Here is a 72,089-nt window from a genome sequence, read left to right on the forward strand (position 1 = left end):
TTTGTAGATTTATTTTTGGATAAAATCAAGTAAATTTAAATTTAATAAAAAAAAGATAAACCGTGAAAAATTTGGACAACGCAGGAAATTTTGTTAAACAAAAATAGACACCGTGTTTAACTTTTGTCTTTACATTGTTCAAAACATCTCTAAAAGTTAAATCTAGAATTAAAATAAAAAAACGTTTTTATGTTGAATTAAATTAATAAATCTGAATTACATTATTTTGACGTCAAAATATTAATCAGACTCCAAAAATACTACTGAATTAAGTAATTGGTATCGATTTTTTGATAATGAAAATATTTATATATTTACTTATAGGATAGTATTTTTTGCAAAATTATGCTAAAATCTGACTAAATAACATGTAACATTCAATTTTAGAAACTTTAAAGGCTATCCATTAAAAAATGTAAAATTTGGAAATTTTCGATTTTTTGAAGTTTTTGAAAATATTTTTATATTTACATCATAGTTATAGGATAGTATTTTTTACAAAATTATGCTAGAATGGGACTAAATAACATGTAACACTCAAATATAGAAAGTTTAAAAGCAATCCACGAAAAAATGTAAAATTTTGAAATTTTCGATTTTTTGAAAACATTTTTATACTTACATATTAGTTATAGGACTTCATTTTTGCAAAATTATGCTAAAATGTGAGTAAATAACATGTAATACTCAAGTATAGGAAGTTTTAAAGCAATCCATAGAAAAATGTAAAGGGCTTAGGGGGTTAAGTATGCAAAAACTGCCTATCTATTTTTCTCAAATTTTGAACTCAAAATTCGCTTTTTGGGGGGGAGTTATGGAGGGGGAACGAAAAATCAAGAAACTTATTTTTCTCGAAAACTACTGAATCGATTTTAATGAAATTTGGATATGTTTTAAATGTAGACAAGACAATTCTAGAAAAGAAAATCAAAATTTTGAATAAGGTTCCTGCGAATCACCCAGATTATCCTAAACACCTTTTGAGCGCTGTTTGTAGATAAAATGCTTCACATGTTTAAATTGATGTAATTATAATTAAATGATGTTACATTTTTATATTTTATTAGTACTAAAATGTTAAAATAATAAAAGTTTAATAGAATTACCACTTAAAAATGATTATTTTATCATTTTTTCCTTCCTATTCATATAAATAAACAATGCCATATTTATCAAAATATCGTACTTCGTGCGCAAAAATGTTCAAAGTGGATTTATTTCAAAATCTCTCCACAGATTATGTATCGGCGGAACCCTATTGGTGAGACTCTGTTGTCCGTAGCCAAATCGTGTCCCCCCCCCCTAGCGGCTAAACTATTTGACCTAAAGAGCTCAAATTTGGTCCAGATATGTATTTTCACTCGTAGATTACAGGAAAAATATAGCGAATGTGATTGGACGTGATGGGCATAGCGTTGTCAAGGAAATAACAAGAGTTTTGGCCAAAAATGCATAAAAGTGACCATTCCCCCCCCCCCCCTTAACTTCTAAACTATTCGACATGGAGAGCTGAAATTTTGCATGCTGGTGTATTTTTACTCGAATATTACAGGAAAAATATAGAGAACTTGATATGTAATGATAGCCATAGCGTTGTCAAGGAAAAACTAAAAAATTTTTTAAAAAAATTTGTTTTCCCTAACTTTTACATTATTTGACCTAATGAGCTGGAAATTGGTATCCTGGTGTATTATTACAGTCTGACGACAAAAAATTTATTTAAAAAACTTTTTGAAAAAAACTTAAAAAAAAAAAATTTTTTTTCAAAAAAAAAATTTTTTTTTAATTTTTTTAGTTTAAACACGTGGCATTAAATATTTTAAGGAAGAGTGAAATTTTATTATTTATTATATATATATATATTTTATTTATTTATTTTTTTTTCAGTACACAAATATTAAAACAATACTTGCAACATTTATCGGTAATTAGTAGAATTAAAATAAACAATTAAAAAAATATATTAAAATCATTTGATAAGAAGAAATAACTAATAAAAATTAAAGTATTGTATATCTAATATTGTAAACAATAATAAGCAGAGGAACAAAATTTTCAAAATTATAGTTCCTCTGCTTATTATTGTTTACAATATTAGATATATACAATACTTTAATTTTTTTAGTTATTCTTTTTTATCAAATGATTTTAATATATTTTTTTAATTGTTTATTTTAATTCTACCAATTACCGATAAATGTTGCAAGTATTGTTTTAATATTTGTGTACGGAACCCGCCATTGCAGTGCGAGTACAACTCGCACTTGTCCAATTTTTCTTATCTATGAACATTGTAAATTTAGAATATCTACTAATTTTCTAGGTGTAAGACCTTTTTATTTAATTTTAGTTAAGGCGCACCGTGCAAGGTCGGCCACTTTGTGTTTAAAATGCGAAAAGATGAGGACGAGCTACTTTATTTGAAAAAACTGCAAGTTACAAGCTGTAAACAATAAAGAATCAATTTTCCGTAACTCCAAACATGTTATTTTATTTTTTGACGTTTAATGCCCTTTGAATTATAAACATGGACCGACCTTGACTGTAAGGGCCAAGCTAAATTAAAATTTTTTTTTTTTAATCTTTATAACTTTTTTATTTTAAAACCAATCAATTTACTTTGTACAAAAAAAAGTGATCCTATTAAACTGGACAACAATATACTTCAATTGTCCAAATTTATTTTTAAAAAAAAGTTATAAACAAAAGTCAAAAGGTGGGCCGACATCGACTATATTCCCCTACAACATAAAAATGTACCAGGTAGGATTTTTTAATTATTTACCGTGACACATCCTGAAATCATGTCAAGCAAAATTTTTTTATTAAGTAGATAACATAAGAGAATGAAATGAGAAAATACGTAAAATGCGTTTTTCGATTTTTTCCCTCCATAAGTTCCAAAAAACTAAAAATTTTGAGTTACAAATTTCAAAAAGTTATTTTTAAGTGGGTAGGAATGAATGGAAAAAATATATTCGGGTCACTTTGTCCACACTTATCCGGCTATACCCTATCACATGAAATTGCCTATGGGACGTTCCACGTTGAAAAATGAAAAGTGGCAAAATCGAAAATTCAAAATGGCGTCATTACTGCGACTCTTTTTGTAAACTTTATTACAAATTATGGAAACAAATTTACATTGTAGTTTGCAAAAATAGTTATAATTTGCTAAATAATGACTAACTCTTACGTTTTTGGGGTCGCTGATCATGAATCCGATGTCAGATTTTCAAAATTGAAAATGGCAGATCCAATATGGCGGACAAATTTATAAAAAATTGCTCAAATTCGCTCGAAACTGATTACTCAGGGGTTTTAAGGGTCGCTGATCATGAACTTGTTATCAGATTTTCAAAATTCAAAATGGCGGATCCAATATGGCGGACAAATTTGTCAAATTTGCTTGGATTCACTGGAAACTGATCATTTATACGTTTCTGATAAGGAATGGGTGGGGCACTAGCTATTTAATATTATTTATAAAAATTTGCTAGATTAGCTCGGATTTGAATTTTATCCAAATATGAATTTTTTTTAATTTTCACGTTTTTCAGTTTTTTGATACGGGCGTGAGGGAACACTGGCTACTAAAAGTTTATTAAAAAAATTAGCAATGGTCAAAATTTGAAAAGCAATAATCTCTCTTTAATTTCTGATAAAGAAAAAAAATTTGGTCAGAAATTGTTCGAGTTATGAATTTTTTTGACATTCACATTTTTCGGTTTTTGTACGGGCGAGTGGGAACGCTGGATATTAAAAGTTTATTAAAAAAATTCACAAAGGTCAAATTTTAATAAGCAATAACCCTTCTTAAATTTCTGACAAAGAAAAAAAATTGGTAGAAAATTGTTCATGTTATTTATTTATTTATTTATTCATAACTCGAACAATTTTTGACCACATTTCTTTTTAATGACAGAAGTGAAGGAGGAATTACTGTTTTTTTTAATTTTTGACCATCGCGAATTTTTTTTATGAACTTTTAATAGCCAGCGTTTTCATCCTCCCGTTTCAAAAAACCGAAAGATGTAAAAAAGTCAAAAAAAATTCGTAACTGAAGCAATTTTTGACCAAATTTTTTTTCTTTGTCTGGAATTAAAGAGGCATTATTGCTTTTCAAATTTTGACCATTGCGAATTTTTTTAATAAACTTTTAATAGCCAGTGTTCCCACACGCTCGTATCAGTAAACTGAAAAACGTGAAAATTCAAAAAAAAATTCATATTTCGATAAAATTTAAATGCGAGCTAATCTAGCATAAAAAATATGTGTTGAAAAATTTTATAAATAATATTAAATAGCTAGTGCCTCACCCATTCCTTATCAGAAACGTCTAAATGATCAGTTTCCAGTGAATCCAAGCAAATTTTACAAATTTGTTTGCCATATTGGATCCGCCATTTTGAATTTTGAAAATCTGACATCGGATTTATGATCAGCGATCCTCGAAACCCCTGAGTAATCAGTTTTGAGCGAATCCAAGCAATTTTTTATAAATTTGTCTGCCATATTGGATCCGCTATTTAGAATTTTGAAAATCTGACATCAGATTCGTGATCAGCGACCCCAAAAACGTAAAAGTTAGTCATTATTCAGCAAATTATAACTATTTTTGCAAACTACTATGTAAATTTGTTTCCATAATTTGTAATAAAGTTTACAAAAAGAGTCGTAGTAATGACGCCATTTTGAATTTTCGATTTTGCCACTTTTCATTCGAAGCAGTATCAGCTTACGAGTATTTAGATATGTAATAAGTTTATTTTTATTAGAAAACATTTTGGGCAGAGCTTTGGTCCGTTTGACGTGGAACGTCCCCTATATATGTGTATTACCGTACGTGACAAATAGCATGACATTTTACTCAAAAACTATATTTTTAAAAAATTTGGAAAAAATATATGTTAAAGGGGACATTATACGGTGCTATTTTTTTTAAAAAATTACAGTGGTTACTTCAAAACTAACCCTCAAAATTTTTTTTTTAAATTTAAAAAAAAAATTTTCGACTTTTTTTGAAAAAAAACTTAACGCCCTAAGCCCTTTGCAAATTTTCTATTATTTAAATTTTTTGAAAAAATTGAATATTTTGCGTTCTAATTAATATTTTTTAAATCTGTAAATTTATAAACCTTCCTTGGGTCAATACCTAATACAATACCGACTTGGACTTAAATCGATTTACACGTTTTTGTGTGATTAGGGTACAAAGATTTTGTGACAGACATACATGCAGACGTACATACATACATTAAATTTTTTACAAATATTTCTGGAATCTCTGATGTCTATAACAACTATTTATGCTAATATTTTGAAGTTTTAAGCAATGTACAGACAGACATCTGATTTTATTAATAAGGATATAATGTAATATAATATAATATAATATAATATAATATAATATAATATAATATAATATAATATAATATAATATAATATAATATAATATAATATAATATAATATAATATAATATAATATAATATAATATAATATAATATAATATAATATAATTGCAAATATCGTTTATTATTATTAATAAATAATGTTTAAACAAATAAACCCAAAAAAACGAAAAATTAAAAAAAAATTTAACAACATGTAAAAATACATTTAACTTTTCGCCCCAGGGTGTGTTTTTGGCTTTAACAACAAATATAAAAAATCTGACTAATGATATTTAGCAAATACCTTTAGGTATCTCTTTAGGGGACCCTAATAAGGATTTAAAAAAATCGTGATGAGAATAAATTCAAAAAATATACTTAAAAGTTGATATTTTCTTTTTCGAAAAAATTTTCAAAAGTAGGTTATAAAAAAATTTCAATATCGACACCACAAAAATAAAGAGAATTGCACACAACTCCGGACATTTATTTAGTGTGATAACACTCTTCTATAATTAAAATTGCAATGCTCTTAACTATTTTCGTTCGAAAGATAATGAATTTTAACGGTTTTGGCAGTTTAACTTTTCGCCCCAGTCTCCCCTATAAATAAATAAAAAAAATCCGGCACAAAGTTAAAAAAAATTGTAACCTCTAATTTAAAAACAATTAAAAATTGAAAAATATATTTTGTTTTTATAATTTAATTATAGAAATAAATCAAAGATTACACTTACGTCGCACCAAAATTAAATAATCCACGGGCGCCAGATCAATTTTGATCAAAATTAATGAAAATCAATTGTTAATAAATTTAAAATAAATAAAAAAAATTATATTTATTCAAATTAATTTATGCGACGATTTTGGAAGATTCGGCTATTCAGTTTAATTCCAATAATATGGTAGAGAGGGATAATTCGTAATAAAAAAATTGAAAAATCAATTTTTATGACAAAATTTAGAAATTTATTATTTCTTCATGTAAATAAATTATTAAAATTTTAATTGACATTCAATTATAATTAAATATTTAAATATTATATTAAATTAATACACAATTTCTCTAATATAATTAATGATCTTTTCTTAAAAACGATATTCCAAGATAATTATTTTAAACAGGATAATATATTTTAAGGGAGGGGTCAAAATATTTTACGAATGAGGGAAGTGTCACAACATAAAGTAGGGAAAATTAATTAAATAATAATTAAAACATTTCTGATTTTATTTAAATTTAGATAAAATTTTTTTATATTCAATCAAGAAAAAGAAAACTAAATTAAGAAAATCAATTCTTGCCAAATCAAAAAAATAAATCTTCTTACCAGAAAATTTGAAATTTAGAAATTAATCCATTTATCCGGAAATATCGCACCACTCAAATAAATAATCACTAACTAATTAATACTTTCTTTTCTTTAAAGTTAAATACAATTTTCAAGAAAACTTTTTTATTCGAAGAAAAACACGTCTTGACTCTTAGGAGGATGTCCAGGAAAAGATGATGAGTTGAATATTTTGTTTATCTGGTAACCAGGGAGAGCGATTTTCATTTCTTCTTTTCTTTTCTCTTTTTTATATATATATATATATATATATATATATTGTTGAAGGTTAATATGATTATAAACAAAATCCAATCAACTTGTAGAGATTAATATTCAAAATAAAAATTAATTGATGTCAATAAAATAATCCTCTAGATTCTCCTCCAATTGTCTTCTAATACGGAATTGATGTTAAATAAACTTCAAAAATTACACATAAATAACGACATCAATTTGTATGACGATTTCAATGGGCTTTCAGCATAGGAGTTTCGCATAATAATGGAAAACTAGTAGAATTCTTCGAAAAATTTAATAAGATGAAAAACTTGATGCAGAAAAGGCTTGAAGACAACATTTCCATCAAATCATAACATCAAATAGCATTTTCGGTCAATAAATAAATTAATATTTAAAATTTGGATTTGTAGGTATTTAAATTTCAAGAATCTGGAATCTAGTATGACACAATCATCCTTCAGTCGATAAATAGTATTTAATCCCATGAATTAGAAGATAGTGCTCCACGATGACTTAGAAAACAGGAAATTGAATCAGGAAACAGGAATCGTAGTTTTTACATAAAATAAAATTTTAATACAATTAATTTTTTTAATACTAAATTATTTCAATCGATCAATCTTTGAATATCGCTACAACCTCCTAATTATTTTATTAATTTAAAAAGTAAATAAAATTTTGTTATCAATTAGTTAGTTTATTATAATTTATTAAAAAAAATAAATTGTGAATTGTGAAATTCAAAAGAATTTTACAACGTCACAAAATTAATTTGTTTATAGAAAAAAATTTGTTTAATAACAAATTAAAAAAAAATTTTTGTTTACATTTCTTAAAAGACGAAAGAAAACTAAAACTTTCATTCTTTGACAAATATTTTCTAAACTCAATATTTTCGGACTTAAATAAACAAACTAAAGTGCAAAATACTTGTAAACTAATGCCCTTTCTATTACAAAGTGGCAAAATTCAAAAATGGCGTCATTACTGTGTCACCTGAAAGACACTAAATTCCAAAATAATCAAATACATTAACAATTACTTTTAAAATATAATACAAAAATGATGAGTCACATCATATTTTAATGTTTTTGGGGTCGCTGATTACAAATCTGAAGTCAGTTTTTTAAAATTCAAAATAACGGATCCAATATGGTGGACATTTTTTTAATGTTGTTGGATTCGTTTGAAACTTGTCCAAATGTTATGTCCCAAATATTGGAATTGGGTACATTGTTTAATTTCTCCAAATAATTATTTCTTCCGTTTGCTATGGCAGCAAGGCATGATGTTCGAAGTCACTCAAGAAAGGTGAAAAGTTAAATAAAACATTAAGTTTTGATAGGGAAACAGACACAATAAAACAATATGCACATTTCTTTATAAAAGTTTACTTTCTTTGATCATTGAAATAAATACTGATTACAAAATATCAGAAAATATGTACGTTCTGACTCGTCTCTTAATGTCAACTAACTGTGAGCTTGAGGTAGCATTCTTATCTCTCTTTACGTTAACATAAGTTGACATTAAGAGACGAGTCAGAACGTACATATTTTCTGATATTTCGTAATCAGTATTTATTTCAATGATCAAAGAAAGTAAACTTTTATAAAGAAATGTGCATATTGTTTTATTGTGTCTGTTTCCCTATCAAAACTTAATGTTTTATTTAACTTTTCACCTTTCTTGAGTGACTTCGAACATCATGCCTTGCTGCCATAGCAAACGGAAGAAATAATTATTTGGAGAAATTAAACAATGTACCCAATTCCAATATTTGGGACATAACATTTGGCTAATAACTATCTCTTTACAACTGACTTAATGTTTTTTTTTAGTTGTGTAGCGACGCTCTCGCAGCCAGACACACGGCCATTTTATTCATTCTCGTTTTGGTTATTCTAGGCGGCGCATCACGCCCAGTAAAAATAAAATTTAAAATTATAAAAAAGATAAATCTTTTAGTGCCATGTCTGGACGAGGCGCTATGCGGGGTCGGCGTCGAATTGACGGTGAGTCCCAGTAAATTTACAATTGTCATTTTCTCGCCAGATTGGCAATAATAATTAAATTTCGAAAATTGTGAAAAGTGATGTTTGTCACCGCCATTGTCAAGCGGTAAATTAATTTAAAAATTCGGCCTTCAGCCGAATATAATTGTTAAAAATAAACTTTAAATTTAAAGTAAAAATTAATTGAATAAAAATGATTTTTGTGTAAACTATAAATTCAGTGACAAAGTAATTATTGTGTGAATCTCCTTACCCCCCCCTCTCCGCGGTTTATTAGGATTTTTCCTAATAATTTCTGAATTAGTCTGGCAAAATAATTAAAATTAACTAAATTAATCTTTTGGATATTTTCAAGAAAAATATCCTGGCGCTAATAAAATAAATTATCAAAATTTATTCAAGTAACTAAATTCAAAGTGTAGATAACGTTCTTTTCTAACCTCTTGTCTAAGTATTAATTCATTTTGGTTAAATAAAATATACAAGAAATTTAAGATGTCAAAATTATTGCTGTGATTGTTTAAAAATCTATTAATTAATTATTAAAAAATAATATTAAAATAAAAAAGGCGTTATAATATATATAAACTGCACAATTTTTCAACTAATATTAATTCCATATTGTTTATTACTAGTGACAATATGCTTACGCGAAACCAAAAATCTATAAGAAAAAAGGAGGAAGAGAAAATTAAAGAAGACTTGGAGTTTGAAGAATAGTGGGATAATTTTCCAAACCTTTGTGATGAAGAGTATCTTTTCTTTTCAAAATACTTTTCTTCTGAGGAAACAGGAAGAATTTAAAATTTCAAGATGGCGCACCAATATGGCGTCAAATCTAAAGTAAAATTTTAAAATTTTGGGCAATATTCTTCATATTGCCGAAAAGTCAATGAATTAGCCTAAAATTTGTTACTTGGGGGTTTTTGGTGTCGCTGATTACGAATATGAACTTTATTTTCAAAAATTCAAAATGGCGGATCCAATATGGCGGACGAGTATTACAAAAATTCATTGAATTTACTTGAAACTTGTCACTTAGGAGTTTTTGGGGTCGCTGATTACAAATATGAAATTCATTTTTAAAAATTCAAAATGGCGGATTCAATATGGCGGACATTTTTTTTAAATTGATCAAATTCACTTGAAACTTGTTAATCAGGGGTTTTGAGGGTCGCAGATTACGAATATGAAATTCATTTTTAAAAATTCAAAATGGCATATTCAATATGGTGGACTTATTTTTTAAATTGATCAAATTCACTTGAAACCTGTTACTCGGGGGTTTTTAAGGTCATTGATTACAAACCCCCGAATAACAATATTTAAGCCAATAGAATGAAATTTGAAGTTTCATGTCCGCCATATTGAATCCGCCATTTGGAATTTTTGAAAATGACTTTTCATATTCGTAATTAGCGACCCCAAAAACCCCTGAGTGACAAGTTTCAAGTGAATTCGATGAATTTTTGTAAAACTCGTCCGCCATATTGGATTCGCCATTTTGAATTTTTTAAAACAAAGTTCATATTCGTAATCAGCGACACCAAAAACCCCCGAGTAACAAATTTCAGGCGAGTTTATTGACTTTTCGGCAATATGAAGAATATTGCCCAAAATTTTAAAATTTTACTTTAGATTTGACGCCATATTGGTCCGCCATCTTGAAATTTTCAATTCTACTTTACTTTTCTTTAAAGTGTATAATTTTTATGCACCGATGGTTAAAAATAGAATTTTACACACCGTTTTATTTATAATTACGTAGCTTGAAAATGATCAAAGAATTTTCACGAGTTGGGCGTTAATGGGTTAATACATGAAAGTAATAAGGAAGTAAATGGAAAAAGATAATAGTAATCAATCAAAAATATATATTTAGAGGCATTTCGTCAGAAATATCACGATTTGACAAGGGTAGGCCGATTTTTACAAAATTTCTTGGGATTATAGTTCTATATGGCGGTTTTCACGTCAAATGTCCATCCAAAAAAAGTGTTAATGAATCAATTCCCAAATTTTTTTATGAGTTGTCCTAAAAGTAAGTAATTTATCAGCCAAATATTTTTTAATTTTATAAAAATTTATGAGAAGTGGAGTGTGTAGAAGTTTTGAGTTTTGATGTGACACGCACTACTTCGTTTATTTATTGTATTTAGACGAAACGATGAAAAATAATTTTCGAATATAGTATCTGTAGGTTTTTTCATAAGCTTTCGATTGCCGTTGTCCATTTTAGAAAATTTTTTAATTTTGACCAAAATTTTTGAAAATTAAGGATAAAATTTAATTTTTCTCATCTTCGGGCTCGTTTTTTTATTTTATTTTTATTGGAAAGCTGAGGTTTTTTCCCAAAAAATTGTTAATTTTCAGAAAAACGATTTTTTTTGTTTTCGAGAAATTAAATATTGAATACAGCGCGTCACGTTTGCGCGTCGACGCTCCGAGGTGCGCCGCTATTTTGTACGGTGCATAACGAACTTCAGATTACTGGCGATGGGTGTGTACAGATTATAAAAGTTATAAAAGGTAGTTTGAACTTCTCTCTGCATTTTACAGGGTTGACACTGCCATTAAAATAGTATAATGCCTGCATTATTTTTTTTTCTTTTTTTATTTTGCATTTTTTTCCCCTGCATTGCAATATTTATTATTGCAGTTATCTAATTTTTGTTTTTTATTTGGCGTAGGAAAATCATAATCTGAATTACTGCCTGTTTCTAATTTTTCACAAGAAGGGTAAGAATTCCTGAAGTTGACCTATTTTTCATTGGGTCAGTGAATTTTTCTCTTATTCTTATATATTTCGATAGCGTACGATGGCATAATAAAAACCTGTAAATAGTTTTCCGAAATTCGACTATTCGTCAAAGTTATTCAAGGTCAAAATTATTTGTAGCGTTTTAGTAAATAGCTAATTACTCGTGATCGGATGAACCAATTTTTATTAAAATTGGAGGAGAGATTACCTGAGGAATTGTATTTTAGATAAATGATGAAAATTTTAATTAAAAAATATAATTTGTTTAAATAAATTAACTTTTTAATATTAGGGGTTAAAAAAATTTGTTCTCCATCTTTTTTTGAATTTCTTTTAAATAATCAAATAGACAATATTTTGGATTAAGATTTTATTTGCACAATAAAAAAGAAGGATTCTTTATCACCTTAAAAAATATTATATTTTTATTTACAAATTTTTTTGAAAAGTTAAAGAGATTTGAAGCAAAACAAATAAATTCGTGTCGATTTCATGATATTACGTATATATGACGGGTTCCACGTCAAGTGACCCAGGTCCAAATTTTAAATGTTTGGGATCGGGTTAAAAGTTTGCACAAACAGTAGTCCTATTAGATACAATTAAAAATACCAAATATTATTAATTTATTTAAACAAATATCAAAAACTGGAGGGGGTCAAAGTTTAAATTTTTGGTCTAACATGGAATATTTGAAAATTTTGTAGTTTCTTTCAAACAAAACGAAAATACGTTTTCTATTTTGGGATTTTCTGCTGTTTTTCAACACTTTCTAATGGTGTAAACAAATGTAGAGAAAAAAATTTTTTGACCTTGAAAAATTAAATTAAAAAATAACATTTCATTTTTTCATCAAATGGACAGTTTTTATTTAAAAAAAAAAATTTTTATCATAAAGGTGAGGTTTTTTCCTAAAAAAATTTATAGGTCAAAACGTGTGACAAGAACTTTTAACTGGTCAAAATAAACATTTACTTCTGCAATCCACCGCCCCTGCACGTTGTTGGGCTGTATACTGTTTATAACAATTGAAATAAATTATTTTATGCTTTATTAATTATCTGGTGGTCATATTGGATGAATTTAAATTGATTTAGATCATGTGCATCAACGGAATAAGAAAATAAACGTCCTTTTTTAAAAAAGTGTATTAATTTGTTAACTTTGATTTAAAAAAAATTATAAATAATTAAAATCCCTAAAACCGGCCTCGAAAGATGTCTTAAGAATTTATTCTCCTTTAATTTAAGACAAAGAACACTTAAATCGGTTGAAAATTGTAAGCTGTAGACATTTTTTAATAGTAAATTGTAAAAAAAATTCCACTGTGGACCGGTGCAGTGCAGATGTAAATGCTTAATTTGACCAGTTAAAAGTTCTTGTCCCACGTTTTGACCTATATATTTTTTTAGGAAAAAACCTCACCTTTATAATAAAAATTTTTTTAAAAAAATAAAAACTGCCCATTTGATAAAAAAATGAAATTTTATTTTTTAATTTAATTTTTCAAGGTCAAACAATTTTTTTTACATTTGTTCACACTATTAAAAAGTGTTGAAAAACAGCAGCAAAACCCAAAATAGAAAACGTATTTTTGTTTTATTTTAAAGAAACTACAAATTTTTCAAATATTCCATGTGAATTTTTGACCTGAGTCACTTGACGTGGAACCCGTCATATGTATGATTGTTAATATGTAATTTTTTTGGTTAAAGTTGTCGAGTTTAGTTTATCCATTTGTTTTGCTTCAATTCTCTTTAAGTTTTCAAAAATTTTTGTAACTAAAAATATAATACTTTCTAAAGTGGTAGAGAATCCTACTTTTTTATTGTTGAAATAAAATCATAAAAGTATTCTCTACTTGATTATTTAAAAAAACCAAAAAAAGATGTAGAAAAAATTTTTTTAACCCCTAAAATTAAAAAGTTAATCTATTTAAACAAATTATATTTTTTAATTAGAATTTTGACCATTTATCTAAAGTACAATTCTTCAGGTAATTTCTCCTCCAATTTTTCTTAAAATCGGTTCATCCAATCGCGAGTAATTAGCTATTTACTAAAACGCTACAAATAATTTTGACCTTGAATAACTTTGACAAATAGTCAAATTTCGGAAAACTATTTACAGGTTTTTATTATACCATCATACGCTATCAAAACATATGAGAATGAGAAAAATTCACCGATCCAATGAAGTTCAAACTACCTTTTATAACTTTTATACTCTTTACACACCCATCGCCAGTAATCTGAAGTTCAGCGGCGCAGCGCGGAGCGTCCGCGCGCTAACGTGACGCGCTGTATTCCATATTTAATTTCTCGAAAACAAAAATAAATCGGTTTTCTGAAAATAACAATTTTTTGGGAAAAAACCTCAGCTTTCCAATAAAAATAAAATAAAAAAAGAAAAACGAGCCCGAAGATGAGAAAAATTAAATTTTATCCTTAATTGAGGCTCCGGATCTTAAAAGGGCACACGCGCGAGCACACGGCAAATAAGTTGGCCCCTGGAGATAAAATTTTGAAGTTGTTCAAAATGAATTTTAAATTATTGTTTCTTGTACATAATTTCAAGGCGAAACTTTTTTTCTTATACAAATTTTTTATATAATTTCTCGTTTTCACGTAAATTGAAAAAACGTGATTTTTTGAGTTAAGAAATTTTAATGAATTTTTGACTTCAACTCGTGACTACTTCGTTAAATATTAATATTTTTCCACGAAATTTACACACAATATTCTTCAAACTATTCCAAGAGTGAAACAATATTTGGAAATTTAAAAAAAAATTGTATGTCAAGGTAAATAATTATTTAAATAATTTTGTCGGAAAAATGATTCTCCTATTTTCAATTGAAAAAGTTGAGTGACGAATTTTTGTTTTCGGAAAACTTTCAGCGACAAAAATGTTTATTAATATGTTAGGAAGTTTTTTGGAAAATATCTCGCCATTTGATAATAAATTAAAGTCAATAGAGCAATTTTAACATCGTCGCGCTCTGCTGTAAACTTAAACAATGTCTAACTATAATTATATACATTGGTCTTGTAATGGCGGCCATGGTACACGTGTGTCGCCACGCCGCAATTTTACAGCAGAGCGCGACGATGTTAAAATTGCTCTATTGTCTTTAATTTATTATCAAATGGCGAGATATTTTCCAAAAAACTTCCTAACATATTAATGAACATTTTTGTCGCTGAAAGTTTTCCGAAAACGAAAATTCGTCACTCAACTTTTTCAATTGAAAATAGGAGAATTTCATTCGCGCGTGTGCCCTTTTAAGATCCGGAGCCTCAACTTTCAGAAATTTTGGTAAAAATTAAAAAATTTCCTACAATAGACTACGGCAATCGAAAGCTTATGAAAAAACCTAAAGATACCATATTCGAAAATTATTTTTCATCGTTTCGTTTAAATACAATAAATAAACGAAGTAGTGCGTGTCACATCAAAACTCAAAATTTCTACCCCCTCCACTTCTCATAATTTTTTATAAAATTCAAAAATATTTGGCTGATAAATTACTTACTTTTAGGACAACTCATAAACAATCTTGGGAATTGATTCATCAACACTTTTTTTTGGATGGACATTTGACGTGAAAACCGCTATATAAGAGACTTCTTCCCTCAACATTTTTAAAAAAAATCCAAAATTGTTTAAGATACGCCATTTTGAATTTTAATATTAATTTTATAAAATTTTGAATATTTCGGAATATTGTTAATGGATTTATATGAAATTTACACATTTTTCAGGTAAAAGTACACTACCGTCGGGAATTATCGGTACGGCTGCACACGCATGGCCCAAAAACATACCAATCTTTAAATTACGATTTTTTTGTAAATACAAATGTCAGAAAATTAACAAATATACCATTCGAAAGATTATTAAATTATACTATTTATGACACATAACTGGAAATTTTAATAATTTATACAAAGATTGCAGCAATCGACAAATTTGACAAAAAAATTTTAAAAATAAAATTTTTTTCAAAATTTTTTCAACCCCTGCACATTTTTTAAAAATTGTAGAAAAAATTTAAAACTTACATAAGTGTGATCATCCAAGTTTAATCTTTAATTTAAGACCAAAAGAGTTGAAAAATCTTAATCGGTTAGCTTGATTATGGATCAAGGCTTGACCATGGCTCAAGCCTTGATTATGGTTCAAGGCTTGATTATAGCTCAAGGCCAATTAAAAAATAGCAAAGCTTGCTCAAGGCTTGGGAAGGCTTGGTAAAGGCTTAAGGCACGATTATAGCTAAAGGCTTGATTATGACACAAATCTTGATCATGGCTCAAGGCTTGGTTATGGAACAAGGCTTAATTATGGGTCAAGGCTTGATAACGACTCAAAGCTCGATTATGGATCAAGGCTTGATTTTGGCTCAAGGCTTGATCATAACTCAAAGCTTGATTATGGATCAAGGCTTGATCATACCTAAATGCTTGATTGCAGATCAAAAATTGGTAATGGCTCAAGGTTCGATTATGGCTCAAGGTTGATTATGGCTCAAGGCTTGATTATTGCAGAAGGATTGATCATGGCTCAAGGCTTGGTTATACCTCAAGGCTTGATCATACCTAAAAGCTTGATTATGGATCAAGGCTCAAGGCTTGATCATAACTAAAACCTTAATTATGGATCAAGGCTTTGTTATGGATTAAGGCTTGATTATGGCTCAAGGCCTTGAGTCATAATCAATCCTTTAACTATAATCAAGCCTCGATCCATAATCAAGATTTGAGTCATAATTAAACCATGATCTATAACCAAGCCTTGAACCATAATAAAGCTTTTAGTTATGATCAAGCCTTGATCTATAATCAGCTTTGAGTCATTATCCATCCTTGAGCCATAATCAAGCCTTGATCCATAATTAAGCTTTTAGCTATGATCAAGATCAAGCCTTGAGCCATAATCAAGGTTTGAGTCATAATCAAGCCTGGAGCCATTACCAAGCCTTGAGCAAGCTTTGCTATTTTCGACCTATTTTTTATGGCTCAACAGCATGTAGCTAAAATACTATTGATTTTTGGGAGTTTTGCCATTAGCATTTTTTGTTCAGGAGATTATTAATTTTGGCTCAAGGCTTGATCATTACTCAAAGCTTGATTATGGATCAAGGCTTGATCATATACTGAAAGAAATCTCTTTGGTATTATTAACTATAAACTCAGGGTTAATCTTAACCTAGTAAAGTTAATTAGGATTTCCAGTAAATTCAACCAGTTTCCCTGATCAATTCCACAAATCCAAACTTTGTAAAAGTAACTCTGCATTCCCTGGTCAAATCAACTAGGATAATTAGTTACAGTAGGATCTTTCAATAGTGCAGTCGTCGGGAATATTGTGCACTGTTCGAAGCAAGAAAAAACTAAAACCTTTAGGTCCGTGTCAAGAAAATTAAGGGTCCCCCACTACTAAATACCGGGCACCACTAAATTATACTAAATAATCAAATGAGCGACGGCACTGTATTTGACGTCACAGATTCCCTTTCCCTTTGCCTCCCGAAACCTCTTGTCTACTTAACTCACTAATGGGTCAAATTTTCTCAAAAAAATCAAAGTTGGTCAGGGGCCGTACACATAATACGTCACGCGATTTTTGACCATTTTTAACCCCTCCCTCCCCCTATGTCACACTTCGTCACAAATCTTGAACCCCCCCTCCCCCCTACGTCACGTCACACACGTAAATTTTACTGTAAATGTTATACATTGGACAATATATATTATATCTTACACTCTAAATTATTGAATCAGTTAAAAATACCTGATTTAGAAGCAAAAAGTCAGTCACTAATTCAAATAGTAATATTTTTTTTCTGACAATTAGTTGAAAATAACTGATGTTTCAATACAATTGTTTTTGATTGATCCAATTAGTCACGTTTAACTATACCTACATAGCACCGAAACTTTCCTATTACTAAAGATTTACTTGCAAGCTTCGAAATATTTAAATGCAAAGTTTAGTGAAAATTGTGTAAAGATTTAAATATCCCACTTCAATAAATGTTTAGCGCGAAACTTTCCTGAAAATTTAAGTAAAATTTTCAGGAAAATTTTCACGAAAGTATAGTCGAAAATGCAATTCAAATGTTCAGGAAAGTTTCAAGCTATATTTTTAAGAAAATTTGACGATAGACATTTATTGGAGTGAGAAATCTAAATCTTTACACAATTTTAAAATAAACTTTGCAAGTAAATTTTTCGAATTTTGCAAGCAAATCTTTAATATACAATATTTAGAAAAATTTCGGTGTTTTGTGGATAATTTTTCAGTTATTTTTAACTGATTCAGAAGCAAAAAGTCAGTCACTACTGATTGTCAGTTAAAACCATGATTTTTAACTGATTTAAATTAAGAGAATATATTATTTATCATATTACAAATAATATGCCAATAGATGTTAAACATACTGAGAAAACTGGATATTAAAAATCTTAATATACTAGATATTAAGAAAAGATGCTAATGCATATCATCCAGATGTTATGGTTTAATATCTCAGGTGTTAAAAAGTATAATCTGTAAATGTGAGGTTATGTTTGAACAAGTCTTTTTCCAATATCTTAGATATTAAATTTGAACATCTAAGAAGTTTACATAGTTCACTGTCACAGATATTGACCATTAATATCTAGATAATAAGGCTTAATATCTATTTTTCTCAGTGCAGGTACATAATAGATATATAATTTCTTATAATCTTTGAATTTAAAAGATTGTGACGTAACACATGAGTTCACCCCCCCCTCCCCCATGTCACACTTAGTCACAATTCTCAGACCCCCTCCCTCCCCCTAGCCGCGTGACGTATTATGTGTACGGCCCCTCATGGGTCTTTCAATTTTTATGAAACTTGGTATAAAGGTAGTGTTTTATGACAAAAGATTTTAGGAAAAAAAGATTTTTAAAAATTTTTAAAATTGTGGATTTTACCGGGCATCAAACATTAAAGCACATTTTTAAAAAAAAAACGTATAACTTTTATCCATTTAGTTAGATTTTGTTTAAATTTTAGGTAATAATAGTTGATTATCTAACAATTTAAAGTGCAGTATTAAAGAAAAAAAATCCAAAATTTGCCCGGAAATAAGTCAAAAAAATTTTTATTTCATTTTTTCGGGCATAAGCACCCCTTTGATTTTTTTGTAACTATAACTTTTGGATTCGTTATCTTCTCCACAATTTTTTGCAAAAAAGAAATCCCTGGAGACTTAAAAACTAACCGAAATATCGAATTTTTTGTCTCGAGGTGCACAGATATCGATCTCTCGTAAACACGCCTGAGATGTGCACCAAACGTTCTTAAGCGTGAATTTTCGCATTCTAATATTTTTTTGTTCATTTTTAGTAAAAAAGGAAGGTTTAAAAATCAAGTTTTGCAATTATAAATTTGTTTTTAAACAATTTTGAATCTCAAAATGTGTATGTAATATATAAGGGGCAAATTTTCTCAAGTGTACCAATGTCAAAATTGCAAGTTGTTAGATCGGGCTAATATTTTCACAGTATTTAGAACTATAAATGAGTACTTAGAACCACCAAGTAATTATGAAATTTTATAAAAAATTGTAGGGGGAGGGGGTTGAAGATTTTGGATAAGTATAAACAGTGAGTTTTATAAAAAATCGTAGCTTTTATATAATAAAGAAAAAACAATTGTGACCTATATGTTTTTGGTAGGTTTTTTTCTGCTCTTTCAAATGGTGAGAATTTTTTTTCAAAAAATTCAAAATTGAACCCTTTTTAAAAAATTAAAAATTTTTTTGTAATTTTTTTTAAACTAAACTTCTCGGCTTAATATTTTTTGACATTTTCTAATGTACTTTAGAAAATGTCAAAAAATATTCAGCCGAGAAGTTTAGTTTAAAAAAAAAATTACAAAAAAATTTTTAATTTACTTTAGAAAATGAAAAGAAAGTACTTAGAAAGTACTTTAGAAAATGTCAAAAAATATTAAGCCGAGAAGTTTAGTTTAAAAAAAATAACAAAAAAATTTTTAATTTTTTTAAAAGGGTTCAATTTTGAATTTTTTGAAAAAAAATTCTCACCATTTGAAAGAGCAGAAAAAAACCTACCAAAAACATATAGGTCACAATTGCTTTTTCTTTATTATATAAAAGCTACGATTTTTTATAAAACTCACTGTTTATACTTATCCAAAATCTTCAACCCCCTCCCCCTACAATTTTTTATAAAATTTCATAATTACTTGGTGGTTCTAAGTACTCATTTATAGTTCTAAATACTGTGAAATTATTAGCCCGATCTAACAACTTGCAATTTTGACATTGGTACACTTGAGAAAATTTGCCCCTTATATATTACATACACATTTTGAGATTCAAAATTGTTTAAAAACAAATTTATAATTGTAAAACTTGATTTATAAACCTTCCTTTTTTACTAAAAATGAACAAAAAAATATTAAAATGCGAAAATTCACGCTTAAGAACGTTTGGTGCACATCTCAGGCGTGTTTACGAGAGATCGATATCTGTGCACCTTGAGACAAAAAATTCGATATTTCGGTTAGTTTTAAAGTCTCCAGGGATTTCTTTTTTGCAAAAAATTCTGGAGAAGATAACGAATCCAAAAGTTATAGTTACAAAAAAATCGAAGGGTGCTTATGCTCGAAAAAATGAAATAAAAATTTTTTTGACTTATTTCCGGGCAAATTTTGGATTTTTTTTTCTTTAATACTGCACTTTAAATTGTTAGATAATCAACTATTATTACCTAAAATATAAACAAAATCTAACTAAATGGATAAAAGTTATTCGTTTTTTTAAAAAAATGTGCTTTAATGTTTGATGCCCGGTAAAATCCACAATTTTGAAAATTTTTAAAAATCTTTTTTTCCTAAAATCTTTTGTCATAAAACACTACCTTTATACCAAGTTTCATAAAAATTGAAAGACCCATGACCAACTTTGATTTTTTTGAGAAAATTTGACCCTAATGACTGCACTGTTCAGAACTGCACTATTGAAAGATCCTACTGTATTTTGAAAATTTTCTGAACTGCGCATGCGTCTATTTATTTTTTGACAGTATTCAGCTATGTCTTTTGTGATTCATGATTAATATTTTGTAAAACGATTTTTATATTCGTTAATCGTAGATATTCTTTATGCAAAAAATATCTTTTCTGCGTATTTCACATTTGCCGTTTTCATCAAGTAAATCGAAAAAGATAATTAAAATTAAGCTTTTATATATTTGATAATTTAATTCGTTAAAACTTTATAGCTAACCTAAAAAGCCTGAAATTTCACACAAGTGGAATCAAAATTTTGAAGTATTTTAATATATGTGTTTAAGTGTTGTACCGTTATAATAATGCTTGCATTTTAATGTTATAATTTACTATTTGTTATTTTTTTATTAATAACTAATGACATATAAATGTCATAAATAAATAATAATGAAGTCAAATATGTCAGACATTTTTTTAAAAAATTTTGGATTCGCTTGAAAATTATCATTCGGGGGTTTTCGGGGTCGCTAATGACGAATCCGATGTCAGTTTTTCAAAATTCAAAATTGCGGATCCAATATGGCATACCGTGGAGATCCACTTCACCCATGAACTTATTGGAAGGGTGAAATGCGTTAGGACATTTCAATGGAATTCCAATTTTTGCACTCTCTTTATAGCTGTTCTATGAAACCGGCATTTGTAAAATTTGTTCTGCTTTTATGATAACAACAAATTTTTTTTAAAAAATGTCCGCCATATTGGATCCGACATTTTGAATTTTTAAAAACAGACATCCGATTCGTCATCAGCGACCCCAAAAACCCCCTAATGATAATTTTCAAGCGAATCCAAAATTTAAAAAAAATGTCCGCCATATTGGATTCGCTATTTTGAATTTTGAAAAACCATCATCATATTCGTAGTTAGGGACCCCGAAAAACAAATTTCAGGTAATTTTGATCTATTTTTAAAAATCCGTCCGCCATATTGGATCCGCCATTTTGAATTTTGAAAAACCGACATCAGATTCGTAATCAGCGACCCCAAAAACCCCCGAGTATCAAATTTCAGGTAATTTGGATTGATTTTTAAAAATGCGTCCGCCATATTAGATCCGCCATTTTGAATTTTGAAAAACCGACATCAGATTCGTAATCAGCGACTCCAAAAACCCCCGAGTAACAAATTTCAGGTAATTTGGATTGATTTTTAAAAATGCGTCCGCCATATTAGATCCGCCATTTTGAATTTTGAAAAACCGACATCAGATTTGTTATCAGCGACCCCGAAAACCCCTGAGTAACAAGTTTCAGACAAATTGGCCGATTTTTTATTTTTGGCATTCTGGGCACATTTAGTGTTTTCCAGCCGGCAGTTAAGGGGTTAAATAACTTTTTTCTTTATTAAAATTTTTGTTGATTCTTGTCAAAATTGCATTCTTGACATGAAAATGATTCGTTTTATGTATATAAAGTACATATTTTATCAATATATTTATGGAATTAAATAAACAATTTTCTCAACGTTTTAAAAAGTTCGTTCAAATTCTATTGGAAAGAGAATTTTATAAAGATTCAATACCCGTTTCCAAATTTCGTAAGCCGCAATTAGGAAAGAAGAAACTACATTTTTTTAAATTGTATTAATTTGTTAACTTTTATTAAATAAAAAATTATAAAAAATTAAAAACTCTTTCCAATAGAATTTGAACAAACTTTCTAACACGTTGAGAACATTGTTTATTTTGTGCTAGTACACTACACGTATTTTGACTCAATATTTTTATTTTTTACAAAAAATTGAAATTTTTAAATTTTATCTTAACACTTTAAAATAATTATTCTAAAAAATAAAAAATTAAACAATTGGTATATATTATATTGTTGTTTGTTAACATTTATTTATTTATGACGCTATGTTGTCATATAAAATTTTTGAATTATAAAAGCCATACGGAAAAAGTAATTACATATCTCAAACTGTAATTTTTCAAAAAGAATGGTTTTTTATATTTAAACTTATTTTGGGCAGAGGGGGATGTCCGTTTTGCAGAGAATGCACTGCAAAAAGAGGTGTCTTATTTTGAGATGATCTTAGTGTCTTAGACACCAAAAACGTCTTAATTTAAGAAGTTTTTTGTATCTATAACACTAAAAACGTCTCAAAATAAGACACCTCTTTTCCAGTGTGCCCCATGTACATTCCGGAAAGAAAGACATTTTTTCAATGTTAGTAGTGGATACAGAACGAAAATCGTATAAAGATAAGTTAATGAATATTGAGTTTTTTCATCGAGCAATCAGTGAACTGTAAGTTATTTCTATATAATAAATTCTAAATTTTTTCCAATTTATATAGATAGAGCAAACAAATACTTTTAGTACAGAAGAGATTGAAATTAGTTTTTTAACCCTTAAACCGCACACTGCCGAATCCATCCTTAAACCGCACACTGGGTGTGCGACACCCGGGGACTTTTAAGTGTGTTCTCCAAGCTGGAATACGATATTATCTTTTGAAAAAATTATCTTATATAGCTCAGTACATCTATTTTGAAGGAAAATAGGTTTCATAATGATTTGTTTAATTTTAATAATTAAAAAAGAGTTTTTTAAAACTACTGAAATTACCTTAAGCCAAAAACTGGGTATCAGACAAACAGAAATTTTTCGCCGACAACTTCATAAAGTTATCAAATACACAAAGACACTTGGGAGACTAATGTCCCTCACGGAACATAAAGTTAAGTACAAAATGTATCGTCTAATAACGACACATGTTCAATTTTTACGAATTTAACCAAAATATTAGAGTAAAAAGCTAGAATATGGGTGTCGCATACCCAGGGTGCGGTTTAAGGGTTAAACAATATAAAGTTTTATTTATGATGTTTTGGCAGAGCCGGATTAAGGGGAGGACAGAAGGGGCCTCCAAATTGTTAAATAAAAATAAACACAGAATATACAAATATGTAATTTTTATAAAAAGGCTTGATCAAATCACAGACGTATATTTTTATTGTTAATTTTTAAAATTGGATACTTTTCAAAATTTCAAATTTTGCTCTACTGATATGCATAAAATGTGTGCTCTGAAGTTTGATGTATATTGTGTATTTGGATAAATAACGTGAATTATTCTAAATATTTTTATTGCATTTAGGATTTTCGTGTACATATCAAACTTGAAAAACTATCTGAAATGGACATTTTTGCCCTTCATTTCAAATGTGATATAACTTTAATAAAAATTTAAAAATTTCAGTTAATTTTTAATTGCCCAATCACTGAAAAATGAATAAAATTTCAATTTAATTGTTTTAAAATAAAATTATAATACATTGTGTTATAATTAACGAGGCAAAACAAAATCTTTACAAAAAGTTAATATATATTTTAGTTAATTTAAGTAGCATAGGGCCTCAAAAATTATTTTGCCCTAGGCTACTACTGGCCTTAATCCGGCACTGTGTTTTGGTTGTTTGGATTTAGAAAATTTAGTTTAGATGTAAGATGTCAGCGAGCGAAAGCTTATAAATGCGAAAGCTTTTAATTTTTATTCTTTAAGATCATGGATTTACTTTAACCCCTTAACTGCCGGCTAAAAAACACTAAATGTGCCCAGAATGCCAAAAATAAAAAATCGTCCAATTTGTCTGAAACTTGTTACTCAGGGGTTTTCGGGGTCGCTGATTACGAATCTGATGTCGGTATTTTAAAATTCAAATGGCGGATCCAATATGGCGGACGGATTTTTAAAAATAGATCAAAATTACCTGAAATTTGTTACTCGGGGGTTTTTGGGGTCGCTGATTACGAATATGATGTCGATTTTTTAAAATTCAAAATGGCGGATCCAATATGGCGGACATTTCTATGTTAGTTTTTCAAAATTCAAAACGGAGGATCCAATATATCGGATATTTTTTTTTTGAATTTTAGATTTTCTTGAAAATTATCACTCGGGGATTTTCGGGGTCGCTAATGACTAATCGGATGTCTGTTTTTAAAAATTCAAAATGTCGGATGCAATATGGCAGACATTTTTTTTAAAAAAAATTGTTTTTATCATAAAAGCAGAACAAATTTTACAAATCCTGGTTTCATAGAACAGCTATAAAGAGAGTGCAAAAATTGGAATTCCATTTAAATGTCCTAACGCATTTTACCTTTCCAATAAGTTCATGGGTGAAGTGGATCTCCACGGTATGCCATATTGGATCCGGAATTTTAAATTTTGAAAAACTGACATTGGATTCGTCATCAGCGACCCCGAAAATCTCCAAATGATAATTTTCAAGCGAATCCAATTTAAAAAAAAATGTCTGCCATATTGGATCCGCCATTTTGGATTTTGAAAAATCATCATCATATTCGTAATCAGCGACCCCGACAACCCCCGAGTAACAAATTTCAGGTAAATTGGATCAATTTTTAAAAAAGGCATCCGCCATATTGGATCCACCATTTTGAATTTTGAAAAACCATTATCATATTCGTAATCAGAGACCCCGACAACCCCCGAGTAACAAATTTCAGGTAAATTGGATCAATTTTTAAAAAGGTCATCCGCCATATTGGATCCGCCATTTTGAATTTTGAAAAACTGACATCATATTCGTTATCAGCGACCACGAAAACCTCCGAGTAATAAATTTCAGGCGATTTTAGACATTTTTAAAATAAAAATGCATTGTATTGTCCATGGCAAAGATTTTGAAAAATTTGCTAAAAGTGTTGTTTTTTAAAATTTATAACATTTTTATAATTCATTGAATTTAAAAACAGAAACGTGCGTCGCATTCTGCATAGCGTTGACTTTTTAGAAATAATTTTATTTTTAATTTTCAGACATTTTCGACTTTTTTACATCAATTTTTATCATGGCAAAGATTGTCAGTTTTCCGGCAGTCAGAGCAAAGTCCGAAATAGCAAAGATCTTTGCCATCGGCAGTCAAGGGGTTAAACAAAAATTACATCTAATCTAAAAAGGACGCTATTTATTTAAAAGTAATTTCCATCATATCTGTCAACTTTACGAAATAAATTCATGGCCAATAAAAAAGAATTAGCTTAAGTGATAAAAATTATAATATAATAGATTGTCATTTAAGGAATCATTTGAAGTTAATTTTTAAAACCAATCATTTAAGCCGTTTTCCGAAAGAAAAAATTCTATTATATTAATCCACGTTTAATTGTTAAGTATGATTAGAAGTGTCTTTCAAGTGATCCAGTTGAGGAACTCTTATATAGAAAAATTAGCCCTAATATAATTATTTATCAACAAATTCCATGTGGAAGAATTTTAAATAGTGCAAAGAAAATTAACAATCCTTTAAAATCGCAACAATATTGTGCTATACTCAAATCCAAAAAATCCTTTTATAATAAAGCAGTGTACAATGTCAAAAATAATATAGAAAAGTATTCCTTAAGCATAAAAATTTGTTTAGTCAAGTTATTGATTTAAATGATGATAATATGGAATCTGTTATTTTATAAAATATCGTTGCTCCAATTACCATAATAGCAAATATACATGATAGTGTAAAGGAAACAAATTCTTTATTTAAAACTTTCCAAGGACATATAGCAGAAAATCATATAAAGGCCGTAGCAGTATAAGCATGTAAAAAGTGCCCCCTCTTGGATTGGGTCCATATTTAGGGAATAATTTTGACATATTATGAGACTTATTTTTACAAAGTTTTAACTCGAAAAAAAATTTTGCTTTTGAGTTATACAGTTTTTTTGAAAAATTCAAAAAAATTCAAAAAAATTTTTTCCCTCCAAAATGTCTAAACCGATTTTCATAAAACATTTTTTTTGTACAATACAATATGAACAGTTGATAAAAAAAATTGTCGACCAAATTCAAACAAAAAAAGTCAGTAAAAAGTCAGTAAAAAGAAAATTTTTAAAAAATTTTTTTAAAAAAACATTTGTTTTTATTGAAATTTTTTTTGCACCACCGCCATTTTTTTCTATAAAATAATAGTCATTTCAAAAGTAACATATATTTTTTGCAAGATGATTGAAAGGGTACTTCATACTTTAAAAAATAAAAAACCAAATTTGGCCCCTAAATAGTACAGCTTTCTATATAAACGAGGGGCTAACATTTTTTAAAATTAAATTAAAAATTAATTAATACTTAAATTAAATTTCTAAAATGTTAATAATATATACCTGTTTATTGTAAATATTGATTTTTTAGTATGTACAAGATTTATTAAAAAAGTAAATGGACGTACACTATGTACCGTTGGGAATTACTGGTACGGCTGCATACGCACGGCCCAAAAACATGTCAATCTTTAAAACACAATTTTTTTGTAAATACAGTCAACTCTATCAATAGTGCCGCAAAATTGCACTGCGTTTACGACTTTTCTTGGAACTGTAGTACCCCCACTGTTTGTATATTTCTCTCTTAGGGGAAACTCGAAATTCAGAAGCCGTGCTAGAGACGCTAAAGTGGGGATAAATCTCGAGCGAGAAAGAGGAGAAGTGGCACTATTGATAGCAGCACTATTGGTAGAGTTGACTGTACACTGAGAAAACGATTTATTTGATTCAAAAAAGTTTTGTTTAAATCAAACTTAAAATATCTTTGCTATACAGTCAAACAAATTTAAGTTTAATTCAAACATTTTTTTTGGTTCATTTATAGAAATAATATATTCAATTCAAACATAATTTATGGTTGATTTTAAATTCTTTCTAATCAACATTTAAGTTTGGATCAAACATAACATTTTTAAACATATTCTTTGTTTAAACGAAAAGCCATTTTAGAGAGAAAAAAAATTTTTGAATTTTTTAAAAAAATTGTATAACTCAAAAGCAAATTTTTTTTCGAGTTGAAACTTGGTGAAAATAAGTCTTATAATAGGTCAAAATTATTCCCTAAATATGGACCCAATCCAAGAGGGGACACTTTTTACATGCTTATACTGCTACGGCCTTATCGTGCCAGACAAAAATTGAAAATAAAAATTAGAAAAAACTAATAAAAATATAATATACACTACCGGTCAAAATTTGGAGACCATCCCACGGTGCGTCTAGTCAAAATTAAATAAAAAATAATATTACCTCAAATTTTTTTGTCGATTCTGTATCCTACCTCTATATAGGCATATCTTATGAAGAGACGAAAATTGTAAGTTTAGCGCTTTTTTAAACGACGTCAATTACATTTTTTGATAATTTTTACATTTTTCAACATATTTTATATCATTTTAAACATATATAATTACGTAAGAACTTAAAAGTAAATATAGATCCAACAGAGTGATGCACGCTAAAAAAGTTCTACTAAAGTAGAGATAACAATCACTATAATAGCTATAAGTTTCACTGATTTGGCTACAGCGATAATCCATTTTCGCTGATCTGGCGAAAATGATATTTCTTGAGTTACCTTTTGAAAACAACATAACCTCAAAATAACACTTGATTGAAAAAATTTTTAAATTAATGTTCAAAGCGTATATTCAAATTCTATTAATTATATTTTTTATATTATAACTAATAAAATGTAAAATTAGTAAATTAATACGTATTTAGAGGTAAGAAATGTAAATTTGACATTTGTGATTTTAGAGACATTTTTATGAGAATGGTAAACTGTCAAATATTTCCAATATGGCTGACCAGTGAAATTCATTTTCTTTATATCAGAGAAACAGTTTGACTACTGCATTGGAAATCATTCACTAAATTAGTTGAATAGATTCTTTATGTTATTTATTTTTGAAATTAGCTGTTCCCCACAGTAAAAATTTTTTTCCGTGTGTATTTCACATTCAGTGTATGCTTTGTTATTGTTTAGTTTCGGTTAGCTCCGCTAACATTGATTTGATAAAAACGAAACAATAATTTAATTATATTAAAAAAAGCGTGGTTATAAGTGAAGAGTATTGTAAACTAGAGTAGCCCTTAAAAGTTTAAAACCGCTGCCAAGTTGTATATTTTTTTATAATTTTGGTGCTCATTTCATGAACACTTTGCTTCCTCATAGAGGTAATAATAACAGAAAAACCACTGCCAAGTTGTATATTTTTTTATAATTTTGGTGCTCATTTCATGAACACTTTACTTCCTCATGGAGATAAAAATAATATAAATATACTCTCTAAATCTGAATATGTGAAATTTCACTTATTGTACGTTATAAGTCGTCCTCTCGATCAATAAGTGCATATACACTTATAAATAAGTGAATTTTTCACTTATTCTGAGTAAAATTTCACTTATTCTGAGTGAAATTTCACTTATTATAAGTGCATATATGCACTTATTGATCGAGAAGACGACTTATAAAGTACAAATATGTGAATTTTCACATATTCAGATTTAGAGAGTATGAATAACTTTTTATAAATATGGTAAAAGTGATTGAATTTTGAGTCAATTAATGTATTTTTAAATACCCTACAAGATAGTTACAATAATTTAATAGTTAAATAAAAATTTTCAAACAAAAAAGTTGAGAAAATGTCATTTTCCAAAATTTTTGGTTTTTAAAATGCCAATAATTTCGAAATTTATTATCGAATTGGGTTCAAAAATAGGTCAATCGAAGCGTTTTTTAATGCTCTACAAGTTGAAAATGATAATTTTAAAGTTACTTTCACGTTTTTCAACAAAATTTTCAAAAAAGTCTTATTTTCCAAAATTTTTGATTTTTAAAAGTTTAATAACTCCGGTTAATATAGACGAAAAATGTTCAATTAGGGCTCAAAAGATGCGTCTAAAAAAACTCTACAAAATTATGGAAAAACATTTAAATAGGTATCCCAACATTTTTTGAAAGTTATGGGCAAAAAATGTTTCTTTGGAAAATTAAAAATCCCAAAAAAATTTAGTTAAATTTTATTAATCTATCACAAACTACTCACTTTATGTCCGCAGGTAAGATCTACAATTTAAAAAAAAATTCAACCCAAAAGCTCTTCATGATTTTGAGATATTTATAAAAATGTGATGTTTACAAACACATACACACATACGGAATGACATTTTTTAAAAATGTCATTTTTGAACTCCTGAGGTCGAATAACTTAAAGATATGTCAAAAAATCGAACTCGAAAAATTTTGATATTACAATACTTCCTCTATGAGGAAGTAAAATAATATAAAATATATTGAAAAATTTAAAAATTATCAAAAAATGTAATTGACGTCGTTAAAAAAAGCGCTAAACTTACAATTTTCCTCTCTTCATAAGATATGTCTATATAGGGCTAGAATACAGAATCAACAAAAAAATTTGAGGTAATATCATTTTTCATTTAATTTTGACTAGACGCACCGTGATCCATTTTCAGGTGAATGAAAAATATTTTAAATCATATAATGTAGTAAAACTAAATTTTTTTTATGTTTTAACAGATGATAAAATTTTGAATCAAACAAGATTTTTCAGAAGTTATTTGGCCAACATTTTATTTAGATACTTTTGAAAAATCGTCATTTTTAATGTTTTACAGAAATTTTAATAACTTCTAAAATAATTAACGCTTTTAGGCTTATTATAAAGGTGATTTTCTACAGAATGAGAAATACGAATATGGCAACACTGCTAGAGGTACGTACGTCTGAAGAGTAACGCGCTTCTCTATATACAGGTGAGGTGCCTTCGTATGTTCTGTATCTATTAAATATATATCATAAAAATATAAAAAATCTTTACCCCTCTTTTGACAAACTTGTCAATAAAACCCCCCACATTGTATATTTGCATTAAATTTTTAAATATTTTTAAAACAAATAAGGGAGGCGAGAACGTAGGGCTCACGACACGGAGGTGGCAAAGTACTGAGTACTCAAAGTACTATCTATATATATATGGTGGATATCACGTCAAAAGTTCACCCAAAAAAAAAATGTTGTCCAATTATTCCCAAATTTTTTTTATGATATGCCCTATAGGTTAGTAATTTGTCGGATAAATTTTTTTGAATTTTATAAAAAATTGTTCGAGGGGGAGGGGGTAGAAGTTCTGAACTTTTGCGTGAAACGCTCCACTTTGATTATTTTTTATAATTAGAGAAAAAATTAAAAAAAAATTAGGATATGGTTTTTTTTAGATTTTTTTCATGGGTTTTCGAATGGCACAGTCTATTTTCAAAATTTTTTTTATTTTGACACAAATTTTAAGAAAATAAAACTAAATTTTAACTTTTCGAATCTTTGGGTCCATTTTTTCTTTTTCCTTTTATTTTTAAATGAAAGCTGAGCTTTTTTCTGATAAAATACTTGTTTTCCAAAAAACCGTTTTTTTTGTTTTCGAGAAATGAATTTTTGAATATAGCGCATCACGTCGTCGCGCCGCAATTTAGATTATAAAACGTTCCATTGAACTATTTTCTGCATTTTACAGGGTTGAGACTGACATTAGAACAATATAATGCCTGCATTATAGTTTTTTTTATTTTTTTAAATTAAAAAAAAATTTAATTTTTTTTAATTTTTAACAAATTTTTTTTACAATTTTATTTTTAATTTAATGCCTGTATTTTATTTTTTTGTTGGCTTTTTTTACTTTAGCTGTTCTCAACTTTGGCTCTGCATTTTTTGTTTTAGTGCCCTTACTTTTTGAATCTTTTAATGCTGGAAACTCCACATAATTTAAACCCAACGAAGTTTTTTTAAGGAACAATTTTTCATCATTTGTAGGAATATCCTGTCGAGTCAAAAGATTAGAAAAATAAGGGCACTAAAACAAAAAGTACAGAGACAAAGTCAAGACAGCTAAAGTAAAAAAGATAACAAAAAGAAAAAATAAAATACCCGTTTTGAAAATGTAACGAAATCAGTATTTTGAAATATTTAAAAATCGGAGGAAATTTTTCAACAACAAAAAATAAAGAAAATTGGAAGAAATGAAAATAAATAGAATGTAGGCATTAAATTAGAAATAAAAGTCTAAAAAAAAATTTTTTTTTAATTTTGTTAAAAATTATAAAAATTAATTTTTTTTTTAATTTAAAAAAAATAGAAAAACTATAATGCAGGCATTATATTATTCTAATGTCAGTCTCAACCCTGTAAAATGCAGAAAAAAGTTCAATGTAACGTTTTATAAATTAAATTGCGGCGCGACGACGTGATGCGCTATATTCAAAAATTCATTTTTTGAAAACAAAAAAAAAGGTTTTTTGGAAAACAAGTATTTCTTTAGAAAAAAGCTCAGTTTTTTTTTAAATAAAAGGAAAAAGAAAAAATGGACCCAAAGATGTAAATAGTGAAAATTTATTTTAATTTTATCAAAATTTGTGTCAAAATAAAAAAATTTTGAAAATAGACTGTGCCATTCGAAAGCCCATGAAAAAATCTAAAAAGCCCATATCCTAATTTTTTTAAAATTTTTTCCTCTAATTATAAGAAATAATCAAAGTGGAGCGTGTCACGCAAAAGTTCAGAACTTCTACCCCCTCCCCCTCAAACAATTTTTTATAAAATTCAAAAAAATTTATCCGACAAATTACTAACCTATAGGGCATATCATAAAAAAAATTTGGGAATAATTGGACAACATTTTTTTTGGTTGAACTTTTGACGTGATACCGACCATATGTATATGTAGATAGTACTTTGCCACCTCCGTGTCGTGAGCCCTACGTTCTCGCCTCCCTTATTTTTTTTAAAAATACTTAAAAATTTAATGCAAATATATAATGTGGGGGGTTTTATTGACAAGTTTGTCAAAAGAGGGGTAAAGATTTTTTATATTTTTATGATATACATTTAATAGATACAGAACATACGAAGGCACCTCACCTGTATATAGAGAAGCGGGTTACTCTTCAGACGTACGTACCTCTAGCAGTGTTGCCATATTTGTAAGAGAGAAACGTATTGGTTATGTTTACGTTTTTGAAATAATTTTAGTATGCTGTTAATAGACAACAGCGTTTATCTTAATAATGCTTTTTGATGCAAATATTTTTAATAATTTATTTCAATAATTTCTTACAGGTATGATTAAAATAACTAAAGTTTATAAATAAATTGCTATTGCAGTTTACGTGAAAAATGACTGAAAGTACAAATAGTGTATTAATTATGATATACGTTTACATTTATTAATTTAATTGAAATAAAACAAATATATATCTTTATCTGCACATAACCTACTCCAAAATAGCGTTGATATTTACAGTGAAAAGTATTTGTCAATAACAAATTACTTAGCGCATTTTCCTATTAAATGTTGTATTTTGGATCTTATTTGTGCTATATTTCTCCTACTTCCGGTTTCTTGACAAATATTTTAATTTCTTTTGTGGACGGATAATTTCCCTTTTCAATAAAATTCATAAAGTGAGAATTCATTGATTCTAATTCATCTTTCGTCCATCCTGAAAAAAATTTAGCCTTGAATATCTTTTTTTAGTTTATTGTAGAAACAAATAAAAAAATTTATTTCTTTAATTGAATACTCAATTCAGTTGTATGCAAATGTGTATATTGCTTACCAGATTTTTTAATTTTCTGCTTCTTTGGAACTGTCGTTGTGTATGAATTTGGATTACTATCATGATTTAAGTCGATATCTGAAACGTAAATATTGTTACTCTTTATTTTTCATTTTAAATAAATTGTTATTATTTATTGTACTTTCTCAGAAATATATTTTTATTATGATTAATGGTACGTGAATAAAATTTCTAAATAAAATTTAATTTAATTAAGTTTTCCATTTCATCTCAAATAAGCTCTCTAAATTGTAAGCATTTAGAAATAATAGATTTACAAGCTAAATAAATGTCAGTCACTTATTTAAACAGTAATATTTCTACTACAAATTTTGGAAGAGTATTTTATATGAAGATATTATTTTTTTGTATTGTTTACAATTGTACCTTCACTATTGTGTATATGTATCAACATTGGATGAGGTGATGTTGTTAGTTGTATTTTTAATAACTTTTGATTCAGAGGGTTTATCATTATGATCTGTAAAAGAACATGTCAGAATTAGCTAAAACAAACTTAGTATGATAAAATTTGTTTGTTACCTTCGGTACCTTCTTCTGCATATTCCAAATTTTTATCAAAATCAATTTCAGTTAAGGATTTTCCTTTGTACTCTACAGGCAGTGATCCTTTTTCTATCATCATCAATAATTTTGAAACTTTTGCCGTCTGATATATGTCAACTGGTAACCTGGAAATAAATATTAATATATTGTACATTAAAACTTAAAGCATATTTTTCTAAATTACTAACTTACTCATAAAATTCTGCATGTGTTTTTTCAGTATGACCCATAAATTTCGAAAATTGGCTTGTTTCTTCTTTGGACATGTTGAGAATTTGAGCTACTGTAGCAATCGGTTTCCTAAATTTGTTGCTAGACATTGCTTCCGGATATTGCAACTTCATTTTTTTGGTTAAGTAACGAATTGCAACATCACCTTGCCCCCATTTAATTTTACTGTTAGGAATAGCAAAAACATAGTCATTTTCTAGTGAAATGTATTTCTTTCTTTCCTCTAACAATATCTTTATTAATTTTTGTAATAATTCGGGAACTGAAATGACTACCGCTCTGGATCCCTTTCCACTATTCACGATACGTTTGTACTTTGTTGTTAATATATTTTCTGATTCTGTCAGTGCACTTTTAAAGTCTGTAAAATTTGATCTTGTCTCTTTTTTAGGTAATCTTGGATTTTTAAATATTGTACGTCACCTATCCGTCTTCGGTTAAAAAGAATTACTAAAGCCAATATACAGTGCCGCTCAAAAAGATTTGCCCACCCTACGGCATGGAAGGGCAATACAAAAAGTTTTGTATCTTCAATAATAATAAAGATAAAATCTCAATCAAATATTTATTTTAAAGCTTAAGTATTTGACTTGAAACGATGCCAAAAGAAATTTAAAAAAAAAATTTTTTATTGTTTAATTGCTAAAAATAAAAAAAATTTCACTTTTTTTTAAAAATTTCAAATTCATACAATTTCTGAAGAAATCATCACATTTAAAATCTATAGATGTCATTTAAAAGCATTTTTTGTCACCTTTCAAACGATTTTTTAAAAATTGCTCTACGATAATTTTTAAGAAATATATGTATGATCATTTGTTTATAAAAATAGCCTATTTTTTCAATTGTTGGTAACTTGAGAACAATTGATTTTTAAAAAAAATTGTTAGGGAGAAAAATGTGCCTTTTTGTGCGTAGAATTAGAAAAAAAATATTTAAGCATTGAAAAAAATTTTTTTTTTTACATTTTTTTTTCTGTATATATTTTTAACCCCTTCAGTGTGTAGCTAAAATATAACAAAATGGTCCCAAAATGTGTAAGACCTTCTTGTAAATAAATTTTCATGACAATAGGTACTAAGGGGTTTTTGGGGTCGCTGATTACGATTCCGGTGTTAGTTTTCAAAAATTCAAAATGGCGGATCCAAAATGGCACGGACACGATTTTGAAAAATTCATTGGATTCGCTTAAAAATCGTTACTCGGTGATTTTCGTGGTCGCTGATTACGAATCTGACATTAGTTTTTTAAAATTCAAAATGGCGGACACGATTTTGAAAAATTCATTGAATACGCTTAAAATTCGTTATTCGGGGGTTTTCGGGGTCGCTGATTACGAATTTGTTATTAGCTTTTCAAAGTTTAAATGGTAAGAATTATTAAAAGAATTTATCCACTTTTAAAATTTTTCAAAATTTTTGGCGACCATTTTGGATGAAAAATTATTTGTTTTTAAAATCTTACTTCAGATTCGTGATCAGCGACCCCAAAAACCCCCGAGTAAAAATTTTTAAAAGAATTTATCCATTTTTGAAATTTTTCAAAATTTTTAGCGGCCATTTTGGATGAAAAATTATGTATTTTGAAAATATGACTTCAGAATCGTGATCAGCGACCCCAAAAATCCCCGAGTAAGAATTTCTAAAAGAATTTATCCACTTTTGAAATTTTTCAAAATTTTTGGCGGCCATTTTGGATGAAAAATGATTTATTTTGAAAATCTGACTTCAGAATCGTGATCAGCGACCCCAAAAACCCCCGAGTAAAAATTTTTGCGAATATACGTTAAGATGTTTTCTTGTTCGGGCCATGACGTGTATACACGTCATCCACTGTTTGGGCCAGTTTTTTTCATGACGTGTATACACGTCATCCACAGTCAAGGGGTTAAGACAAATAACATATACTTATCAATACATATCGATAAAATCGAATACAACAAAAATCATCACTGTTAAAAATAACAGTTAATAATTACACTTTTCAAATCATTTCGACGAAAAAAATATTTAATATTTTTACTCTCAAAATGTTTAACAGTAAAATTATTAACAATACTGATTTAATTGTTTATAAACAAATAAATGTTTTATATTTAATGTTATTTAAATATTTGAAAAGTGTAATTATTAACTGTTCTTTTTAACAGTGATGATTTATGTTGTACTTGATTTTATCATTGATAAGTATGTTATTCGTCTTAAAAATATATGGGGCAAAATTCCTCAACTGTCCAGGTCAAAAAATAAATTTTCTCTAAACTTTGCTAAAATGTTACTATTATTAGTAGAAGTGTAAATATAAATTTTTTTTGAATTTGATAAAATATTTTTTGAGTTATGGAGTTTCAAAATTTTGATGTTTTTGAAAATATCTTTTGTTCAATTTAATATAATGATAAATAAAATTAATTAAATTTAAAGTACGAATAGTGATTTTTAAAGGGGTTTTCACGGGCTATAAGCTGGTGATGAAAAAAAGTTGTTTTCTTTCAATTTGACCTTGAAATTCAAGGTCAAATTCTTAATTTCAATATATCTCAAAATCGATGTTTTTTATTTTTTTCTAACCTATCCTAATCGAAAGCTTACTTTTTTTCCTATGAGCTATGTAAAAATCAGAGTGGGACAATGGAAATTTTTAAAGAAATTAATTATAAATCATCATTTTCTATGTAAAATAATGATAAATTATTATTTTCCTCAAAAGGATCTATGGCCCCACTCTGATTTTTGCATGGCTCATAGGAAAAAATGTAAGCTTTCGATTGGGATAGGTTATAGAAAAAAAACATCGATTTTGAGATATATTGAAATTAAGAATTTGACCTTGAATTTCAAGGTCAAATTGAAAGAAAACAACTTTTTTCATCACCAGCTTATAGCCCGTGAAAACCCCTTTAAAAATCACTATTCATACTTTAAATTTGATTAATTTTACTTATCATTATATTAAATTGAAAAAAATATATTTTCAAAAAAATCAAAATTTTGAAACTCCATAACTCAAAAAACATTTTATCAAATTCAAAAAAAATTTATATTTACACTTCTACTAATAATAGTAACATTTTAGCAAAGTTTAGAGAAAATTCATTTTTTGACCTGGACAGTTGAGGAATTTTGCCCCATCCATATACAGAATGAAAAAATGAAAAAATTTTTTTTTAATAGTTAAATACTTTTTTTCTAATTCTACGCACAAAAAGGCACATTTTTTCATTAACAATTTTTTTCAAAAATTAATTGTTCTTAAGTTACCAACAATTTAAAAAATAGGCTATTTTTATAAACAAATGAACATATCTTTCTTAAAAATTATCGTAGAGCAATTTTTAAAAAATTGTTTTAAAGGTGACAAAAAATGCTTTTAAATGACATTTCTAGATTTTAAATGTGATGATTTCTTCAAAAATTGTATCAATTTGAAATTTTTCAAAAAATGTGAAATTTTTTTTTTATTTCCAGCAATTAAACAATAAATTTTTTTTTTAAATTTCTTTTTGGCATCGTTTAAAGTCAAATACTTAAGCTTTAACATAAATATTTGATTAAGATTTTATCTTTATTATTATTAAAGATACAAAACTTTCTGTAATACCCTTGCATGCCGCAGGGTGGGCAAATCCTTTTGAGCGGCACTGCATATATATATATATATATATATATATAAAGAATACAATGATGACTTAATCCTAATTATCAAAGGTCCCGAAAAACCGCGAGTAATAAATTTAAAAAAATCTTTAAAATAATAAAGACCGCTATATTAGATCCGTCATTTTGAATTTTTAGAAACGGACATGGGATTCGCCATCAGCGACCCCGAAAACCCCCGAGTAACGATTTTCAAGCCAATCCAAACAAATTTTAATTATATTGTCCGCCATATTGGATCCGCCATTTTTAATTTTGATAAACTAACACCAGATTGGTAATTAGCAATCATAGAAACGCCTAAGTTGTAACTTTCATGAGCTTACCTATTTTTTATTGCGCTGTGTATGGTATAATTTGTTTGTTTAAAATCTTAGATGTATTTTTGAGGTTAGGTTCGATATATTTTATGTTTTATATGAATTTTCAATTGAAAAGCTTATAGAATATTTTATTTAAATTAAGGGATCTCAGAAAATTATCAATATGCGGTTAGATTCAATTTTGATCATTCAAAAGTGACCATTTTAACGATTTTAGGGTATTTTTTGAGGTTAGGGCGAAACCAGGACCCATTGGCCAAATTCTGATGGCGGATTCGAATTCAGCGCTTCGAAATACATAGGAATACATATGTCTCGACCCCTGATCAAGACACTTAATTTTTTTGTGTGGCTGTGTAATTTTTGGGCACTACAAATTAGACAAACAAAGTAAACAGAAAATCCACAGGAAATTTATTGAATACATATTTGAAAAAAATTAATTAATTTTGAAGTTAAAAAACAATGTGTTCTAATCAATATATAAAAAGTGAATAGTAAAAACAATATTTTTTATTATTATAATACAACGTTGGGACAATGTCTTTTGCTTCATTTTTTAGTTTTTAAGACTTAAAACGATATCAATCAGGGTACTGGTCAAAGATTAGTCAGTCCGGCAAAGATGAGCCCTGATCCGCCTCTGTTAGTTACATAGACGTTATAGCATTGTCAAAGCATTAACGCAACGTTCATGATATCCAAGGGCATGTGAACATTGTAAGTTCGGACGTGCAGGTCGATGTATCTCTCCAAGATAGCAGGAAGTTTCCGCAAGGGGAACGCATCCTGGTATCTCTTCTCAGAGTTTACCCTCTGGAGGCGAAATATAATTTTAAGCAATTTTTATAAATTGTAATTTATTAAAATTGCCTTAAAATAGTTTTAGATAAGTACTTTAAATTTTCTCGTTTGAATTTCACTTTATTTTTAATTTGATGCAAAATTCGAAATAAGCGTATGTCGTCCGCCATATTGAATTTTAAAATCTACTACAAGATTCATTTAAATAAACAAGAATTACTTATTGATAAAAATATTTGTTAATAAAAGTTTTTTTTCTTTTCTAAATTTATAAAATATTAAAATCAGTTATTATGTACGGCATGCTACAAAACAGAATTTATTTATTGCTAAAATTAAATTTTTAAAATGGCTCTAAATTATAATTTGGGAAGGCACCAAGCTGTCAAGATTTAAAGGACCTTGTTTATTTTTGCGGGATCGTTATCCTACTTTTCAAAGATACCTGCGATGCTTCATTTAATTTAGTGTTTTAATTGTCTTGACTCTATTTCTGGAGTATTAAAGAAAATAAAACATATTTGGGTGATTCTCCGCGTAGCGCACAATTTAATGTCCCTCATATTTTTTAAGAAATCAGTTTCATATATTCTAATAGATTCAACGTAGATAACTTATTTCCATGATAACAAATAAAAGTCTATAGTCGTTTTCATTTAAAAGTTTATAATTTTACTTAAAAATCTGTTTTAAGGTGCCAAAACGTCATTGAGAAAAACAAACACTTATGAAAAAAAAATTATTTTTTAATATTCTTGTAGATATTTCTTGTCCCCTGTTTTCGCGTCATGGTATAATCACTTTGTAAAATTGCATAATTTACATAAAAAATCAAATCAAAAAATTACTTAACATTAATAAAAAGCATTAATAAACTCTCCTAAGTAAATTACTAAAAAATAAATTAATAAAAAAATTCCTTTTTCTGTTTTATATGTGTTACAAGCATGAAAGTTGCATAGGGAATCACAGAATCGTCATGGTTGAATCATAATATATTTGCAATAAAATGAATAATTATTTATATTTCACGTCAAAATAAGTTTAGTAGTCTAAGGTTAGTGAAAACAAAAGACGTGTAAAAAAGAAATTTTGAAATCGATAATAATTTGCTTAAAAAATTAGTTTTTCTTGTGCATCATGGTGTAATCACAGCGTCATGGTCAAATCACTTTTTCATGGTAAGGCTTTTCTGTATTGAACTGTGTCACTGAAGCACTCATAAGTATAAGGAAGATTTTAATTTCAGGTAAATAATGAGTAATAAAATTAATTTCTACAAATTACCGCATAAATTTCCATAAATTTCCACATATTTCCGAAATTTGTTTTCTTAATTATTAATTTTGACACAATTTACTGTTTATTGCCGTACAACTTTCTATAAATTTCTATAAATTACCAAATTTTTAATAATAATTTAGGCTTTACATATTTTTATAAATTATAGCGAAAATTTCTATAAATTTCCATAAATTACCGAAATAATAATTTTTAAATGAGATTTAGGGGAGAGTAGGCTACATTGAACCAGCGTCAACAGTGAACCACTTCAATTTTCTGAGAAATGACTGAGTGAGATTTTTTCTTATTCAATATATAAGTTAGTTTTACCGAAACAGACTATGTATAAAAATTTCCGACACGTAAGTATATTATTTACAAAGAAAAACTAAAAAATTGTTTTTGACGTACAAAACAAAAAATTTGGTGGAATTATAATGACGTTTTTTTATTGAAATAGGAAGTTTTAAAAATTTGTAGACTTGTGATTTATTTCGCTTAGGGTGTCAACTTCAATATTCCGATGTGATAAAGAACTTTAAATCTTACACAAATTTATTATAAACAATTTTTTTTGTGAATGTCATGTGAATAAAGTGAGTGCGGCATCATTGAACCACCCGAAAATGCAAAGAATTTTCAATTTTAAGAGTGGTAAAGCTATCTGCTCTACTAATAAGTAAGAAAAATACTGGAAGACATGCTTTCATCACAATTGTCAACGAAATTGTTACTTTTGCAACCTAACCTGACATTGAAATATATTAATCTCTTGTATTAACAAATAATAACTATTTAACAACAATTTTCTATTTTTTTGAGTAGAAAATAAGATTTTTTACAATGTGTAAGTGGAAATATTATTTTCGAAGAAAGTTGTAGTGTTTTATTAGAGGTGGTTCAATGTAGACACACATTCTTCAAAATAAGAAAAGTGTAACTGGTTAGAAAAAAATTAAATTTCATTATTTAATGATAATAATTTGTGTTTGTAATGTGTGTATTAACTAAACGAGTACTTTAGTTTTATTTTCATACAAAAACCTGATCAAAATTTGTAAAATTTAATTAGTTCTTGGACTTAATAAAAAACCCGGTTCAATGTAGCCTACCCTCCCCTACGCTATAATATTTTTTTTAATTCCTGCCAAAATTTTGTTTGACAGAACCTGTCCAAACAGTGAATTTGTTAATTATATTATACTTGTTTACAACGAAAATTATAAACAATTTTTCCGGCCAGCTATGAATTTTTCTTCCTAGAGCCTTTATCTTCAAAAAATATATTGATAATAATCAGAACGATAAAGATTTTTTTTTAATTTCATAAACCAAATTGTGCGCTACGCGGAGAATCACTAATTTGGCAATTTACATTATAAAATTTATTTAAATATTATGGCAAAACAGAACACAGAAATTAACAAAACTTGCAAATGTTTGTGTCATAGGATGTGGAATTAGTATAGAAATAAAATAAAAACGATACAGAATTACTTACGTCTACCTTCATATTTCCACCCAAAGGGCATAATTTCTTTGAGACGGCAAGTGAATTCAATACATTTTTAAAAAAGTTCGTCAGCTGTATTGGATTTTCCATTTTCAATTTCAAAAATTTGATACATATCTTGTAATGTCTTCAATTGTCATTTATTTTATAATTTTTTTAGCTTTGAGGAAAAAATATATAAAATTTTTTACACTGTAATGAAAAAGGGGTGCCCACTCAATTATTCAGGATACTGTATAATATACAGTATATATTTATATATAACTAAAATTCATTTGTTTAAAATAATATATACTTTTTTGTAATAAACATGTAAGCAATTATTAGAAGAAATATTTTTTAGTGTATAAAAATAGAATGTGGACAAGAAGGGAATGAAGGAAAGGAAATTTTCATTCTCTGTCTATGATATCGGATACTTGAAATACAAGCGTGTGTAGTAGACCGCATAGGAACGAAATATTAGACAAGAGGTCTTGCGGCCGGGAAGGTATTGCGCCTGGGTTGCAGAATACAACAAAGTTGTGGCTGCTGTGATGATTTAGTCTCGGCCTTAATGGAGCTATAAATACTAGCTTTTCGATATAGGAAGAGAACACTGGGCTCGCCGAGTACGATGGCCATACTATAAGAGAGTTGGCCCCTGTTACGGTCGCTCATCCGAAGTCGTACAGTTTGGATCGATAATCCGATCTCTTGATAATTAGATTCTCTGCAATCAATTCTGCAAGAAGTAGAACGTTGTTTGTATCGCTATGTAAAAGGTAGAACCAGTTAACTGGCAGTTGGAAGACATTAAATCATACATTATTTTTAACATCGACTAGTCTATTATCTTTTGAAATAGTGTGATTTAATAAAATACAATATACAAAAATATTGCACTCAAATTCGTAGTAGTGCCCATACAATCGTGGATAATTTGTATTTTTCTCACACCTAACCTAATCCCTTAGATAGGAATGAAACACTTATTTTAGTGCAATAAAAAAGTCACAGTCTTGAGACAAACGGGGTTGGATTTTTAAATTTTAATTGATTTTTCCATATTTGACTCATTTTAAAATTGAAGTTTGTACAGAGTATTATAAAATTGTGTACGTTTAGAAAAATTTTCTTTTTTGTTAAAATATTTTGCTTTAATCGCAGCAGCACGCAAACGTAGGATTAAACCCAAAAAAATTAAGCAGAATACCTAGACTAACTGACTTACTTATTTTCTATATATATAAAAACATTTTCTGCACATCACCATTTAAAGTCTTTAAAAAAAATGAGAAGAAAGGCAATAAAGAAGCATTTCGAGGACTCCTATATATCAGAGAAGAACAAACTAGCGAACTCTTACTAAGGTGCAACGATGCGAGAGTAAAAGAATTCTTCGAAATAAGTAGAAATCCAGTATAAAAATAATAGGAAATTTGGAAAAGTTTCGTCATTGGGAAATGACACGAGTGGTCTTTATAGCGTTGAACCGACGCCTGTATTGACAAAAGTGTCCGACGCCTTTCTTATAGACCTATCTTACTCATACTATTTTCTTTTTTCAACAGACCATTTTCTGATATTACAAATGTAGCGGATTGTCAAAAATATAGTGCAAGTGAGACAGAAAAAATTAAAATGTGAAAATAAGTATAAAGAAATAGGAGGGTGTACGATTCAATGAAATCACTACAAAGAATGGAATATCGCAGTTTAGGACTAATATAACATTTTAATGTTTAATAATTCATTTTAAATTGTTAACTTGTTATAAATTATAAAAATCTAAATTTTTCTGAAGTTAGTTAGTTTTTACTGCCGTTAGGAACCGACATGTTTACTTATACTTATATTACTTTTGTATGAAAGGGCTCGTTAGAACCAGTATAAGATTATAATAAATAAATTATTCACAAAACTTCAATAGTTTTTGTTAAACAAAGATTTAAAAACTGATTCTTATTTATTTTTCTAGGGAAGTTACCATTATATTGGTAAAATGGTTATTGTGACAATGAAAATAATTTATTTGTTAGTAAAAACATGCTTAACTGATTGAATTAGTCAAATTTTGACTGATTCAATCTAAGAGTGTATTCACAAAAAATTCTGCTAATAAGAAAAAAAATCTAAAGACTCAAATTTTTTTGACACTAAGTTAGGATATTTTTATCTCTTTTTTCCTATATTTCTGAATTTAAAAACAAAATTATCAAATTGGCTAAAATTTTTAAGTAAATTTCTAAAAATGCTCAAAAATTAAAAATCAAAGAGTTCATTTTTTGATATTACACTACGGTAGTGTATTCTCGTGAATTTTTTTTATGAATCTTACTTACCTTTTGCGAATTTGTGACTGTCAGTTGAATCTTGAAAACCCTACTTCAGATTGGCTATCAGTAACCCAAAAAGCTACCAGATACCAAGATTCATAAAAATGCAACAGATTTTCAAATTCTCGTCATACAATTTGATTTTCGAAAATCTGCCTTCATATTCGTAATCAGCGACCTCAAAAATCCCTAGATAACAAGTTTTAACAAAATCCATAAATTTTAAAAAAAATTTGTCCGTCATTTTGGATCCGCTATTTTGAATTTTAAAAATCTGACTTTATATTCGTAATCAGAGATCTCAAAAACCTATAGGTACCAACTTTTATTAAAATCCATAAACTTTTAAGAAAATTTCTAGAAAATCACCAATTTCCAAACAATTTTGTCCGAAACTTGGATCCGCCATTTTCAATTTTTAAAATCTGACTTCATATTAATAATCAGCGACCCCGACCCCGTCATTTTCTTTATTTTGTGTGGCTGTGTTAGCAATCACAACTTTGGCAAAAGCAAAGGAAAAGTTTGAGGAGAAAATTGATGATTTTCTTAGAACCGAAAATGTGACAAAATCTATTTTTTTCTTCCACACTGTGCCAATATTTTTGACAAAGTTCAGATTACTAATTTTTTTATTACCAAAAATAGTTAAAAATCGATTTATTTCCTCCCATACTTTGCCCATGTTTTTGCCAAAGTTCGGATTGCTAATTTTTTTATTACCAAAAATAAGACAAAATCGATTTTTTTCACCCATACTTTGCCCATATTTTTGCCAATGTTCAAATTGCTAATTTTTTATTACGGAAAATAAACAAAAACGATTTTTTTCCACCTATACTTAGTCCATATTTTTGCAAAAATTCAGATTGCTAATTTTTTCATTGTCAAAAGTAAGAGAAAATCGATTTTTTTTCTCCTATACTTTGCCCATGTTTTTGACAAAGTTCAGATTACTAATTTTTTCATTACCAAAAATAGGAAAAAATCGATTTTTTTCTCCCATACTTTGCACATATTTTTTTCCAAAGTTTAGAAGTATGAAAAACGCTTATTAGCAATGGTTCGCTAGATTTTTCCCATACTTCAAGTATGGATGAAAGCTTATAAACTTTGGTCGAAATCTGTGCCCAAGTTTTGACGTCTTTCGCTATCTTTTGCCCAAAGTTATATACTATATAAAAGATCGCTCTTTCTCCTTACTTTTTTGTTTATCAATTTTATAAATTATATTCTACGATTCCCTTTATATACTACAATGTAATAAAATTAATGGTTTAATGGTTTTCTAACCGTGGGTTTGATAATTTTGCAAATAAAAAAAATCACAGAGTTTATTGAATAAATTGTGATTAGTTTGAAATTAAAATTTTGTAAGCATAAATAAAGTTTTTATTTGTTGCAAATAAATTTGAGTGGAATTAATTATTGTTTAGAAATGCGTATATTTATAAGTAAATAAAAATTAAATGACTCTTACCTTAAAACTTTGTAATAAATATTTTACAAAAAAAATAAAAATTTCTTTTTGAAAAAACAAGAAAATTTGATGCAAGATTCTTGAAAGCAGAACTATTAATGTTTTCATACAGAATCCCTTATCTATGAGATTATCCTCCTGATGCGCAGGTACACAACGCAACGAATGACTTTGTTTTCACCTTTAAGCATCTACACTTTCTTCCACGAATCGATAAAATAATCAATAATTGTTTTCTTTCAATCTTTTATCTCTCTAACACATACATACCCTTACACTCTTCTTTTTATACACACACAGAAACTCTTTTCTTTTATTACAAACACACAAACATAGACAAACTGATACTCTAAATTATTATTTGCACACACACATACACACTAATTTTATATCTTTTTTCTTTATCATACTTACACACAGTGACACTTACTCCTTTTTTACATACAAACATACATACATTAACTTTTAATATTTTCTTTCTATTTATCATTATAAATTCTATTAAAGTTTTCCGGAAAAATTAAATCTTATTGAAACTAAATAAAATATCTACTCGGCAATTCTACGTTAAATTTAAGTTGATCTATTAAAATCTTCCAAATATTTTTTTTTCTTTTCTGTATTAACCTTTTAACGCCCAAATGTACAAAATTTTGGCATGAAGTTTGAGGACTTATTTCGGTACTTAACCCTTTGAGGGGCACATTATTCATATAGACGGATTTTCTTTACAACTCATGTCTTAATATTTTTGGGGTCGCTGATTACGAATTTGAAGTTAGTTTTTAAAAATTCAAAATGGCGGATCCAATATGGCGGACACTCTTTTTAATTAATCGGATTTGCTTGAAAATGTTTACTCGGGGGTTTTTGGGGTCGCTGATTACGAATCTGATGTTAGTTTTTAAAAATTCAAAATGGCGGATCCAATATGGCGGAAATGTTTTTTAATTAATCGTATTCGCTTGAAAATGTTTACTCGGGGGTTTTTGGGGTCGATGATTACAAATCTGATGTTAGTTTTTAAAAATTCAAAATGGCAGATCCAATATGGCGGACAATTTTTTTTAATTAATCGTATTTGATTAAAAATGTTTACCGGGGGGTTTTTGGGGTCGCTGATTACAAATCTGATATTTGTTTTAAAAAATTCAAAATGTCGGATCCAATATGGCGGACAATTTTTTTTTAATTAATCGGATTCATTAGAAAATGTTTACTCGGGGTCTTTTGGGGTCGCTGATTACGAATCTGATGTTATTTTTTAAAAATTCAAAATAGCGAATCTAACATAGCGGTCAATTTTGTTTTAAATTAATTGGATTTACTTAAAAATTGTTATTTGGGAATTTTCGAAGTCACTGACTTAAAAATTTCTCCGCTAATTATTAACCCACAATCTAAATTTAAAAATAAACTAAACATTGGTAAACAGGGACTACAACAACCTTCGAATAACAAGTTTCGTGACAATCTAATAAATTTTTACATTTGTCATCTGACATATAATATTGGATCAGCCATTTTGAATTTTTAAAAACTGATGTCATATTCGTAATCAGCGACCCCAAAAACCCCCGAGTAACAATTTTTAGTCGATTTTAAAATGTTTAAAAAATTCGTGATTTTTAACAATAATTTATGAATTTTTTTAAACTATAGGAATTTTTTTAACATGATCTAGGTTACATATTTTTAAAGCCCTATTCTTCCTGAAGAAAACGCACTAAATTTGACTCAAAAATATTAATTTTCGTCAAAGATATTGAGGTTTTTAAAAGTGGGACGTATACGTCCCACCGCCCTTCAAAGGGAAAATGAATAGAAAAATTCATCAATTATCATTTCTTATGTTTTCATACGCGCTCTATCGAATGACGTTGTAAACAAAATCAAAAATTTATAAACAAAAAAGTTATTAATGTTTTTTATAAAAAGTCCAATTTTTTCAAATTTTTGTTTAATAGTCAATTTTTTCTACTACGAAATAGCAGAAAAATAATTCTAAATGTTACAAATAACGTGACATAAATATATATATATATATATGATACGACTTCTGTCGGTACTACTCTATGCAATAAAAATAGGATATAAAAAATAAATTTTTTAACAATCATGAAAAGAAGAAAGCTAAATATCTGAAAAGAGAAAAAGGAATGGAAAAAATGAAAAAAGAAGAATGTTCAAAAAGAAAATAGAATGGGAGAAGGAGAAAAAGATTTTAGAAACATTTTAAAAACTTTAAATAACAAATTGTGAATTCTTTGAACATTTTGCATTTTCGTGATTTGGGTTGTGTAAGTTAGTTAATTGTTAGTTTCTGCTAGATCGTTTTTTGTTTTTCTACAACATTCATTTCGATAGTCATTTAAAATAATGCAGATAAACTGTTTCTTCTTTCGTCTGCGTCGTTTATTTTTTTATTTAATATAGATTTTACTAAAATACATAACTTTTAATTTTGCTTGCTTCTTATTATGAATTATGCCTCGAAGTTTTGCCAGTTGTAATGATCCAAATCACTTTTGTTTGTAGTTGTAGGGCTTTATATTTCTAAATAAGTTAATGAAAACAATGGGGATTGAAGATTATAATGCGGATAAGATTCGCTTTTTTATCAACTTGTCAAAGCGTAGGTTAAAAGCAGTTCTGCTATGTAATGTAAACAAAGTTGCTTTAGTGCCTATTGCTCATTCTGTACATTTAAAGGAGACGCATGAAAATTGGAAACCAAGAAAGAATTTAGATCCTGTTTCAAAAAACATCATTAATGAATGTTTGATAAATTGGACAAAAATATTTCTGCCTCAACTTCACATTAAATTAGGGCTTATGAAACAATGTTTGAAAGTGTTACGTCCGAAGATATAACATAATTTAAAAGTTGTTAATAATAAAATATTAACATATTGTTTGAACCTAGACAATAAAGTCTAATAGTTCGGGAATCTTTTGATCTTATTTTGATAGATTAAATTGTCTTAAAATTAGTGTAAAACAACTATACAACTATACATTATCAAAACCGCGAGTTTTTCCTATTCAAAAATTCGAATGTCATCATGAAACTCGAGTTTACAAGTTTCTATTTCTGACGAAAAAATGTAAAGAGTAGAAGAGAGTAGAATTTGTAAGAAAATGGATGTAAACAAGTAAATTAATTACATTTACATTGATTTATTAAACTTACTTTTATTTATTGTAGTTTTTATCTCAGTAAACAAAACAGGCAGCAAAGAATTTTCCTCGTCGATTCCTTGATAATTTCTTCCAAAATTTGTTGGTGGAGATCAGGAAATAGTTTTTTTTTACTAGTTTAATTTTTAAAACTTGTTTAAAAGTTTTAGTCTTTGTGAAATTTATTTTTAATTATTGAAACACTTGTTAAACTTTGTAATTTGATAAGAACTTGTCAAATACTTGTTAAACTTTAAAAACTGTTCAAAAACTTTCTTTTGTGAAAACTTGTAGAACTTTAAGAGAATGTTAAAGGTAAAGATGCAAAATTGAGAGAGAGTGTGTCTTTTTTTTTAGAGTTCAAATTTTTATAGTCTTATTCCCTCTGAAGTTTTTCAAATTGGGGGTTAAATTTTCTAGTGGAAGAGTATGGGCATGGCAAAATTCTGTTTCGTCAAATAGAAAAGAAGAAGGCGTAAAAACTCATTAGTGTGGGTCCTACGATTGGGAACCTTAGTTTCGTCCCTTAGAAAGTTGCCAAAATTTTCGTGGGCGTTTGAATTTGAAAATTTTTAGAGACCGATTAAGATATATGGAAAAATTCTTTTTGCTGCTGCGAACCTCCTGATGTTTGTAATGTTTAGACTGTTGGAACGTTTGGGTACAAAGGTGTTTGATTATTGCTTTGTTGTGCGGAATTTTCCTGGATAACGACTTCATTTGGTTTATTATCTTCTTCTTGAGGTTTTGATCCTAAATGGACCAATAAATGAGTAACACAACTGCAGATGGCTCCCAGAAGATGCACTGACCAGCCATAAATAGAGTGAAGTTTATAACCATGGATGATAAAACCCACTACTGACTTAATTAATTGAATTATAGTTATAACTGCTATAATTCCTGCACTAAATGTTCCAAAAGTGAGAAATTTGGACCATAACTTATCCCATGAATTATCGACGAATTTTTCCATCACATCCTCGTTGAATAAATTCATAATTCCATTATCAGAATTCAGAACAGGTTGATCTCCCATCTCTCTGGCAAGATCGTTGAGCATGGATGGTTTCTCAACAGGAAACATTATGCGTTCCCTTAGTTGTTCAACTTCGCTTTCGGAGTAGATCCCACTTGTAGCAAGTTGATGTGTACTGGTGTATTCCCAATAACTAGATGTCATTGGTTTAAGGACAGTTGGTTTTCTTGCTTCCGTTGGTAATGGCAAAATTTTGTACCACAAATCGTTGACCTGATAGTAAGCTGGTAATAATCTGTTGCATACAATCTCGGTTCCTTTGGTTTTTAATACGTGTGTTCTTGGTGTTAAATAGTAAGTTTTATTGTTTCTGGTGACTTGAAGTTCTTGGTAGCACGTTTTTCCATGAAGTACCTTTACTTCTACAGGCACGCACTTGACGATGTGTGTCACCTCTCCCGCAACTACCGCCATGTAACCGGGACCCTTCATTACATCGTACGCGAATTGATCTGGTGCCTGTGTCGCTATTGATAAAGAATTTTTCAAAGTTTGTCTTTCGAGTGTACATTTCTGAGTCATTACATTTCTGTAGAGTGATTTTAACTGACTACGTATGTGTTTTTCAACATATACGAATTTGGAGTTTACATAGGCAAATATGTCAAGATTAGAGATTGAAATTTTCTTACTTACAGCAATATTGTGTCGTGATGTTTCAAAAATAACAAGTTTAGGATGTTCAGTTTTAAATAAAGTGTAACCACAAACATAATCGTCGCCCTTTATTGCTAAAGCAAAAGTTATATCTCTTTCCGAGACAGTGTATACAGTTTGTGAATTTAGAGGATCTTCATCAATCATTTTTGTGGCTAAACCTTCATATAAGACACTAAATCTATCGAATTTACAATTATCAATAGGAAGGGAGTTCCAATAAGTGTAACCTCCTTCCTGATCTATACAATGTCCTCCAGATAGAGAGCAGACGGTACTAGATTTCAAATTGATAGTATTTGTACTTAACTTTACTCTTGCCAAATGTTCAGAAATTGTAATTCTAACTGTAGCTTGTACCACTACATTTTCCCAAGATCCAAACGGATCAGAGTAACCAGCACCGTCACAATCTCCATCTGAATCCAATGATCCTGCTAAAACTACCGGATGTACAGTAGAAGTATTAATCTTTAAACCATGAACTACATGACTATCGCTTAATTTAATTACACCAGTCATATGCACTTGGTCACATGATGATTTACCTGTTTCAAGGATATATTCATTTATGCCGTTAGATACCAGCGATATGTGTGAAAACATACCACAATGATATACTGTTCGTCGTAGTTCTAACTTACATTGACGAACCATGACTTCAGTATAGTCGTCAATTTGCAGGAGTTGTATGTGGTGTGTAGAATTCTTTACTTTAGTTTCAGGAAAATCGCATTCCTCTACTTCGAGTAGGGATAAAGTAGTAATATTAAGGTTTCTGGACCCACAATCATATCCAATAAGTCCTAATGAAACTTCAATTAGGATAAATAAAACGAAAATTATCAATTTCATCTGTAACACGCAGAAAAATAATATTAGTTTTAAATTATAAATTAAAATTTTTATATGGAATTATGAATTCTTTTGCCTAATTTCTTGATTTATATAAGAGATTCTAAGTCGATTCATATGTACAACTTTATTAGATTTATTCCAAGTTATTCGAACATTAACTTTATTGAATATTTCTAAAATTTTATGCGGACCGGTATAATGTGATCCGAATTTATTTTGTTTAGGTCCCTTTAATAAGAAAACGTAATCACCTACTTTAAAATTTCTAGGGTTGATTGTACGATTATAATATTTTTTTGATTTTAGTTTAGAATTAACTAAATTATCATAAACAAGAGTCCTTATTCCGTTAAGTCGAGTAACTAAATCTATGATGTATCCTTTATAGGTAGGAACTACATCAATTTCTTGAAGGGGTTCTCCTGATGGGAGACGAGCTAATTTTCCGTAATCTACTTCATATGGGGTATATTTTGTGCTTTCAGAAACACAAGTATTGTAATTCAAGATTGCAATTTCCAACCATTCGTCCCATTCTTGATCAATAGTTGTATATTGTTTAAGGAATTCACCTAAAGCGTGATGGGATATTTCAAGCGATCCATTCGATTGGGGATGGAATGCTGTTGTACGGATTTTTTTAATTTTAAAGCGTTTAGCAACTCTATTCATAAGTTCGCTAAGAAAATTCTGACCTTGATCGGTCAAAATTACTCTTGGTGCTCCAAATTAACAGATAAATTTCTTTACGAATGTATCAGCAATTGTACTAGCTAAAGTATTTTTAAAGGGGGCTGCAACACAGAATTTAGATAATTGATCCTGCATTGTTAAAATGTATTCGTAATCATTTTTAGTTTTAGGTAGAGGTCCAACGACATCTAGAGCTACTTTATCAAAAACGGTACCGGGAGTATCAGTTATTACTAAAGGTTGTTTAGTCTTTAACCTCACTAATTTTTTTAACTGACAATTTAGGCATTGCTGAATTCTTCTTTGAATATCCTCTTTAAGGTTCTCCCAATAATAACGTTGTTTAATACGACTATATGTTTTCGTGACACCACTATGCCCTCCGATAGGGGAGTTGTGTAATTCGTTAAATATTTCATCTCGTTTATCTAAAGTCGCATATCTTAAAGTGCCTTTACATATTAGAATTTTTACGGGTGTATCTACAAATACAGCCTTGATTAAATTTAAAACGTCAATCCAAAATAAATTATCTATTCGTTCGCTTTTTGCTATACTAAATTGTTTAATGTTTTTCTCTATCAAAAATTTCCTTAAGTTATTTAAAGAGGAATATATATTACGTTTTAGATCATTTGAATTTTCAAGTTTTTCATTGCGTATACACAAAGGAAAGTAAAAGAACTTAGCTCCTTTTTTAAAAGCATTCATTGTTCTTTTTTCATAAAGTTGATTAGATTCGATTTTATTAAATTCAATTAAACGTTCGGCACCTATATCGCACGGTTTTCCTTCAGTGGTCACAAAATAAGCAACATTGTCAGGACGAAAATGGACTAAATCTTTAATTTTGAAAATTTTACATTGGCTTTCAGGGTATACACTAAATTCTCTGTCATGGGAAATTGAGGATAAACTTTCCAGAGAACTATTTTTGACTGATTTATCGATGGAAGAAATTTTTGAATTATTTTGTGTTAAAGGTTTTAAAGGATTATGGATGTCAAATTCGTTGTTGATTATGGTATTGTCTGAGTTATCTGTCAGTACGTCATCAATTTCTTCGTCTTTTGATTCGTTTTCTGTTTCTATATAATTGACAAGTTTTCTGTTTCGTTTTGGTCGGTCAAGTAAAGGTTTTGATATCAAGTCGTCATTTAAAGATTATTGGAGATTTTGTGTCATATTTGAGTCGATTTTGATAGTATCACTTGCACCGGTAGATGCTGTTTGATTTTTATGTGTATGTAATGTAGTAGTGTCTTTAGGTGTCATAAGAGTCATTGGTACAGTTAGAGAGGCTGAACTTTGTTTTGACATTTCATTTTTAGATTTGGGTATATTATTCTTAAAGTTTCCTTGTAGCAATTTTGTTTGTTTGGCTTCTTGACGGTAACAATACTACATAAATTTTCTTCATATCGCTCTACTGGATTTCTGGATAAAGCATCTGCATTAACGTTATTTTTACCTTCTTTATATACTACTTCATAATCAAATTCTGAAATTTTAAATCGCCATTTTTGTACACGAGTATTACATTCAGCTGTTTTAAACCATAATAACGGTTTATGGTCTGTTACAACTGTAACCTTTTGATTGTATATATAGTTTCTAAATGTCGAAAATCCTTCTACCATTGCTAAAGCTTCCTTTTCATATACCTCATACGCTAATTCTGGACCACGCAATACTCTGGATGCATATGCAATTGGAAGATCTTTCCCAATTTCGCCTTGAGATAAAATAGCACCAATTGCAAATCCAGAAGCATCTGTAGTTATAATGAAAGGCTTAGAAAAATCAGGGTATTGAAGTATTGGTTCTTTACAGAGACAGGCTTGTAAAATTTTGAAAGCATTATTTTCTTTTTCGTCCCACTGGAATTTAGCATCTTTACGTAATAAATTACTTAATGGTTTTGCAATTTGTGAGAAATTAGGAATAAACGAGGCGCATGAAAAGTCTCCAATTTTTATTTTCCGAATCTTTATTTTATCGAAATTCTTTTTATCTAATAAGAATTAATTATAATTTCTTTTAATCGAAAGAATAATTGTCAAAAACATTATTTTTTTGAATGACTAATTAACAGAATGTTTCATACTGCAAAAGAAAATTTTTTATAATCTTCAAATAACTGAATTATCATTTCTAAAAATTATTATTTTTTATATTTCTTATTTACACTAATATTTTTATTTTCTAAATGTCAATTTTGATAAATATTATTTTATAGATTTGTTAATAATTATAATAATTATATTCCCGAATTATTATTCAATATAATTCAAATATTACCGAATTACCAATTCTAAAAAAATTTATTGTTCCTAATAATATTTTTTTATAATGTGTAAGTGTTCTAAATTCTAAACTCTCTAAATTTTATTTTATTGAAATATCATTTGTTATAAAACTTTTTTCTTATAAATGTTCTTCAAAATAATTTTAACTTTTTCGAATTACCATTACTCATAATTTTCTTTACTCCTAATCATTCTTCTTTATAATTACTATATTTTCTAACATGTATATCTTCTAACTATAACTTTACCGAATTGTCACTTCTCATAATTATTATTATATCGAAATATTATTTTTCAAAATTTTTTTAATATCTAATAATTTTTATACAAATTTTTTTATTGTATAATAACCAGTTTTTATAATTTTATTTTATTCGAATAATTATTTCGTATAATTTTTTTCTTACCGAAATTATATTTTAAATAATTTTTTTTGATCGATTTTTTATTTTTCCGAATATTTATTTTCCCAAATAATTCTTTTTCATAATTTGGCGCCATATTCTTTAGAGATGGGAAACGTCGAAACCGGATATTCTGTATGTGAAATAACTATTCGGTGCAATTCTTATTATGACATTTATAGGTTAGGCAAATAATAAATTAGAGAATTTAAATCTTAGAAGAAATGGATGTTATGTAAAATACGAATTAGGAAATATAAAAATTATGAAAAAGAATTATTTGGGAAAATAAATATTCGGAAAGATAAAGAATCGATCAAAAAAAATTATTTAAAATATAATTTCGGTAAGAAAAAAATTATACGAAATAATTATTCGAATAAAATAAAATTATAAAAACTGGTTATTAAACAATAAAAAAATTTGTATAAAAATTATTAGATATTAAAAAAATTTTGAAAAATAATATTTCGATATAATAATAATTCTGAGAAGTGACAATTCGGTAAAGTTATAGTTAGAAGAAATACATGTTAGAAAATATAGTAATTATAAAGAAGAATGATTAGAAGTAAAGAAAATTATAAGTAATGTTAATTCGAAAAAGTTAAAATTATTTTGAAAAACATTTATAAGAAAAAAGTTTTATAACAAATGATATTTCGATAAAGTAAAATTTACAGACTTTAGAATTTAGAACACTTACACATTATAAAAAAATATTATTAGGAACAATAAATTTTTTAAGAATTGGTAATTCGGTAATATTTGAATTATATTATATAATAATTCGGGAACATAATTATTATAATTATTAACAAATCTATAAAATAATATTTATGAAAATTGACATTTCGAAAATGGAAATATTAGTGTAAATAAGATATATAAAAAATAATAATTTTTAGAAATGATAATTCAGTTATTTGAAGATTATAAAAAATTTTCTTTCGCAGTATACAACATTCTGTTAATTAGTCATTCAAAAAAATAATGTTTTTCACAATTATTCTTTCGATTAAAAGAAATTATAATTAATTCTTATTAGATAAAAAGAATTTCAATAAAATAAAGATTCGGAAAATAAAAATTGGAGACTTTTCATGCGCCTCGAATAAACCGTCGATAATATCCAGCTAAACCTAAAAATTGTCGAACATTTTTAACTGTTTTAGGGGTCGGAAATTTCATGACAGATTCTACTTTACGCGGATCTGGCATTATTCCATTTTCGCTAATAAAATGTCCCAAATAGCTAACATTGTTTTTCAGGAATTCGCATTTATCTAGATTTAATTGTAAATTTGATTTCTTTAAACATTCCATAACTAAAGTGAGTTTTTCCTCATGTTCCTCTAAAGTGTCTGCAAATATTATTATATCGTCAATGAAAATGAAAATAGTTTTCCCCTGTAAACCTTTGAATGTTTCATCAATGAATCTTTGAAATGTTGGTGGAGCATTCTTTAAACCGAAGGGCATCCGGACATATTCATAATGTCCAAAAGGAGTATTGAACGCGGTTTTATGCGCATCTTTCGGATCTAATAAAATTTGCAAAAGTCCATTTGCCATGTCTAGAGTTGTATAAAATTTATGTCCTCCGATTTGATCGATAATCTGCGTAATATCCGGAAGTGGATATTTGTCAGTTATCGTTCTATCGTTTAGACTTCTAAAGTCGGATACTAATCTCCATTTCTTTTTGCCTGATGAATCGGCTTTCTTTGGAACCATCCAAAGTGGAGAACTACTAGACGACAATGATGGTTTAATAATTCCCTGCCTAATCCATTCATGCAACTGTTTTTCAAGTTCTGGTTGAAGTGAAATAGGTATTTTATATTGTTTAATATAAATAGGTTCATCGTCGATAGTCGGTATTTTATGAAAAATGTTAGAAGCTGCTTGTAATTCTTGACCTTCTTTAAAAAATCTATCTTCATATTTAACAACTATATTAATGACATGATTTTTTTCATCATTATCTAAATGATCAATTCGTAATTGTTCTAGGATATTATTTACAACTTCGTTATTTTCTTTTACATGGAAAACTACAGTATTTTCTTTTAGTTCGTTTTGAAATAAAAAATTAAACGTTTCATTTACTTCCGTAGTTGAGAAAGTATTAATTTCTAAATCTTCAGATAAATCTTTTAAATTTTCACACACTACATTTAAAATAAGAGCATTTTCGTAAGATTCATCAAAATTTAACTGAGGGTCGTCATCATTTTCATAATTTTCGACAGATAAATTTACCATTTCACTCCATTCAGACGTGTTACAAGAATCACAGTCTTCTTCTATTCGATTTAGAAAATGTGTAGGATCATTCTGATTTAGGTTTTCTTTATTAAATATAATGGGTTTTTCTGAATTATCTATTATTAAAACCCATCGTTCGTAATCAATTAGAGCATCAGTTTCAGTGAGATAAACAGAACCTAAAATTCCTTCGCAAGGTATATCGAAATCAGATGGAATAACGTGAAACGTTGAAGTTTTATCATAGACCGCTAAATCTATAGTACCTATAGTAGCATATTTATTTTCTCCTATTCCTTTTAGTAATGTGGGTTTGTATGTATTAATACAAATTTCCTTTGGCAACAAATGTTCTTTAATCAGATTAACTTCTGCACCAGAATCGATCATAAAACAACCCGTCTTCTCAGTAGGAGGGTTAAAAATACTAATAAAAGGTAATACTTCTTCGCGTTTACCCCTTTCCCAGTCTTTTATTTCGCCTATACTATTACTAGAAGGAATTCCATTTGATTTTTGAAATTTAATAAAACCATAATTGTTAAATAATAAACGTTGTTTAAAATCAAGTTTGATCTTCGCGCCTTTAAAGAAATCAGAACCTAAAATTCCACCATGAGGAATTCCAAAATTGTCCCTTACAACATTAAATCGAACATTAAAACCTAATACTTTTATGTATGTTATGCCTAATGAGGGTAAAATATCCTTATCTATTCCGTTTATAAAGATTATTTTAGTATCATCTATATCCTCTTTGTTAGGGATTAAACTAAGTTTAATTAGACTAAGTTCCGAACCTGTATCCACTATTAAAGAAAAACTTTTATTATTAATCGTATGAGTTAATTTTACAAAAGGTATAACACTTGATATTTTATTTGAATTTAAGGAAGTAATTCTGCCCCATAGTTGGTCACTTCTTTCCTCGAGTGCTCCAACAAATTTTTGATCTCCTTGACCGCACTCGATGTCTGGAGATTCATCCCGTTTCCCTGATTTTGTTTGTTATGATACATTCTTTTTCTACAATCTTTAATAGAATGACCTGTAATATTGCAATAAGTACAGGTGAGGTGTGCTTTACAATGTATTTCTAAATGACCTGATCTATTGCATTTTACGCATTGAAGAAAATTGCCTCTAGGACCGCTAATACGTTCTCCTAATTTAAAACACCTATCAACTGTATGCCCTTTTTAATCGCAAAATTGACACATGAGATCTTTGCGTTTAAAACGGGGACAATCTTCTTTTTTATGCCTTAGACTATCACACATCTCACATTTTTGTAAAAGGTTACATTCTTTAGCTAAATGTCCAATTTTTTTACATAATTGACACTCTGTTTGTACTGAATTAATGCTATTAATAATTTTAAAACATTTATTAGCAGTATGGCCTGATTTACTACAAATCTGACACACTGATTGATTAAATTGGGGATTTGTCCTACTGTAGCACTTATCTTCGAAGTGCCCGGTTTTTGTACATATTTTACATTGTAATAAACTTCTACAAACCTTTGCTTCATGACCACGTTTATTACATAATTGACATACACTAGGATTAGTATTACGAAAATTAGTATCATCTTTAGTTTCCCTTACATTTCTTAATGCTTTTTGAGCTAATAATTGTTTTTCTATTGTAATGGCTTGTTTAACAATATCATCTACAGTTTCATTTTCTTCTGTACCTAGACGATTTTCTATTTCTAATTTTAAACCGCATTTAAAAGATTGTATTATTGTAATAGTTATCGAATTTTTAAAAGCCCTATCAACTTCTGCGTTAGTTTCGACTCTTTTCGCTTCGAAAATGCGAGTTCCTAAATCTCTCATTCTATTAGCGAAAGCGAGAACACTTTCGCTATCGCGTTGAAATTCGTTTCCCAATTCTCCTAAAAGTTGATTTACCGATTTTAAAGGAGCGTAAATTGTTTTTAAATAATTAGTTAAAGCAGCTATATTATTAAACACCATACCCTGTATTGCTTGTCTTGCTTCGCCTTTTATTTTACTTCGAATTAATTTTGTTAAGTTTCCTTCTGCTTCATCGTTAACCATTAATTTGGCTTCATCGCATCCTTCGATAAATAAATTAAAATTGGAAAGATTTCCATCGAACTCAGGTATTACTGAGAAAATGTCTGTAAGAGAAATAATGTTTTCGTTCGCCATGATTCTAACAGGGTTTTGTAAATTATTTTCTGGAGGAATATTATTTGAAACTGTTTCTAAACTATTATTTAAATTAATTAAATCTCCTTCGCTATCGCTTAATTTTAAAATTGTATTATCAAAATCTTCAGAGGCGTCACGAGAACTATCAGAATCAATTTCGCTCTCACTTTCAATAGTAGGTAATTTCTTTACGGGAGTTCTAGGGGTTTTAGAAATCTTTAAAAAGGCTTCGTATTCTTTTTGTAACTCAAGGTTTTTTAAAACTTGAGTTCTAGTAAAAATAGTTTTGTCTGACATTAACAAAAAAAAAAAAAATAAACATTCAAAAATACACAAAAAGAAACAGATTAAGAATTTTGTCTAAAATATTATTTATTTAAATAAAAAATATAGATATTGTTCTTTCAATTATAATAACACATAATTATAGAGAGAAAAAGAAAATTTTAGAAGAAAAAATAAACAATACAAAAGAAAACGACGATTACAAAAATCGTGATAAAAAATGTTTTAACTAAACGACGATGGGCGTCCCTAATTACAATTATTTCTCTATCTAAATTGGCAAATTTGTTATTGAAGTCGGTAAATGCACCAGAGATGAATTTGATTTGATCTATATTAAAAGTTTCTAAAGATTTTATAGCTTTATTATAATGATTAGATCGTATCGATAATTTCTTTGTTTCATCTCGAATTTGGTGGCTAAAGACAGTAGTACTACTTATGAAATCTTTTACTATCCTTCGGTGCTTGATAAAATTTTCTGTTTGAGTCATAAAAACAGTACTCAGATTAGTTACTTCTTCCTGAATGTAACTTTCCCATGATGACAAAGTTCTGGTATCAAGCATCTAAAAAAAATAATAAAAAAAAAATTAGAGGAACTGAGAACAGAAAAATGAAAAGAAAGGATTTATACTAGAAATAATTATTAAAAGTACCTAAATTTTATTTAATTTAGGGATGGTAAATCGTGGGTTTATTATTCTAAAACATTGATAACAATTTTCAAGAAATTTCCCGTTATCCATGCATGTTGAACATAAACTTTCACGAAATTGAATAATCCTTTCTTCTAACGTTGGAGGGGGTTGAGGTTGTTGAAGTTTTTCTTCTTTAGCCGGTAAAGGTGGAGAAATATCTTTAGATTGAGACGGAAATTTTGCAGCTAATTCTTTTGCCCTTTTTCACGTTTTCTTTTTAAAGCAGCTCTTTGTTTTTTTGAGTACCTGGTTTTTTTATGAGTAAAATAACCAGGATGATCCATTAAAAAAAATTAAAATAAATAAATAAGATACGCGAGATTAGTTTAAAGGACTATCTTTTTAGAAATATTTATATATACATATATATGAATCGACTTATAATAAATGGAATTAGAAATTTAGTACAATTTTTAGGATAAGCAATTAGTTCAATTATTATTAAACAAAGAAATGTAAAAAAAAATGGATAAATACCAATTTACAGAAAGGAAATCAAACGTAAAGAGAAGAATAACCTTAGTAAAATCTAGATACTTTTAGTAAATTAAATACTTGTTTTAATGTAAATAGCTTTAATTTTTAATATTTAGTAATTTTTAGTTTTTGTTTGTAGTGAGGTTTGGTAAAATTTAGTTTATTTTAGCAAACTTTAAAAATTGTTTAGTTTTTAGTAAATTTGTTTTTAGTTTTTAGTGAAGTTTGGTAAAATTTAGTTTATTTTAGCAAACTTTAAAAATTGTTTAGTTTTTAGAAATTTTGTTTTTAGTTTTTAGTTAAGTTAGGTAAAATTTAGTTTATTTTAGCCAACTTTAAAATTTGTTTAGTTTTTAGAAATTTTGTTTTTAGTTTTTAGTTAAGTTAGGTAAAATTTAGTTTATTTTAGCCAACTTTAAAATTTGTTTAGTTTTTAGAAATTTTGTTTTTAGTTTTTGGTTAAGTTAGGTTAAATTTAGTTTATTTTAGCCAACTTTAAAATTTGTTTAGTTTTTAGTAATTTTGTTTTTAGTTTTTAGTTAAATTTGGTAAAATTTAATTTATTTTAGCAAACCTTAAAATTTTTAGTTTTTAGTAATTTTAAAAATAGTTTTTAGTTAAGTTAGGTAAAATTTAGTTTATTTTAGCCAACTTTAAAATTTGTTTAGTTTTTAGAAATTTTGTTTTTAGTTTTTAGTTAAGTTAGGTAAAATTTAGTTTATTTTAGCCAACTTTAAAAATTGTTTAGTTTTTAGAAATTTTGTTTTTAGTTTTTAGTTAAGTTAGGAAAAATTTAGTTTATTTTAGCCAACTTTAAAATTTGTTTAGTTTTTAGAAATTTTGTTTTTAGTTTTTAGTTAAGTTAGGTAAAATTTAGTTTATTTTAGCCAACTTTAAAATTTGTTTAGTTTTTAGAAATTTTGTTTTTAGTTTTTAGTTAAGTTAGGCAAAATTTAGTTTATTTTAGTCAACTTTAAAAATTGTTTAGTTTTTAGAAATTTTGTTTTTAGTTTTTAGTTAAGTTAGGTAAAATTTAGTTTATTTTAGCCAACTTTAAAATTTGTTTAGTTTTTAGAAATTTTGTTTTTAGTTTTTAGTTAAGTTAGGTAAAATTTAGTTTATTTTAGTCAACTTTAAAAATTGTTTAGTTTTTAGAAATTTTGTTTTTAGTTTTTAGTTAAGTTAGGTAAAATTTAGTTTATTTTAGCCAACTTTAAAATTTGTTTAGTTTTTAGAAATTTTGTTTTTAGTTTTTAGTTAAGTTAGGTAAAATTTAGTTTATTTTAGCCAACTTTAAAATTTGTTTAGATTTTAGAAATTTTGTTTTTAGTTTTTAGTTAAGTTAGGTAAAATTTAGTTTATTTTAGCCAACTTTAAAATTTGTTTAGTTTTTAGTAATTTTGTTTTTAGTTTTTAGTTAAATTTGGTAAAATTTAATTTATTTTAGCAAACCTTAGAATTTTTAGTTTTTAGTAATTTTGAAAATAGTTTTTAGTTAAGTTAGGTAAAATTTAGTTTATTTTAGCCAACTTTAAAATTTGTTTAGTTTTTAGAAATTTTGTTTTTAGTTTTTAGTTAAGTTAGGTAAAATTTAGTTTATTTTAGCCAACTTTAAAAATTGTTTAGTTTTTAGAAATTTTGTTTTTAGTTTTTAGTTAAGTTAGGTAAAATTTAGTTTATTTTAGTCAACTTTAAAAATTGTTTAGTTTTTAGAAATTTTGTTTTTAGTTTTTAGTTAAGTTAGGTAAAATTTAGTTTATTTTAGCCAACTTTAAAATTTGTTTAGTTTTTAGAAATTTTGTTTTTAGTTTTTAGTAAAGTTAGGTAAAATTTAGTTTATTTTAGCCAACTTTAAAATTTGTTTAGTTTTTAGAAATTTTGTTTTTAGTTTTTAGTTAAGTTAGGTTAAATTTAGTTTATTTTAGCCAACTTTAAAATTTGTTTAGTTTTTAGTAATTTTGTTTTTAGTTTTTAGTTAAATTTGGTAAAATTTAATTTATTTTAGCAAACCTTAAAATTTTTAGTTTTTAGTAATTTTGAAAATAGTTTTTAGTTAAGTTAGGTAAAATTTAGTTAATTTTAGCCAACTTTAAAATTTGTTTAGTTTTTAGAAATTTTGTTTTTAGTTTTTAGTTAAGTTAGGTAAAATTTAGTTTATTTTAGCCAACTTTAAAAATTGTTTAGTTTTTAGAAATTTTGTTTTTAGTTTTTAGTTAAGTTAGGTAAAATTTAGTTTATTTTAGCCAACTTTAAAATTTGTTTAGTTTTTAGAAATTTTGTTTTTAGTTTTTAGTTAAGTTAGGTAAAATTTAGTTTATTTTAGCCAACTTTAAAATTTGTTTAGTTTTTAGAAATTTTGTTTTAAGTTTTTAGTGAAGTTAGGTAAAATTTAGTTTATTTTAGCCAACTTTAAAAATTGTTTAGTTTTTAGAAATTTTGTTTTTAGTTTTTAGTTAAGTTAGGTAAAATTTAGTTTATTTTAGCCAACTTTAAAATTTGTTTAGATTTTAGAAATTTTGTTTTTAGTTTTTAGTTAAGTTAGGTAAAATTTAGTTTATTTTAGCCAACTTTAAAATTTGTTTAGTTTTTAGAAATTTTGTTTTTAGTTTTTAGTTAAGTTAGGTAAAATTTAGTTTATTTTAGCCAACTTTAAAATTTGTTTAGTTTTTAGTAATTTTGTTTTTAGTTTTTAGTTAAGTTAGGTAAAATTTTGTTTATTTTAGCCAAATTAAAAAATTGTTTAGTTTTTAGTAATTTTGTTTTTAGTTTTTAGTTAAGTTAGGTAAAATTTAGTTTATTTTAGCCAACTTTAAAAATTGTTTAGTTTTTAGTAATTTTGTTTTTAGTTTTTAGTTAAGTTAGGTAAAATTTAGTTTATTTTAGCCAACTTAAAAAAAATTGTTTAGTATTTAGTAGTTTCAATAGTATTACTTTCTCTTTACTTTTGTCCTTCTATTTTCATTTAGTAGTTTTACTAAAATTAGTACAAATTTATATGATTTTAAATTGAGATGAAGAAGACAACTTAATTTCTCAAAAGTTAAGACCAAATTATCCCTCCGGGGCCTCCAAAAATTTAATTCTTATGTTACGTCCGAAGATATAACATAATTTAAAAGTTGTTAATAATAAAATATTAACATATTGTTTGAACCTAGACAATAAAGTCTAATAGTTCGGGAATCTTTTGATCTTATTTTGATAGATTAAATTCTCTTAAAATTAGTGTAAAACATATGTATTAAGGAAGGAAGAAAAGAAGTTAACGAAAAGAGAATTGAAATGTATAGCCTACGCGCTTAGTAAAATAAGGTTAGCAACTATACATTATCAAAACCGCGAGTTTTTCCTATTCAAAAATTCGAATGTCATCATGAAACTCGAGTTTACAAGTTTCTATTTCTGACGAAAAAATGTAAAGAGTAGAAGAGAGTAGAATTTGTAAGAAAATGGATGTAAACAAGTGAATTAATTACATTTACATTGATTTATTAAACTTACTTTTATTTATTGTAGTTTTTATCTCAGTAAACAAAACAGGCAGCAAAGAATTTTCCTCGTCGATTCCTTGATTATTTCTTCCAAAATTTGTTGGTGGAGATCAGGAAATAGTTTTTTTTTACTAGTTTAATTTTTAAAACTTGTTTAAAAGTTTTAGTCTTTGTGAAATTTATTTTTAATTATTGAAACACTTGTTAAACTTTGTAATTTGATAAGAACTTGTCAAATACTTGTTAAACTTTGAAAACTGTTCAAAAACTTGTTTAACTTTGAAAACTGTTCAAAAACTTTCTTTTGTGAAAACTTGTAGAACTTTAAGAGAATGTTAAAGGTAAAGATGCAAAATTGAGAGAGAGTGTGTCTTTTTTTTTAGAGTTCAAATTTTTATAGTCTTATCCCCTCTGAAGTTTTTCAAATTGGGGGTTAAATTTTCTAGTGGAAGAGTATGGGCATGGCAAAATTCTGTTTCGTCAAATAGAAAAGAAGAAGGCGTAAAAACTCATTAGTGTGGGTCCTACGATTGGGAACCTTAGTTTCGTCCCTTAGAAAGTTGCCAAAATTTTCGTGGGCGTTTGAATTTGAAAATTTTTAGAGAGGGGCTAAAGTTTCGAGTTTTCACAAAAGATGGAGACTCTTTTAGGTTTTCCGAAAAATTCATAGTTTAAAATTTTCAACCTTTTTTTTAGAAATTATCAAGGAATTTTACATTAAGTATAATATTCTTATTTAATTTCTATAATACGCTTTTTGAATAACAATTCGAAATTAGTTTACTTAAAGTAACTTATTAAGAATTCGTAAACATGGAACATTAAAACGTTTATTATTAATTTATTGCTAAAAAAAAAAAAAATTATTGAAACTAAATAAATTGTATTAAATTAAATTACTTAAGTTTTAGTAGGCATTTATATTTTTTTATTAATTAAACGATTAATTTTGTTAAATTTAATAATTTAGAGTTTATTTTTAATTTCAATAATTTTTAGATTTTCGTAGTTTTATAAATTAGTTAATAGTTAGTTAAAAACTTAATTCCTAAATAGCATATTGTTTAAACAAGTAAATAATTGAATTTTTACTAATTTTAATAATTAATAATTTTTATTTATCTCTTAATTTAATTTTCATAAAGGTAAATTGTTGGAATAGATTTAAATATATCTTTTTTTTATATTAAATTTATTAAAAACAACTGTTCAAACAAATCAATAATTTATTATTGATTGAAAGGGAATTTTTCAATTATTTAAATGTTTAATTTTAAACTAAAGTTTTTACTTATGACTAAAAAAGAAAAAGAAAGGAAACAAATAAAATTGTATTAAATTGAATAAATGTCCTAAAAAAAAAATAAAATAAAAAAATGGTTTAAAGATTAATAATATTCTATTCAATAAATTACAATAATTTTTAAATAAAACTAAAAAAAACGTAAAATTCGTCTATTTGATTTTTACGTAATGGAAAAGAGAAATTTGTTCAACAAACGAATTTTGGGTTTTTCCCTTTTGCCGCCGCTCGATCACTATCGCGCCGGGATCGTCTACGCAAATTTAGACCAAAAAGGGCCTTACTCTCTTGTATTGTTCACAATATCTCAAATGTAATTTTAAGATATATTGAGAGGCAAATATTGATTTTTCTATTTTCGAAAGTTTCAAAGATGAGACTGGCCAGAAAAATCTCATTTAAGAAAAATCAATATTTGAGAGTTTATAATTAAAAGAAAATCTACTATTTTATCTTATTTGATATATATATGTATAAAAAACTTAAAGTAAAAAAATGCCGAAAAAAAGAAAGAAAAACACAAAAAAAAATAGGCAGAAAATACATTCTGACGTCACAAAAGCATTGGACAAAAACGGAAATTGTTTCAAATATCTTAGTAAAAAATTTGTAATGTTAAGTGATGCAAAAATAAAAGAGGGAATTTTCGATGGATAATGGAACGGATAATGAATTTGAAAAAACCATGAGCCCAGTATAAAAAACAAACAAGCTTGGATCGCATTTAAAAATGTTGTCCGTGGGTTTCTGGGAAACACAAAGAGTCCAAATTACAAAACGTTGGTAGAAGACATGCTTTATGCTTTTTAAAAGTTTAGTTACAACCCAAAAAATGAGTTTAAAAGTGCATTTCCTTTTTAATGATTCCGAATTTCTTCCCCAATGTAAATCTTGGAAGTGTAAGTGAAGAACAAGGGGAAAGGTTCCATTAGGATATAAAAGAAATGGAAAAAAGGTGGGGCGCATGATTATTTCCCAAATGTCATTTTTCCGAAATGTCATTTTACCGAACTGCACTTTTGCGAATACTCATTTTTGCGAAAATCCAATTTTGCGAAATGTCACTTTTGTGAATTGTCATTTTTTCGAAAAGTTATTTTTCTGAAATGTCATTTTTACGATTAGTCATTTTTGCGAAAAGTTATTTTTACGAATTTTCATTTTTGCGAAAATTCCTATAGTGAATCTATATATGCATACAAGTTTACTATAGGATTTTTCACAAAAATGACAATTCGCAAAAATGACTTTTCGAAAAATTGATAATGCGTAAAAATGGCGATTCGCAAAAATGACTTTTCGGAAAATTGACAATTTGTAAAAATGGCGATTCGCAAAAGTGAAAATTCGCAAAAGTGACATTTCGCAAAATTGGATTTTCGCAAAAATGAGTATTCGCAAAAGTGCAGTTCGGTAAAATGACATTTGGGAAATAATCATGCGCCCCACCTTTTTTCCATTTCTTTTATATCCTGATGGAACCTTTCCCCTTGTTCTTCACTTACACTTCCAAGATTTACATTGGGGAAGAAATTCGGAATCATTAAAAAGGAAATACACTTTTAAACTCATTTGTTGGGTTGTAACTCAACTTTTAAAAAGCTTAAAGCATGTCTTCTACCAACGTTTTGTAATTTGGACTCTTTGTGTTTCCCAGAAACCCACGGACAACATTTTTAAACGCGATCCAAGCTTGTTTGTTTTTTATACTGGGCTCATGGTTTTTTCAAATTCATTATTATATGACTTGTTGGGATTTGGCTGTAATTTTGTAAATTTATTACTTTTATAGTGATAAACAACTCCACCAAATATTTTTTCAATATTATTAAAATTACAAAAAATATGGCATTTTCAAAATTTTTTTCTTTTTTTTTAAAGAGCTATAACTTTGATTCTAATTAACCGATTTTGGATTTAAAAAAAAGGATTTCTTTGGTTTTAAGTATATTTTAAGTTAAAATTAATATAAAAAAAAATTTAAATTTTTTTTGAAATCTTGAAAAATTAAAAATCCGTTTTTGAAAAAACATCATCTTCGATTTTTTTCAAAATTTTACTAAATGTTGGGGCAAATGTGCTTTACATGTCCTGTAAGTTTTATCTTGAAATTTCATAGGGATTCGGAGTAAAAAAATAAAACGTAACCATATATTACGAACATATGGGACAAAATTCCTTAACTGACCAGGTAAAAAAATGATTTTTCTCTAAACTTTGCTAAAATGTTACTATTATTAGTAGAAGTGTAAATATTAATTTTGTTTGAATTTGATAGAATATTTTTTGAGTTATGGAGTTTCAAAATTTTGATTTTTTTGAAAATATATTTTTTTCGATTTAATATATTTATAAGTAAAACTAATAAACCGACAGATTAGCTCAATCGGATAGATGCCTGGCGTTGGCGGTCGTTTAAGGACCAAGGGTATAAGTATCCTTGGTTCGCGCCCACTTGGCTTGGTATTTTTCCGGCACGTGAGACAATCTGAGCGGGAGGTTTGACGTCGAGGTATAATGATGTGCACCGTCGATTATTGTCCGGTACACACCATTAGAACTCGACTGTCGATAAACCGGTTGTACTCAGGAGAGGTTTTCTACAGTTTCCCTCTTCTCTGGCGAGAAAACCCATTGACGGGTGGTCCAGGCGCAATGCGAGTACTCCTAATAAAAGTCGGCTGTAGACGCAAATTAGGTTAATATATAGAAAATTTATGTAGAATGGTTATGCTTAATCCAAAAAAAAAGTATTTCTCGGGGACTCTTGTCGAAGTGCGTAAGGCTAATAGGGCAGGAGTATAAACAATAAATAAGTAAAACTAATCAAATTTAAAGTATGAATAGTGATTTTTAAAGGGGTTTTTACGGGCTATAAAATGCTAATGAAAAAAGTTGTTTTCTGTCAATTTGACCTTGAAATTCAAGGTCAAATTCTTAATTTCAATATACAGTAGAACCCGGTTAATACGATCCCGTTTAATAGGATTTCCCGGTTAAGACGCTCATTTATGGTGGTCTCTGCAATTAAAGACATACATTTTATATCCCACCTAATACGTTTTCCCGCATAAGATGCATTCTTAGTGCGGTCCCTACAGAATCGTATTAATCAAGTTCTACTGTATCTCAAAATCGGTGTTTTTTATTTTTTCGTAACCTATCCTAATCGAAAGCTTACCTTTTTTCATATGAGCCATGTAAAAATCAGAGTGGGACCATGGAACTTTTTGAAGAAATTAATTATAAATCATCATTTTCTATGTAAAATAATGATAAATTATTATTTTCCTCAAAAATTCTCATGGTCCCACTCTGATTTTTACATGGCTCATAGAAAAAGGTCACCTGCTTATAGCATGTGAAACCGCTTTCAAAAATCACTATTCATACTTTAAATTTGATTAATTTTACTTATAAATATATTAAATCAAAAAAAATATATTTTCAAAAAAATCAAAAATTTGAAACTCCATAACTCAAAAAATATTTTATCAAATTAAAAAAAAAATTAATATTTACACTTCTACTAATAATAGTAAAATTTTAGCAAAGTTTAGAGAAAATTAATTTTTTTACCTGGGCAGTTGAGGAATTTTGCCCCATATGTTCATAATTTGTGGCTACGTTTTATTTTTTTACTCCGAATCCCTTTGAGATCCCAAGATGAAACTTACAGGACATGTAAAGTACATTTTCCCTAGCATTTAGTAAAATTTTGAAAAAAATCGTAGATAATGTTTTTTTAAAAACGGATTTTTAATTTTTAAAAATTTCAAAAAAAAATTTTTGAATTTTTTTCTTTATATTAATTTTAACTTAAAATATTTGGGAGAGTCTCCAGTTGTGAGACACCTCCAGTTGTGAGAGAGTCAATTTTTCTAAACATGCAATATTAAAAAGCCGATTGGTTTATATAAAAACATTTCTTTTTATATGAGCCATCTTTTTCGTGTACGCCGAAGCGGATATATAAACTGTTTTTGTTAAATACCAACACTGTGTGTGATAATCGACTAAAAAGCGTTTTTTCAATATATGCAAAGTACTTTTTTTCCAATTTAATTAATTGGAAAAGGTAAATGTATTGCATTTTCTTTTAGTGTTTTCCTTATATTGCTTCCTCATAAAGGAAGCTTTGTATTAGCAAAATTTTGGATTGTCATTTTTTGACATATTTATAAATTTTTTTTTATTATGCCTAATACTTTAGTACTTTATATATGCACAGGAACTCCCTGTATAAACGTTCTAAACAAATAAAAAAAAATTTCGACGTATTTTGATCTCCGAAGTTCAAAAAACGGATTTTAAAAATTTGTCCCGATGTGTGTGGGTACTAACATTACATTTGCCTCAATATCTCAGAACGAGAAAGAGCTAAAGGCCTCAATTTTTTTTTAAATTGTAGGTCTCTCCGGGGGACATAACATGAGAGTATTTTCAGCCCGATTCATGAAGTTCAACTATTTTTTTTGCATTTTTCATTTTGTAAAAAAACGTTTTTTTGGACATAACTTAAAAAAATGTTAGGACACTTATAAATCTTTTTCTTTAGTTTTGTAGAGTTTTTTCACACGCACCTTTTGAGCCCTAATTAAACATTTTTTGTCCGTATTAACCGGAGATATTAACCCCTTCGCTGTTTGGAAAAATATTCATTTTAGTGCCCCAAAATGTCCATCAAAATCTTTTAAATTGTTATATTACTTAAAAATAATAAACAATTATTTATTTATTACTTTTTCTAGTATCATTGATACCTATAGTATATGAATAATGATATAAAAGAATTTATTTTATAATTTAAATAACAAATTTCTATTTTTTGCAAAAACTTTCACGACCCAACGTTGGGTCGGAAACAGTCTGGGTCATCTTTTTTCACGACCCAACTTTGGGTCGTAAACAGGCAACAAGTTAAACTTTTAAAAATCTAAAATTTTAAAAAATAAGACTTTTATAAAAATTTTTTTAAATGATGTAAAAATAACTTCAAAAAATTATTACCAACTTGAAGAGCATTAAAAAACGTTTCAATTGACTTATTTTTTAACCTGATTCGAGCAGAAATTATCAAATTATTGGTATTTGAAAAATCAAAAATTGTGGAAAATATCATTTTTTCAACATTCTTGTTTATTAATGCTTATGTGTAATTATTCAACTATTATTACCATCTTATAAAATATATAAAAACACATTTTTTGGACCAAGATTTAATGATTTTTAACCCTTTTATAAAAAGTATTTCTTATATTTTAATTATTATTATTTCTATGAGGAAGCAAAGTGTTCATGAAATGAACACCAAAATTATGAAAATGTACAACTTGGCAGCGGTTTTTTGTGATGCAATATTGCATTGTTCCAATCTACGGTTAAAAATAATTTAATTTTCCTTTTTTAAAATAGCGCCAATTTCTGGGTGTGAGACACAGCATATCACCAGTTGTGAGACGGTGTCAACACCCATCTGGGCAGCATAAAAAATACGACTTTGCAGGCATACTATTTAAATGTTGTTTTGATTTTTTTCTAGTATTTTTGAGCCTGTCAAGTGGAAAAAAAGTCAATTGATTCAGAAGAAATCAATTTTAATGCTCTTGTTGAAGCTATTAAATTGTGTTTATTTGATAGTCATATTCTGGCGAATAAATATTATTATTTAGTATATAATAATATATGTTATTAATATATTTAATTATTTATACTAAACATAACGTTTTATGTCAAACTTATTAAATTTTAGCAATTTTTAATGAGTGTCTCACAACTGTAGACATTTTTTTTTGACAAAAGCGATGTGCTCGGAAAATGTATTGTAAAATTTTTTGAGTTCATCGAAACACTACACTTTCTTTTAATAAAAGTTGCGTATTTTTGTTACCTTTCGAACGGTGTATTTTATTTACAATTTCATTTACCCGTTTACAATTTACGGGTCAAAAATAAAACCCGTCTCACAACTGGAGACTCTCCCCTTCTTAAAACCAAAGAAATTCTTTTTTTAAAATCTAAAATCGGTTAATTAGAACCAAAGTTATAGCACTTTAAAACAAACAAAAATTTTAAAAATGCCATATTTTTGGTAATTTTCAAAATTTTGAAAAAATATTTGGTGGAGTTGTTTATCACTATAAAAGTAATGAATTTTTAAAAGTACAGCCAAATCCCAACAATTCATGAAAATAAGTGTGTTGAACTGACGTGGAATCCACCATTTTACGATTGATTTATTGAACTCAAGAATACATTATTTTCAATATGGAAAAGTTGAAGCAAAGAATAAACCTTCGGCAAAATTTACAATTGCAATGTTACAAAATTTAGGAGATAAAGAAATAGGTCAAATGGCAATGCAAACGTGGTGTTTAATAAGAGCATTGCCTTTCTTGATAGCCGATAAAATTAATGAAAATGATGGACATATGAACTTAATTCTTTTACATTTACGTATCATCGAATTAGCATTTGCCCCGAAGTTAGATAAACATAATTTACCTTATCTCCAAGCAATAATAAATTATCATCATAAAACTTTTCTCCAATTGTTTCCTGAAGCGAATATGATTAATAAACACCATAACATGACTCACTTGCCAGACAGCATATTGGAAGCAGGGCCACCAATTCATATGTGGTGCATGCGATATAAAGCAAAACATGCTCCCTCAAAAAAACAGGCAGCAATTGTATGTAATTTTAAAAATCCTTCAAAAACCTTAATAAGAATTGCTTAATTTAGTCAGAGTTGTACGTGGGGGAAAAAAGATTACAAACTGAACACCCTGGCGGGTTTGGCTACCGT

At 27.7% G+C, this 72,089-nt stretch overlaps 1 protein-coding gene across 5 annotated transcripts; it reads right to left on the reverse strand.

The window, feature by feature from the left end:
• Window positions 1-32,898: 32,898 nt before the first annotated feature.
• On the reverse strand, window positions 32,899-45,813 carry LOC122502981. 5 transcript variants are annotated; one of them, XR_006301689.1, is made up of 6 exons: window positions 45,425-45,813; window positions 34,008-34,211; window positions 33,792-33,940; window positions 33,636-33,729; window positions 33,249-33,326; window positions 33,086-33,131 (listed from the first exon to the last, which is right to left on the reverse strand). XR_006301689.1 is itself a non-coding variant. In XM_043613356.1 (4 exons), the coding sequence occupies exons 1-4, from the start codon at window positions 33,810-33,812 to the stop codon at window positions 33,007-33,009; spliced, it is 309 nt and encodes a 102-aa protein (XP_043469291.1). In that variant the 5' UTR covers window positions 33,813-34,022; the 3' UTR covers window positions 32,899-33,006. The 5 variants fall into 5 exon arrangements, 2 of the variants coding, with proteins under 2 accessions (XP_043469291.1, XP_043469290.1); XR_006301690.1 differs by lacking the exon at window positions 45,425-45,813 and adding an exon at window positions 41,615-41,827 and having other exon boundaries at window positions 33,801-33,940; XR_006301688.1 differs by lacking the exon at window positions 45,425-45,813 and adding an exon at window positions 41,615-41,827.
• Window positions 45,814-72,089: the final 26,276 nt, after the last annotated feature.

The sequence above is a fragment of the Leptopilina heterotoma genome, unplaced genomic scaffold, assembly GCF_015476425.1.
Source record: "Leptopilina heterotoma isolate Lh14 unplaced genomic scaffold, ASM1547642v1 Lhet_24, whole genome shotgun sequence".
NCBI classification, from domain to species: Eukaryota; Metazoa; Arthropoda; class Insecta; order Hymenoptera; family Figitidae; genus Leptopilina; species Leptopilina heterotoma.

Coding starts and splice junctions, on each gene's coding strand:
- LOC122502981 (XM_043613355.1), bottom strand. CDS start 33,812: ATGCAGAAGAAGGTACCGAAG. Junction 33,327..33,635: donor ACATATACACAATAGTGAAG/GTACAATTGTAA, acceptor TTTACGTTTCAG/ATATCGACTTAAATCATGAT. Junction 33,132..33,248: donor GCAGAAAATTAAAAAATCTG/GTAAGCAATATA, acceptor AATTTTTTTCAG/GATGGACGAAAGATGAATTA.